The sequence below is a fragment of the Physcomitrium patens genome, chromosome 20 (assembly GCF_059467195.1).
Source record: "Physcomitrium patens ecotype Gransden chromosome 20, ASM5946719v1, whole genome shotgun sequence".
In the NCBI taxonomy this organism is placed as follows: domain Eukaryota; kingdom Viridiplantae; phylum Streptophyta; class Bryopsida; order Funariales; family Funariaceae; genus Physcomitrium; species Physcomitrium patens.
This window is the reverse complement of record NC_143429.1, coordinates 13479439-13551527: the sequence shown is the minus strand read 5'-3', so window position 1 is coordinate 13551527 and position 72089 is coordinate 13479439. Positions and strand designations below refer to the sequence as shown.

General features: G+C 35.2%; 2 protein-coding genes across 2 annotated transcripts; both read right to left on the bottom strand.

Annotated features, from left to right (window-relative positions):
• Window positions 1-24802: 24802 nt before the first annotated feature.
• On the bottom strand, window positions 24803-27152 carry LOC112273707 (uncharacterized). The gene is made up of 3 exons (XM_090245430.1): window positions 26913-27152; window positions 26250-26627; window positions 24803-25824 (listed from the first exon to the last, which is right to left on the bottom strand). Exons 1-3 carry the CDS (start codon window positions 26995-26997, stop codon window positions 25061-25063), a joined length of 1227 nt encoding a protein of 408 aa, XP_090101556.1. The 5' UTR covers window positions 26998-27152; the 3' UTR covers window positions 24803-25060.
• A 4852-nt stretch (window positions 27153-32004) lies between these two features.
• LOC112273205 (beta carbonic anhydrase 3) lies at window positions 32005-34622 on the bottom strand. Its single transcript, XM_024501682.3, has 7 exons — window positions 33902-34622; window positions 33575-33623; window positions 33307-33426; window positions 33112-33165; window positions 32873-32949; window positions 32674-32779; window positions 32005-32396 (listed from the first exon to the last, which is right to left on the bottom strand). The coding sequence occupies exons 1-7, from the start codon at window positions 34618-34620 to the stop codon at window positions 32235-32237; spliced, it is 1287 nt and encodes a 428-aa protein (XP_024357450.3). The 5' UTR covers window positions 34621-34622; the 3' UTR covers window positions 32005-32234.
• Window positions 34623-72089: the final 37467 nt, after the last annotated feature.

Here is a 72089-nt window from a genome sequence, read left to right as displayed (position 1 = left end):
TTAAGAAGTCAACTTGAGTAATATAGAATATACAATTTTTTTTATCTTGGTATAGAATCTCACATCTCTGAATTTTTGTAACATTTGACAAACATGGAGTTTATGTTCTTTTATGTTTTTAGAATATATCAAGATATTCTCTAAATAACAAACAATAAAATTATCTTTTTCTCAAATACATCTTAAAATTCTTGATATTGGGTTAGAATGCCACTTGAAGGTGTGGCATAAATGATACAAGATAATCCTTCTTTTGAAGCATATAAAAAAGCTCTTGCACCTACAAATATATGTTTAATTATACTAGATTTGTGATTTTTTACTTGATTAACTACATTCTTAGTTATACTTTTAGAAAAGTTGAGAGTACAAAAAATCTAATCTACTCAAAGGTTATATTTTTTTAACCATAATAAGTCTAAAATGATTAGATTAGAGAGATATATAATAATATTAAATATCACAAAGCTATTATGACCATTGATTATTACTTTTATAAAAAAGATTTTGTGAGTAACATCTCCAAAAGACAACGAACGACTATCTATGACTTCTACATAAACAAGTTTAGTTTTCTTCACTAAAAATATATTAAATCTTTTAGTAAATTCTTTATCTAAGAAACATATTGAGGCTCCTGAATCTAACAAGGCAAAGGCTTTGTAATATTTAGATCTTAAAATAATATTCAATATAAAATAAAGAGAGGATTTTGAAGAGAGAATAAGACCTTCATTAGGTATTGTATAAGGTTCCAACCACATGATCTCTATTGTAGCTGGACAAATGTTTTTTTTGATATATTATCTTTTTTGACATTTGTACTCCTCATTTTATTATTGTGTCACTTCTTTGAATAATGTTGAGTAGTGTGCTTAGGTTATCTACAATATAAGTACAATCCTTTCTGATGGTGATGAGTCTTTTTTGCTCAATAAGTTGTTTGAAACATATCCCATCAATTTGCATATCTTTTACTTCTAAATGAATGTATTGACACTGGTATTGCCATTGAATTATACTAATGATAAGGCCCACTTATCTGACTCTCAAATCAAAATTTAAAAAGTTGATTGTCATACTTTACAACAAAATCAATCCTTTGACTCAATATTTGAGAGTCAGGTAAGTTGAACATCAATTTCTTTATCTCATATTATAATCCATAGGAAAATTGGCTAATAAGTACAGCATCATCTCACTTGATATCAATTAGAAGTTGTCAAAATTATCAAGCATATAATGTTACGGATTGATATCAAAGAAGATACTAAGAACAATATCACTTAAAAAAGGTAATCCACAACTTCTAATATACCTATATCATATCAAGAAAAAGAGATAATCTACTCTTCATCAAGAAAATACAAGGCTCTAGTATTGTAAGTATATGTCAAGGATAAAAACTTGATGAAAAAGCAATTCAAAGAAGTGAGCTTTCACTCAAAAAAAGGTAACAAAATATAAATAAACAAACATGTATATTGAAAGAGAAACTGGAATGGCTATTGCCAAAAGATAAGAAAACTAGAGACCCTTGAAACTAGACTGGAAGCAAGAAAGGAGTTGACAAGAGTGAAGAAGGCTTCACTCTTGTCTCTATATATACTATCTAATTAAAGGCTACGTGGCGACGTTCTATAGAACCTCCAATAAGTGTTCACTTTGTAGGACACATGCCTTGACTTACAAGGTAAGTTTTTCTATGTGTGGGCCACATTGTTATCTTGGTCTTCAAGCTAACAACATGTGTCACACATGGCTAACTTTTTGACCACGTTTCTAATCCAAAAAGTCAATTAAAGACACCTATGAGGTCAAAGCATCGTCTATGAAGCTTTTAGGAAGCTTCTATATTAAATACTATAGAATTAACTTACTTTTATCTATTTTTATTTACTTCCACCTATTTATATATATAATTACTAGCTTATATGAATATGTCCATGACATTATCCCTCTTTCTAGGGACGAGTTTCATGAGGAGCAGTCATCATATGTTGAAGAAATCTATGATGCGACGAATTATATTTGTTACATACTCAGATCTTTGTTCTCTTCGAAGATAATTGATAGGGCCTCTAAACCATCAGTAGTGTCCTATACCAGGGTAAAAAGACCACTCAATTATTTGATCATTGTTGAGGCCTTCATAACTTCCTTCAAATAGAATATTTGGAACACCATAAGGAATTATTCCTAATTCTAGCAAAATCACCAAACATCAGGAGTCTTTTTCTAAATCGTGATACCAAATGCGTTATATCTCGCCATCTACTTGAGGAAGAACATGTCGTTCTTGAAGATCTTCATCTCGATTGCATTGTCTTGAAGATTGTGACAATCATAATGTCTTGTCTAGCAGGTCAGCAAATGAAGGTTCTTGAGTCGAATCCGCTAGTTGTTGGTTCTCCATCTCCAGAGCGTCACAACTACAAAGAAGCAATGAACAAGGATTGAAAGTAGAATGTTATCTTGCTTAGATGTTGTTTCTTTTATAAAGAAGGTTTTTATCTTGATTTTGATGGATATTGTTGATGAAAAGCCTCCATTGCCTTTGTTGCATTTGCAAGATTCTTTATTAACTTCTATGTGCATTCACTAATATCATATCCGCGCCGATGGACAAAATATTCTAATTTATTTCAGCATCACCTTAAATCTAAGACTTCTTCTACTTTAAACTCTTCATTATTGTCCACTTCTATAGTACGAGGTGGAGCTTGTCATCTTCTTGGTATGTCCACTGTCTTGAATGGTTCAAGAAGAGACACGTGGAATATTAGATGGATTTTTATTGACTCTAGTAGATGTAAATGATATGCAACTAGATTCATTTAGCTAGAAATAGAAAATGGTCCTATCCTTCGATAGTCCAACTTGTCACAATGACAAGTGGTCTTGATATTACGACGAAGTAGCCATACTTTATCACCCAAGTCGAATAGTGGTTGTTTCTTTTGATAGACATCCGCATTCACCTTTTGTTGTTCTTGAGCTTCTTTTAACTATGCCTTCATCGTTGCATGTAGCTTTGATAAATGAATTGCCAAATCATTTGCAACAAGATTATCAACTTTTAAAAAGTCAAAAGTATCAAGTCGTGGATGATAACCATAATTAGCAAAGAAAGGTGTTTGTTTTGTAGAAGAATGTACCATGTTATTGTAAAAAAACTCTGCGAATGGCAAAAGAGTTGTCTAATCATCTTGTTTGTAATTAATGGTACATCTTAAATATTGCTCCAAAACTTGATTAACATGCTCCATTTGTCCATCAATTTGAGGATGGAATATTGAAGATAGTTTTATATCTACTTTTAGAATCTTGAAAAGAGTCCTCCAAAATCTTGATACAAATTGAGTTCCCCAATCTAATATAATATCCTTGGGTAATCCATGATAGCGATAGATATTGTCAAGAAAGAGCTTAGCTTTTTTTTCACCTGTGGTAGATTTTGTACATGATACAAAATATGCCATCTTGGTAAAATGGTCTATTATCATGAATATAGAATCATAAGAACCTGAGATTGGAAGATTCGTGATGAAGTCCATAGAAACAGAAGACCATGGTTGTTTTGGAATGGATAATGGCTGAAGAAGTCTAAAAGGTTGAGGACGAGGAGTTTTTGATCTTGAGCAAATATCACATGATTGTACAAAATCTTTGACTGCCTTCCACATTTGAGGCCACCAAAAATCCCTAGATATCAGCTCCAAAGTCTTATTGTATCTAAAATGTCTTGGTGCTAGAAAGTTGTGATGAGCTTGAAGAACACGTAAACGTGCTTCTCCATCTGGAACATATAGCTGTCCTTCGAAATAGAGTAAGTTGTTCTTGAAATCAAATTTAGAAGGATCATGAGATTTAGAAGAATTATTCTTGATATCGTAAACAAGAGGGTCTAAAGACATACTTAACTGGACTTGCTTGAGAAAAGTTAAATTAACAATCAATGTTGATTTTATTGCTCGAAGATGAAATTACTCCAGCTTCAAGAGAACCGTTCTTTGTTGCTCAAAAGCTATATCTCTTTCTTTTGGTACAAGATAAGAACGTCTAGACAAGGCATCTGACAAACCTTGTTGTTTTTCTGGCCGATAAGTAATGATGAACTTGAATCTTGATAAAGATATGCTCTAATGAGCTTAATGATGATTTAATATGCGTGCTCATATGAAATACTTGAGGTTCTTATGATCCGTATACACAGTGATTAGATTGGAAGCGCCTTCTAGATAATGATGCCATTCTTGAAAAGAATCCACAATTGCAAGAAGTTCTTTGTCATGGATCTCATAATTGATTTCCGCTGCTGAGAATTTTCTTGAATGAAAGGCTACTAGATGAAATTTGTCATTTGTTCCCATTTGTGACAAAATTGCACCCAAAGCAAAGTCTGATGCATCTGTTTCCATAAAGAATGCTTTGGAAAAATCAACACGATACAAGATTGGTGCAGAAACAAACGCTTTCTTCAAAGATTCAAAAGCAACTTTCGCTTCTTGATTCCATTGGAGTTTGTCTTTACAAGTCAAACGTATAAGTGGAGCTGCAACTCGAGAGAAGTCTTTGATGAAGATCTGATAGTAGTTGGCAAATCTCAAAAAGCATTGGACGTCTCTTACCATTTTTGGGATCTTCCAATCTATAATAGTTTGAACTTTCTAAAGATCCATCATAAGTCCATCATTTGAAATAATATAACCTAAAAAATTGACTTAAATAGTATGGAATAGACACTTTTCTATCTGGGCATAGAGTCTTGCATCTCTTAATTTTTGTAACACACGATGAACTTGAAGTTCATGTTCTTTGAGATTCTTAGAATAGATCAAGATGTTGTCTAGATAACAGACTACAAAATCGTCCAAAAACTCTCAAAAAACATCATTCATTAGATGTTGAAAAGCTGCTGGTGCATTTGTAAGTCCAAAAGGTATGACGTTATATTCAAAATATTCATACCTAGTTCGAAGCGCAGTCTTCCATTCATCTCTTTCTTTGATGCGTACTAGATTGTATGCTCCTTGGAGATCTATTTTTGTATAGATCTTAGCTTGATTCAACTGATGAAGAAGTTTGGATATTAAAGATAGTGGATACCTGTTCTTGATGGTAATCTTGTTGAGTCCTCGATAATCAACACACATCTACAATGATCCATCTTTTTTCTTCACAAATAAAATTAGAGCTCTTGTCGGAGATTTAGAATGGCGTATGAAATTCTTGGCTAGATTTTCTTCAATATATTCCTTGAATTTAGTCAACTCATTTTGTGATAAATTGTAGATTGGTCTGAATGGCGGTTGTGCTCTTTCTTGAAGGTCAATTGAGCAATCATAGGGATGATGTTCCGGGAGTGTATCCACATTTTTTTTTTCAAATACATCTTGAAATTCTTGATATTGGCTTAGAATGCCACGTGAAGTCTTTGCACCATTAGAAACGGGTGTGGCAGAAATAATATATGGTGATTCTTTGATAGCAGCATGCAAGAAAGCTTTTGCACCTATAAACATGGGTTTAATTGAACTGGGCTTATGACTCTCTACTTGATTAACTACATTGTTAGTTATACTTTTAGAAAAAATAAGAGTTTAGAAAATCTAATCTATTTAAAGGTTGTATTCTTCTAACCACAATTAACCTGAAATAACTGGATTAGAGGGAGATCTAATGATATTAAATACTACAAAGCTAATATGACCATTGATTATTTCTTCTATAGGAAGGGTTTCATGAGTAATATTGTCATGGACATACATTGGAAGATTCTTCGAATATTCTTCTAGAATATTCTCTAAAGATTCTCTGAAGATTCCTTTAGAAGATTCTAGAAGATTCTTAGAATATTCCCTAAAGATTCTCTTAGAAGGTTCTAGAATATTCTTAGAAGGTTCTAGAATATTCTGATAGATTCTAGGAAGTTGCTCGAGAAGTTTCCTAATTAGTAGAAGTTGCTGGAGAAGCGTCCTAGTTAGCGGAAGTAGCTCGAAAAGCTTCCTATTCAGTAGTATATTGTCACGGACATACATATAATTACCTATATGAATAGATAAAAGTATGTAAAAGTAGGTTAATTGTGTAATATCTTCTAGAGAAGCTTCTTAGAAGCTTCATAGACGCTGCTTTGACTTTATAGGAGTCTATAGTTGACTTTTAGGCTAGAAACTTGGTCAACAAGTTAGCCATGTGCCACACATGTTGGAAGCTTAAAGAACAAGCTAACTACGTGGTCCATCCATAGAAAACTTGCCTTGTAAGCAAAGGCATGTGGCCTAGAAAGTCAACATATATTGGAGGTCTTATAGAACATCGCCATGTGGCTTCTAGTTAGATAGTATATATAGAGGCAAGAGTGAAGCCCTCTTCACTCTTGTCAACTCCTTTCTTGCTTCTAGTCTAGTTTCAAGGATCTCTAGTTTTCTTCTCTTTTGGCAATAGCCATTCCAGTTTCTCTTTTAATATATATACTTGTTTATATATATTTTGTTACCTCTTTTTGAGTGAAGGCTCACTTGTCTGAATTGTTTTTTCATCGAGTTCTTGTCCTTGACAGATTGACAAGAGTACACTTACAATATGAGAGCTTTGTCTTTTCTTGATTAAGAGTGGATTACCCCTTTTTCTTGATAAGACATAAGCGCATTAGAAGTTGCGGATTACCGTCTTTTAAACTGATATTGTTCTTAGTATTTTCTTTGTTATCAATTCCTCTCTTCTATTTGTTTTGAGCGTTATTAGACATCATCTCTTTTCTAAGTGCTACTATGGGAGAGCTTGTTGAAATGAAGAGTGCAATGGCACAGATGCAAGAACAATTGAGGGAGTTAATGCTTGCGATGCATCAACTCAATTTACCACCACAAGGAGCAACAAGAATGGTAGGAAGTGAAGATATAGAGATGATTGGGGCTGCTTCAACATCTGCACCAAACCATATCCCTTCTCCCAGAATGGAACACCCTTCGAGTGTTAGAGAACCGAGAGTGGCCTTGCCCGAGAAGTTTGATGGTACCAGATCCAAGTTTCGAGGATTCATCATTCAGGTCCAATTAGTGATTGAACTTCAACCCCAGAGCTATCCAACTCCAGGGTCACAAGTTAGATTCATTGGTACACTTCTTTCAGGTTCAGCATTGTCATAGTTTTCATCTTTTCTTGAACGACGAGATCCAATATTGGATAATCTAGAGGCTTTTTTGGCGGAGTTTCGATCCATGTTTGGAGAACATGATGCAATTCGTGTTGCAACCAACAAGATCCGTATTTTGTGACAAAGCAATCGGTCAGTAACATTATATGCTTCGCAATTTCGACAACTTGCAACTGATATCAAGTGGAATGATGCCGCACTTGTGAGTCAATTTCTCTACGGATTACAATATGAGGTAAAGAAATTGATGCTTAATTTACCTGATCCTCAAACATTGAGTCAAGCAATTGACTTTGCTGTGAAGTGCGACAATCGACTTTTTGAATTTCGATCCGAGAGTCGCACAAGTGGGCCTCAACGTTACTACAATTCAATGGCAACACCGACGTCTCCTCAACACATACCTTCAGAAGTAGAGGATATGCAAATTGATGCAGTACGTTTCAAACCTCTTACTGAGTAAGAAAAGTCTCGTCGTCGACAAGAAGGATTGTGCTTATATTGTGGAGAACCTAAGCACACTGCTCAACATTGTCCAAAGAAGCGACGTAACTACAAAATGAGGAGTACGGCTGTCAAAGAAGACAGTATGTCGGAAAACGAGTACGTCCAGCTACAATAGGGACCGTGCGGCTGGAATCTTATACAACTTCTAATGAAGGTCCTATCCTCTCCTCAGAACCATCTCCTTGTTTTATAATAGATGTGCGTTTAGGACCTAATAATTACAAAGCCTCTGCCTTGATAGATTCAGGAGCCTCAGCTTGTTTTTTAGATGAAGAATTTGCTAGATGTCATAGAATATCATTAATACAAAAAACTAAACCTGTACACGTAGAAGTCATAGATGGTCGTCCGTTGTCTTCTGGAGATGTAACTCACGAAACACTTCCTGTAGATGTAGTAATAAATGGTCATAGTAGTTGCGTAATTTTTAATATAATTAGATCTCCCTCTAATCCAGTAATTTTAGGCTTATCATGGTTAGAAAAGTATAATCCTCGAATAGATTGGATTTCTCGTAAACTTGATTTTCCTCGGAGCATTAGTAACAGTCCTATTAATCAAGTAAAAAACCATGAGTCTAGTATAGTAAAACCCGCACTTATAGGTGCAAAAGCATTTATACACGCAGCAAAAGAAGGATCAACTTTTGCTATTTATGCTGCACCTATTTCTGAAAGCGTAAAGACTTCAAGTGGCATTCCAAGTCAATATCAGGATTATCAAGACGTTTTTGAGAAAAAGAATGCAGATATTCTTCCTGAGCATCGCCCATACGATTGTTCAATCGATCTGAAGGAAGGAACTCAGCCACCATTTGGACCAATTTACAGTTTATCGCAAGATGAGTTGGCTGAACTCAAGACATATATTGACGAGAATTTAGCGAAGAATTTCATACGCCATTCAAAATCTCCAGCAGGAGCTCCAATTTTATTCGTAAAGAAAAAAGATGGATCTTTACGAATGTGTGTTGACTATCGAGGACTCAACAAGATCACAATCAAGAACAGGTATCCATTACCTTTGATATCAGGACTCCTTGACTAGTTAAATCAAGCTAAGATCTATACAAAAATAGATCTAAGAGGAGCATATAATCTAGTACGGATCAAAGAAGGAGATGAATGGAAGACTGCGTTTCGAACCAGGTACGGACACTTTGAATACAATGTCATGCCTTTTGGACTCACGAATGCACCAGCTGCTTTTCAACATCTCATGAATGATGTATTTCGTGAATTCTTAGACAATTTTGTCGTCTGCTACCTAGACGATATCCTGATTTATTCTAAGAATGTTGAAGAACATGAAATACATGTTCGTCAAGTATTACAAAAACTTAGAGATGCAGGATTGTACGCCAAGATAGAAAAGTGTGTATTTCACACTACTCAAGTTGACTTTTTAGGATACATCATTTTAAATGATGGTCTTATGATGGATTCTAAGAAAGTCCAAACAATCATGGATTGGAAGATTCCAAAGACTGTAAGAGATATCCAATGTTTCTTGGGATTTGCCAATTACTATCGGATCTTCATCAAAGACTTCTCACGAGTTGCAGCTCCACTTACACGCTTGACTAGTAAAGATAAATTCCAATGGAATCAAGAAGCGGAAGCAGCATTTGAAGCCTTGAAGACATCGTTTGTCTCTGCACCAGTCTTATATCGTGTTGACTTTTCCAAGGTATTTTTTATGAAAACAGACGCATCGGATTTTGCCTTGGGTGCAGTTTTATCACAAATGGGAACAGATGACAAACTTCATCCGATAGCTTTTCATTCAAGAAAATTCTCAGCAGCCGAGATCAATTATGAGATCCACGATAAAGAACTTCTTGCAATCGTGGATTCTTTTCAAGAATGGCGTCATTATCTAGAAGGTGCTTCTAGTCCAGTCACTGTGTATACAGATCACAAGAACCTCGAGTATTTCATGTCAGCACGCGTGTTGAATCGTCGTCAAGCTCGTTGGAGTATGTCTTTGTCAAGATTCGACTTTATTATCACTTATTGGCCAGGAAAACAACAAGGTTTGTCCGATGCCCTGTCTAGACGTTCTTATTTTGCACCAAAAGAAGGAGATACAGCTTTTGAGCAACAAAGAACGGTCCTCTTGAAACCGGAGCAATTTCATCTCCGAGCAGTGAAATCAACATTGACTGTTGATTCAACTTTTCTCAAGCAAATCCAGTCCAGTATGTCCTCAGACCCTCTTGTTCATGATATCGAGAATAATTCTTCCAAGTCTCATGATTCTTCTAAGTTCGAGTTCAAGAATAATCTATTATATTTTGAAGGACGCCTATATGTTCCAGAAGGAAAAGCACGTTTGCGTGTTCTTCAAGCACGTCATGACTTTCCAGCAGCAAGTCACTTTGGATATAATAAGACTCTGGAACTCATATCAAGAGATTTTTGGTGGCCACAAATGTGGAAGTCAGTCAAAGACTTTGTACAATCATGTGATATTTGTTCAAGATCAAAAATTCCTCGACATCGACCTTACGGACTTCTTCAGCCATTACCTATACCAGAACAACCATGGTCTTCTGTTTCTATGGATTTCATCACAGATCTTCCAAACTCAAGATCTTATGATTCTATATTTGTGATAGTAGATCGTTTCACCAAGATGGCACATTTTATGCCATGTACAAAATCTATCACAGGTGAAGAAACAGCTAAGCTTTTCATTGATAATATCTATCGCTATCATGGATTACCTAAAGATATCATATCGGATAGAGGAACTCAATTTGTGTCGAGATTTTGGAGGACTCTTTTCAAGATTTTAAAAGTGGACATAAAGCTATCTTCAGCTTTCCATCCTCAAACTAATGGACAAACAGAGCGCGTAAACCAAGTCTTGGAACAGTATTTAAGGTGTACCATCAACTACCAACAAGATGATTGGACAAACCTTCTGCCATTGGCAGAGTTTGCTTATAATAATACGGTACATTCCTCCACGCAACAAACACCTTTCTTTGCCAATTATGGCTATCATCCACGACTTGATACTTTTGATTTTTCAAAAGTTGATAATCCTGCAGCAGAAGATATGGCAAATCGGTTGTCAGAGTTACATGCAATAATAAAGGCGCAGTTGAAGAAAGCTCAAGAACGACAAAAGATAAATGCAGATGTATATCGTAAAGAGCAACCACAACTCAACGTGGGTGATAAGGTATGGCTACTTCGTCGCAATATCAAGACCACTCGACCTTGTGACAAATTGGACTATCGTAGGCTTGGCCCCTTTTCTGTTTCTGAACAGATCAACCCAGTTGCATATCGGTTACATCTACCGGAGTCAATGAAGATCCATCCTGTATTCCACGTGTCTCTTCTTGAACCATATAAGACAGTGGATATACAAGGAAGAAGACAAATGCCACCGCCTCCTATAGAAGTAGATAATAATGAAGAATTTGAGGTGGAAGAGATATTAGACTCAAGGCGGCGCCGAAATAAGCTAGAATATCTTGTTCATTGGCGCGGATATGATATTAGTGAGCGCACATGGGAGCCATCCAGGAATCTAGCAAATGCATCAGCTAAAGTCAAAGTTTTTCATCAACGACATCCATCAAAACCAAGATGAAAACCTCTCTTATAAAAGAGACAAGATTGAGGCAAGATAACATTCAATTTCCTATCCTTGTTTATAACTTCTTTGCATTTGTGACGCTAATTAGATGGAGAGCCAACAACCAGCGGATTCAACTCAAGAACCTTCGTTTGCTGACTTACCGGATGAGACATTGCGATTGTCACAACCTTCAAGACGACGCAACCGAGATGAAGACCCTCAAGAACGACATGTTCTTCCTCGAATAGATGGTGAGATACAACGCATTTGGTATCACGACCTTGGAAGAGATTCTCGATGTTTGGTGATATTATTGGAGATAGGAACGACTCCTGATGGTGTTTCAAATGTATTATTTGAAGGAAGTTATGAAGGCCTCAACAGTGATCAAATAACAGGGTGGTCTTCTCGCCCTGGAATGGGACACTATCGATGGCTAAGAGGACCCATCAACTATCTTCGAAGAGAACAAAGTTCAGAGTATGTAGCAAATACAATTCGCCGCATATTAGATTTTTTCAATATATAATCACCGCTCCTCGTGGAACTCGTCCCTAGAAGGGGGGGTAATGTCACGGACATACATATAATTACCTATATGAATAGATAAAAGTATGTAAAAGTAGATTAATTATGTAATATCTTCTAGAGAAGCTTCTTAGAAGCTTCATAGACGCTGCTTTGACTTTATAGGAGTCTATAGTTGACTTTTAGGCTAGAAACTTGGTCAACAAGTTAGCCATGTGCCACACATGTTGGAAGCTTAAAGAACAAGCTAACTACGTGGTCCATCCATAGAAAACTTGCCTTGTAAGCAAAGGCATGTGGCCTAGAAAGTCAACATATATTGGAGGTCTTATAGAACATCGCCATGTGGCTTCTAGTTAGATAGTATATATAGAGGCAAGAGTGAAGCCCTCTTCACTCTTGTCAACTCCTTTCTTGCTTCTAGTCTAGTTTCAAGGATCTCTAGTTTTCTTCTCTTTTGGCAATAGCCATTCCAGTTTCTCTTTTAATATATATACTTGTTTATATATATTTTGTTACCTCTTTTTGAGTGAAGGCTCACTTGTCTGAATTGTTTTTTCATCGAGTTCTTGTCCTTGACATATATATAGGAGTCGAGGCTGAAGGGTTCTTCAGTCTCGACAACACATCTCTTGGAGTTCTAGCTCACCTTTCTGGTGTTGTTCTTGTACTCATCTCTTTAATCTAGTTTTGCCACTTCTTCTTGAACTTCTTGTTAGATTTCAAGTCTGTATTTTGTGTCCGTGACAGTTTGTCGAGATTACATTTTCACTGGTATCAGAGCTACTTCCTTCTTGTTAGAGAGTGGATTACCCCTCTTCTTGAAGGTGTGCTAGTGTTTTAGAGGTTGCGGATTACCCTCCTCTAAACTGATATCTCTTCTTTCTCAATATTGGAGCCTTATTCTTCTTGGAGAGAGTGGATTACCCCTCATCTTGGAGTCTTAAGGCGTTTTAGAGGTTGCGGAGTACTCTCCTCTGAACCAATATTGTCCTCTTGTCAAAACTCTTTTTTCTTCTTTCTGAAGGTTAGCCGAAGGTTAAGACGTTAAAATGGCTGAAAATTTGGAATCCAAACTAGACGCCATCATAAATGCTCTTGCCTCGTTGTCACATAGGACAACAGAGATCGAAGGAGTCATGGTAGGACTCCATAACAATGGAGCATCTGGGATAGCGCCATCTAAAGCATATCAGCCTCAAACTTTTGCGCCAGAAGAAGCAGTTCTACCTCCATTTCAACAAGATCGAGTAGTCCTACAACAAAAGGAGCCTCGAGTTAGTCTTTCGGATAAGTTTGATGGAACTCGTTCCAAGTTTCGAGGTTTTGTCAACCAAATGAGGTTGATAACAATTTTACAGCCCGAACGTTATCCGACGGAGGAAGCGCGTGTTGGACTTATTGGAACCTTGCTTACAGCACAAGCTCTGTCTTGGTTTACTCCCTTGTTCGAGAAGCCATCGCCAATCCTGAGCAACTTTGAAACGTTCTTGGAGGCGTTTGCAGAAGCATTTGGCAAGCATGATAAAGTTCGATGGGCTACAACAAAGATCCGATCGCTACGACAAGGAACACGCTCTGCATCAGTCTATGCCTCGGATTTCAGACAATTGGCAAGTGACATTAATTGGGGTGAAGAGGCGTTGGTGAGTCAGTTTTATTGGGGCTTGAAGGATGATGTGAAGGACTTGCTGTTATCTCTTCCTAATCCTCAAACGCTCAACGAAGCTATTAGCCAAGCTATAAAGTGTCACAACCGCCTATTCCAGCGTCGCCAAGACCAACGTCCAAGACACCAAATGACTCGTTACTACGTGACTATGTCTGCAAATAACTTAAACTCACATTCAGAAACAACAGACATGCAAATCGACACGGCGCGTGTCCGATCTCTTACTCCAACAGAGAAGAAACGGCGTATGGAGGAAAGGTTATGTTTGTACTGTGGAGAAGAAGGTCACAAGGTTGGAAATTGCCCAAAGAAGCAAAATTGGCACCCTGTCAAGACTAGAAGTGCGATGATTCCGGAAAACGACGACGCCCAGCCACAGTAGGAACCGTGCGGCTGGACAATCTAATATCACGACAACAATCAGGTTCCTCCTTCTCTGTCCAACCTGCCCGTTGTTTTACAATTCCTTTGTTTTTAGGCCCTCAAAAACAAAAAACTTTAGCTTTATTGGATTCGAGGGCATCTACTTGTTTTTTAGATGAAGAGTTTGCTAAACGCCACAAGATCCGTTTAGTACAAAAGTCCAAATCTGTTCACGTAGAGGTGATAGATGGACGACCCTTATTGTCAGGCAACGTTACCCACGAATCAGAACCTATAGAAGTGGTGTTTAAGGACCATAGTAGTCACGTTATTTTTAATATTATTAGAACCCCATCAAGCCCTGTTATCCTTGGTCTTTCTTGGTTAGAAGATCATAATCCGTCCATTGATTGGAAGCTACGAAGGATAATATTTCCTGAAAAAAATAATAATAAACCTGTTGGTAGAACCTACATGAAGAAATCCATGTTTATTGGAGCGAGAGCGTTCCTAAGATCGTCCAAGGAAGGCGCACCATTTGTCATTTATGCAGCTCCAACTAGCGGCGAGAATATCTCAACATCGAATATACCAGAGCAATATAGGGATTTTGAAGACGTGTTTCAGAAGAAGAACGCCGATATACTGCCGGAACATCGACCATATGATTGCGCCATAGACTTAGAGGAAGGAGCGCAACCACCTTTTGATCCAATATACAACCTATCGCAGACGGAGTTGGTAGAATTGCGGAAGTACATCGATGAAAATCTAGCCAAGAATTTTATTCGACATTCAAAGTGGCCAGCCGGACCACCAATCTTATTCGTGAAGAAAAAGGATGGCTCACTGCGGATGTGCGTGGACTACCGAGGACTCAACAAGGTGACCAAGAAAAATCGCTATCCCTTACCTTTGATCTCCGGCCTCTTAGATCAACTTGGACGTGCAAGGATTTTTACAAAGATTGATTTAAGAGGAGCCTACAACCTTGTGCGAATCAAAGAAAGAGATGAATGGAAGACAGCCTTTCGTACAAGGTATGGCCATTTTGAGTACAATGTCATGCCTTTTGGTCTTACCAATGCTCCAGCAGTCTTTCAGCATATGATGAACGACATCTTTTGGGAGTACCTCGATGACTTTGTTGTCATCTATCTGGATGATATTTTGATATTTTCCAAGAATGAAGAAGAACATGAGAAGCACGTTTGTTTGGTTCTTGAAAAACTACGCGAACGAGGACTCTACGCCAAGTTGGAGAAGTGTCAATTTCACCAGAATGAGATGGAATTTTTGGACTTCATTGCGACTACAGAGGGCTTGAAGATAGATCCAAAAAAGGTAGAAGCAATTATATCTTGGGAAGTTCCGAAGATGGTTAGAGATGTTCAGTGTTTTCTTAGATTTGCTAACTTCTATCGGATCTTCATCAAGAATTATTCTCAAGTTGCTGCACTACTCACGCATCTAACAAGCAAAGACAAGCTCGAATGGGGATCACAAGCAGCAAAAGCATTTCAAGATCTCAAGACGGCATTCACTACGGCTCCAATCTTGGTACACCCTGACTTTGCAAAGGCTTTCTATTTAGAGACCGATGCTTCAGATTTTGCTTTGGGAGCTGTGCTTTCACAGATGGACATAGACAAGAAGCTTCACCCAGTTGCGTTCTATTCATGAAAGTTCTCTGCTGCTGAGATCAACTACGAGATCCACGACAAAGAGCTGCTTGCTATAGTGGATGCCTTCCAAGAGTGGCGTCACTTCCTCGAAGGAGCTGCACATCCAGTGACTGTTTATACGGACCACAAGAATTTGGAGTACTTCATGACACCTCGAATTTTGAATCGTCGTCAAGCTCGATGGAATATGTCTCTATCACGATTTGACTTTATTATCACCTACCGCCCTGGAAAACAGTAAGGATTATCTGACGCATTATCGAGGAGATCGTATCTTGCGCCAAAGGCTGGAGAAGCAGCGTTTGATCAACAATGTACAACATTGTTGAAACCAGAAAAATTCAAGATTTTTGCTACTGTTGCAACTATCGATGACGGCTTCCTCAGCGAGGTACGTACTGCGACCATTGAGGATTCTATAGCTCTTGACATCAAACAACGTGTCGATAATGACAAGTTTAAGGTGGAGGGAGATCTTCTGTATTTTGAGGAGCGGTTGTATATCCCAAAAGGACCAACTCGACTCCGAGTACTTCAATCTCGCCACGACTTTCCAGCTACGGGACATTTTGGATTCAACAAGACTTTGGAGCTCATTTCACGAGATTTTTGGTGGCCCCAAATGTGGAAGGATGTGAAGGAATTTGTCCTTTCTTGTGATGTTTGTTCAAGATCCAAGATCCCTCGACATCGTCCATATGGACTTCTCCAGCCATTGCCTATTCCGCACCGACCATGGTCTTCAGTTTCTATGGACTTCATTACGGACCTACCGCCATCGAATTCATTTGACAGCATCTTTGTTGTGGTGGATCGATTTACAAAGATGGCGCATTTCGTGCCTTGCAAGAAAACATCGTCAAGTGAAGACACCGCAAGACTCTTTCTTGATAACATATATCGTTATCATGGCCTACCAGATGATATCGTGTCGGATCGAGGTACTCAGTTTGTATCCAAGTTTTGGAGGTCCCTCTTTGAGATATTGAAGGTGGATATTAAGCTCTCTTCGGCTTTTCATCCTCAAACTGACGGTCAAACGGAGCGGGTGAATCAAGTTTTGGAGCAATATTTACGATGCAGCATCAACTATCAACAAGATGATTGGACTGCATATCTACCGCTTGCTGAGTTCGCATACAACAACACTCTTCATGCGTCAACTCAACAAACACCATTCTTCTCCAACTACGGATACCACCCCAAGCTCGATTTATTGAGTTCTTCAGCAAATAACAACCCAGCAGCTGAAGGATTTGTGAAGCAACTATCGGAGCTTCAAGCGACGTTGAAGCTTCAATTGCAATCTGCCCAAGAGAGTTACAAGGCATCTGCAGATAAATATCGAAATGAGGCGCCTACTTTTAAAGTTGGAAGTAAAGTATGGCTTCTTCGACGGAATATCAAGACCAAGCGGCCATGTGACAAATTGGACTATCGGAGATTAGGGCCATTTGTTATCGGGAAGCAGATCAATTCGGTGGCATATCGTCTGGAGTTACTAGCTACTATGAAGGTACATCCAGTCTTTCATGTGTCTTTGTTGGAACCTTATCGAGAGTCAGCTTTTCCCCAAAGAGTACAAAGTCCGCCACCAAGTATCGAAATTGAAAACCATGAGGAATACGAGGTGGAAAAGGTACTAGATTCACGTCGTAATAAGAGAAAATTGGAGTATTTAGTGCATTGGAGTGGATACGACATCAATGAACGAACGTGAGAGCGTGCTAAAAATCTTGCCAATGCACCAAAAAAGGTACAAGAATTTCATCAACGATATCCTCATAAACCTAAGCCGATTCAACGATAGCTTCTTGCTGAAGCTTGCTCATCAAGTAGCATAAAAAGGAGGGAGGGCACCTCCAAAATCCATAGTTCGATAGTGTAGAACTTTGTTAGCAACTATAGTTTGCTCTCATCATTTTAGCTTTTGGACATGGATAGTCAAGATACTACACTTGTTATGTCATCTCAAGCGACTAGCTCACGAAGACGACCGCGAGATGAAGAACCGCCTGCACCACGACGACGTCGGAAGATACCGAGCAACAGATCGCTAGTAATTGTATTTGAGGTCGAGCCTGCCTACGACGGTCAGCTAGAAGGTGTGTTTGGAGGACAGTTTCACAATGAAGACACAGAAGTCCACGCTTGGTCAGAGGTTGAAGGTGTTGGTCACTACCGTTGGCTCCAAGGGCCGATGAATCATTTACCTCGCGAACAACAATTGGAATTCATAGCGGATGTGATGCGACAGATTTTCATTTTCTTGCGTTGGTATTGACTGATAACAACATTGCTTCTCGAAGACCTCGAAGTTAGAAGAGGAGGTGATGTCATGGACATACATTGGAAGATTCTTCGAATATTCTTCTAGAATATTCTCTAAAGATTCTCTAAAGATTCCTTTAAAAGATTCTAGAAGATTCTTAGAATATTCTCTAAAGATTCTCTTAGAAGGTTCTAGAATATTCTGATAGATTCTAGGAAGTTGCTCGAGAAGTTTCCTAATTAGTAGAAGTTGTTGGAGAAGCGTCCTAGTTAGCGGAAGTAGCTCGAAAAGCTTCCTATTCAGTAGTATATATAGGAGTCGAGGCTGAAGGGTTCTTCAGTCTCGACAACACATCTCTTGGAGTTCTAGCTCACCTTTTTGGTGTTGTTCTTGTACTCATCTGTTTAATCTAGTTTTGCCACTTCTTCTTGAACTTCTTGTTAGATTTCAAGTCTGTATTTTGTGTCCGTGACAAATATCTCCAGAAGATAATGGATGACTATCTATGACTTCTACATGAACAGGTTTAGTTTTCTTTACTAAAGATATGTTATGTCTTTTAATAAATTCTTCATTTAAGAAACACGCTAAGGCTCCTAAATCTAACAAGGTAGAAGCTTTGTAATGTTTAGGTCCTAAAATAACATTTAATGTAAAATAAGGAGAGGGCTTTGAGGAGAGAATAGGACCTTTACTAGATGTTGTGCAAGGTTCTAGCTGCATAGTCTCTATTATAGCTAGACAAACTCGTTTTCTGACATATTCTCTTCTTTGACAGTCATAGTCCTCATTTTGTGGTTGCATCGTTTCTTTGGACAATGTTGAGCAGTGTGTTTTGATTCTCCATAATATAAATATAATCCTTCTTGACAATGACTAGTCTTTTCTTGCTCAGTAAGAAGTTTGAAACATACTGCATCAATTTGCATATCCTCTACTTCCGAATGTATGTATTGAAGAGGTGTTGGTGTTGCCATTGAATTATAGTAATGTTGAAGTCCACTTGTACGGTTTTCAAATCAAAATTCAAAAAGGTGATTATCACACTTCACAGCAAAATCAATTGCTTGACTCAATGTTTGAGGGTCAGGTAAGTTGAGCATTAATTTTTTTACCTTATATTGTAATCCGTAGAGAAATTGGCTAATAAATGCAACATCATCCCACTTGATATCAGTTGCAAGTTGTCAAAATTGTGAAGCATACAACGTTACTAATCGATTGCCATGTCATAAAATACGGATCTTATTAGTTGCAACACGAATTGCATCATGTTCTCCATACATGGATTGAAACTCTACCAAAAAAGCCTCTAGATTATCCAATATTGGATCTCGTCATTCAAGAAAAGATGAAAATCACGATAGTGCTGAACCTGAAAGAAGCATATCAATGAATCTAACTTGTGATCCTAGAGTTGGATAATTTTGGCATTGAAGTTCAATCATAAGTTGCACTTGATTGATAAATCCTCGAAACTTGGATCTAGTACCATCAAACTTCTCGGATAGGGAAATTCTTGGTTCTCTAACACTGGAAGGGCGTTCCACTATATGCGAAAGGACATGATTTGGTGCAGATGTTGAAGCAGCTCCAACCATTTCTATATCTTCACGTCCTACTAATGTTGTTGCTCTTTGTGGTGGTAAATTGAATTGATGCATCGCAAGCATTAACTCCCTCAATTGTTCTTGTATTTGTGCCATTGCACTCTTCATTTCAACAAGTTCTGCCATGATAACACTTAAAAAAAAGAAGATGTCTAATATCGCTCAAGATAAATAGAAGAGAGTATTTGAGAACAAAAAAAATACTAAGGACAATATTAGTTTAGAAGAGGGTAATCTGCAACTTCTAATATGCTTATATCTTATCAAGAAAAAGGGATAATCCACTCTTAATCAAGATTAGATAAAGCTCTGATATTGTAGGTGTACTCTTGTCAATCTGTCAAGGACAAGAACTTGATGAAAAAGTAATTCAGACAAGTGAGCCTTCACTCAAAGAAAAATAACAAAATATAAATAAACAAGTATGTATATTCAAAGAGAAACTAGAATGGCTATTGCCAAAAGACAAGAAAACTAGAGACCCTTGAAACTAAACTGGAAGCAAGAAAGGAATTGACAAGAGTGAAGAAGGCTTCATTCTTGTCTCTATATGTACTATCTAATTAAGGGCTATGTGGCAACATTCTATAGGACCTCCAATAAGTATTGACTTTGTAAGACACATGCTTTGACTTATAAGGCAAGTTTTTCTACGTGTGGGCCACGTTGTTATCTTGGTCTTCAAGCTAACAACATGTGTGGCACATGGCCAACTTTTTGACCACGTTTCTAATTGAGAAAGTCAATTAAAGATACCTGTAAAGTCAAAGCAGTGTCTATAAAGCTTCTAGGAAGCTTCCATACCAAATACTATAGAATTAACTTATTTTTATCTACTTTTATTTACTTCTATCTATTTATTTATGTAATTACTAGCTTAGATGAGTATGTCCATGACCGTATACTCATGTCAATCTATTAGGGACAAGAATTTGATGGAAATAAATAAATAAGTAAAACAAAATAAAAATAAAGAATTATGTATATTAAAAAGAAAATGAAATGGCTATTGCCAAAAGACAAGGAAATTAAAGATTCTTGAATCTAGACTAGAAGCAAGAAAAGAGTTGACAAGAGTGAAGAAGGCTTCACTCTTACCTCTATATATACTATTTAACTATGAGCTACATGGCAAAATTTTATAAGATCTCTAATACATGTTGACTTTGAAGACACATGCCTTAGCTTATAAGGCAAGTTTCCTATATGTGTGCGACATAGTTACCATATTTTTCAAACAACTAACATGTGTGGCACATGGCAAACTTGTTGACAATATTTTTAATCTAAAAAATCAATTATAGACACCTATAAAGTCAAAACAATATCTATGAAGCTTCTAAAAAGCTTTTATAGAAGATATTATAGAATCAACCTATTTTTACTTATTTTTATCTAATCATATAGATAATTATTGATTAATATGTATCTATCCATGATACAATTACACCTATTAATACTAAAATAAAGAGTCAAGAAATTCTTTGTTATAAAATAAATAAGAATCAATAAAGATTATATTATATCTTATATTCTTATTTGTGGTTTTTATGTACTTTTAGTTCTAAGGAGATAAAAAATCAACAACAAATAGATTCAACTTAAGAACTATCATTTGTTAACTAATCAAATAGCACATGGAGATTGTGACAACCTTCTAGACACTCTAATAAAAATGAAGACCTTTAAGAACAATATGTTTTTCTTCAAATAGATGGTGACATACAACGTATTTGACATCCCAAAATTGGAAGAGACTCCCAATGTTTGGTGATATTATTTAAGGTAAGAACCACCATTGATGGTATTAAGAATGTTTTAATTGAAGAAAGTGATAAAGGCCTCAATAATGATTAAATAAAAAGGTGGTTATCATGCCTTAATATAAGATATTATTTATGGCTAAGAAGACCTATTAACTACTTTTAAAAGAAAAAAAATTAAAATATGTATCAAATATAATTTGTTGCATCTTAGACTTCATCAACATCACTCTTAAAAAGAGGAATAATACTATGGACATATATATTCACTAAGATTAAAGAAATTATACAGAAATAAATAGATATAAGTAAATTTGATAATGTCTTATAGAACAACTTCTTAGAAACTTTAAATATACAAATTTGACTATTTATATATTTGTAGGTAATTGATAGGTTGAAAACTTGGCCAAAAAATTAGCTATGTGTAGCATATATTGGTAATTTGAGGTACAAATTGGTTGTATGGTGCACATATAAAAAACTTGTCTTACAAATTACACATATATCTTATAAATTGAATATGTGTTAGATGTCCTATTGAATGTTAACACATATCTTTTAGTTAGAAATTTTATATAATGTCATATATTATGAATTTTGCTTGAAAATGCATCAAGAAGTCTTAAAGAAATTATAAATGAAACAAAAAGAAGTAATAAATTAACCTTAAAGAAATATATATATATATAATAAAAAATCTTAAAAAAATATCAAAGAAATCTTTTTAAAATATTAAAAATAGAATCTTTAAATGAATCTTAAACAAATCCGTATGAAATTCCAAACAAATCTTAGTCAAATCCTAATGTAATCCTAAACCAATTCTAAAAAAATTCTAATGAAGCCCTAAATCAATCTTAATCAAATTTTTATGTAATCCTAAATTAATCCTAAATAAATCCTAAATTCTAACCAAATCCTAATTGAATCCTAATTAAATCCTAAAGAGACCTTAAAAAAATCCTAAAAAAATTCAAAAAAATTCAAAGTAAATCCTAACCAATTCCTATAGCTATTTTCGAATCTCAATAAATATTATTCAAACTATTTATTTCAATTCAAATTTCACCTATATTTCAATTTATAAGCGATTAAAAATGATACAAAATTTGAAAAAAAATCAAACTTATCAATCAAAAGAAAAACTTCTAAACCTCTTGAATATTGGCTACCTTCTATTTTCAACCTAGATATTGATCTTTCAACAATAATTTCTCCTTGCTAAACTATTCAATTGCTTTGAAATTTAGCTAGTATGTAGATATATAATTCCAGATTGCTATCACTAATTTTTTCTTCAATTAAACTAATAAATTTTTTAAGATCATAAAAACCCTCATTAATCTTAAATTTCATAAATTTAAAATCTTAATCCAATAAAACTCTTATATCCTTTGTTTTAATTTTTTGATTGAAATTAAATTTCTTAAATGTATTAAAAAAAATCATAATGAAAAATGTATAAAATTTCATCTATAAATGTCCTACCACACTCACTTAATACTCAAAATCATAAATCTCTTTTTATTTCTCAAAATCCAAAACCAATAAGTGATTTTTTTACTTTGAAAAGCCCTCAAAAATTCAATATATTTCCAAATCATATAAAACCAACTCTAAAAAACCTATCACTAGTCTCCTACCAAATCTTATTCTTTAATCAACTAAAGAAACTTGGAATATTTGTAAGTACATGGTTTTGTGACTTGAGGTCTGATTTTGATCTTGGTTCACAATTGGTCCTCTTTAGGTATCAATTCTTAATATTTTGGAATAAATTTTTTTGATACCTATTTTTAATTTCTTTTAAAGAATTTTATATGGTTTTTTTTAATCTATTTAATTTTTTTTATTTATGGCCTTACAAAGTAAGTAAAAGCTTTTTTTATAAATTAGTAGGATTAATACTTATTAATTTTTATTACTTTCTTATCTATTAATTATATTTCTAAGATAATTTACTAAAATATATTCATTTAAGCTCTTCTATAATATAATTTTTTTTCTTCTTTTATCTAATGGTTGTATTACAATATGATGATGGAAGCAAGAATGAGGCCTCTTTTACTCTCATCAATATTTTTCTTTTTTATAGTGTTATTTTAAGAAACTTTAGTCTTCTCATCTTTGGCAATAACCATTCTAATTTTAATATTATACTATCTTTGATTAAATATCTACTCTCTTTGAATGACATAAGAGTGCATTGATATTTTGACTATTTTTTATTCATATTTTTAACATATAAGCATTATAAGAAGATATTAAAAACTTTATTATTATTGCCACCATTAACAAGAATTTTTTTTTAAATATTTTTTAATTTCCAAAGATATGGATTAAAAGATAATATCAAAATATCCAAATCTAAAAATTAGACAAGAGATTTTATGTAAATAAGCATATAGATAGCAAACCTAGTAAGTATAAGAAACAATCTATATGTGTAAAAGCTTTTCTTTCATAATTTGCAAAAGAAGAATGTGAATAGTAATGTGTGACATAATATTCAAAATTTAAATGTAGGTTGGATTGAAGAATACTTATTTTGTCATATTCAAAATGAAAGCATCTAAATTGTCCTTGTGACATTCAAAGTAGTGCAATCTCTATACACTACTCTACTTCTTTGGTGCAAGGAATTTTCCTCCCTATATGTTCATTTTTATTGATTTGTTTAGCATTTCTTTTCTTGTGCCTTTTTTTATTGCATGCACTAGGATTCATGTTTGATAGATATCCTTCTTAGATTTAGATGCTCAATATTTTTTAAATTTAGTCGTTACTGTATTAGCAATTTTTTTAAAAATTATAATCATGAGAGCTCTTTGCTATGAGCAAACAATACTAAAACTTATGGGTGGTTTTGTATGGAGCCACTGTTTTCAATTTAGTCAGTACTACACAGCTGGAAGATGAATTATCTCCAAGTATCAACTCTACTTCAAGAAATAAAGCGTTTGGAAATGACAGGGTATTAGTTTACAATCTTTGTCCATGATAACCTCTTCCAAAATGAATGTTCTAGTCAAGATTTATGTTGAAAAGAGTTTGACAGAAGCTCTGCAATCAAAGATGACAATCGGCAAGAGGACCTCTTACAAAATGGTTCTAGAATCTTCACGACTGTAGAAAATCAAGACCAATCTTTTAAGATAACAGATTGTTTGTGGATTCAACTTTAGTCGATTGCAAATTGTTGCCAACGTGGTGGCTGTCCTACAGAATTATAAGGATATGTATGTAATTCCTAAAGATACATGGATATTAATATAAATACATCTTCCAGGGGCATACATGTAACTTCTCCTAAAATAAAATTCACTGGCCAAAAAAAATACTAGGGGAGATATGCTTCAGTCACTGTAAGGCACATTTAAACACTCACAATCTACAAAACGAACGAGGTGAGACATCCATGAAATTACACTTCAACAAACAAGAAAACATGGACAAAAACTCCACCTGCTTGATAACGGAATCTCATACTCACATGGAAAAATTTGGAAATGGAACATCTTTACAAGCTGTAGAGACAAACACCATGCACACTCAAAGCGATCTAATGAATTAACAAACAAACTCAAACCAATGAAATGTACCGGGGTCGACAGAATTCTGCCGCAACATCAATTAATAATTTCTATACAAACATATCATTTATTTAGACACAAACTCAATGGTTTTTGGGCATTTAACAAAATTATCCAGATTATTGAATCAAGCTCACAAACCCTAGCTGCCAGATCCACAAGTGTCGAGAATTACTATCATATAACGAACACAAGAAACTAATGGGCAAACGGTCCAACCGTCTGGTCACCGAGCATTGAAGCTGTCCGAGCAATCCGCAAGTAAGGACTGAATTGTGACGAAGATCGAAAGGGTTTCTTCCGCATCACCTCTTGCACATGAGGATCCCGGATGTGCCGCTTCCGCACGATGCCAGGTTGGGCAGATGGGACTGGTCCTTCATCTCGACCGGCGTCGCCGAGTACTGGTTCACCTTGCAGTCGGTGGCCAAGAGGGAAGAGGTGATGTAACGGTCGGCACCGCCCATGATCGGCATCGCCACGCCCCTCTTTACTGGGTTCTTGAATCCCTCCTGATACGTCTGACCGAGCACTCCGTTCACGTGCGTGGACAAGCTGTAGAACCTGAACTGCATGTTGAAGTGCGCAAAGCAGTCGTCGTCGGTGATGCCGTACTTGTGCACCCGGTTCTCCTCATGTCCGATCGGTACCGCGGTCAGGGTCACTCCCATCTTCCGTCGCACCACCAAGTCCACCGAGTTCCTCGCACCGATGCGGTTGATCGTGATGGTCTCATCCGGGGAGCTCCACGATGACTCTTCCACGGTGAAAGCCTTCCCGTTGAGCGTGAACTCCAGGTGATCCACGGCGGCATCCCACTTCGCCACCTTCTTCACGCCGACGGTCAGAGCGTTGGGGCCATACACGAAGCCTAGTGCCTGCACCCATGTGAAGTCGCGGCTGCGGTTCGCCGGGCGCTTGCCGATGAAGTGAGCATTGATTTGGAGGTCGCTGTCCGACACGAGGCAAAAGTCAGCGTTCTTGTAGCCGTGGAAGTAGAACATGACGCCATCGCCTCCCACAATCTTGGGGTCGCCGCACAGGCTACCGCCGTAACCGCAGTTGACGGCTGTTGCAAATGCAATTTCATGTGAGGATTGAGATACAAACCAGAACTGTCTGAAAACTGGCCCCTCTAGAGCTCTGGTATCGCAACGCCAGACGGCTCGTCACACCAGAAAGAACTTACCAGAAACCCACAGCAAACCTAGGACTTTCAGCAAGCGAGGAACCAACATACTACCACTGCCTGCAAATCTTCAGATTCAGGAGACCCGTTCCATCTTCATATATATATATATATATATATGCTCATGTCTCACATTGCGGCCTGGAAACAAAAGAACTCAAGGGGTTCGCTGGTGGTTCCATGTGAACCATGAGTAGCTATTTCAAACCTTCTACGGGGTGCGCATCCCATATGTTGGCGGGTCTGTAAGCGCACTACATGTCGAAATAGGGGTAGATCATGAGGACAAGTGTGAGAGAACTTACGGTTGAAGCAGACTCGGACAGAATTGATGTTTCCTGCCGGGGATGTGAGCCGGAACGGATTTCCGCCGACCGGGCTTCCTGTGGTCTGGCAAACTCTTGCATTATTACCGTTTCCGGCTATGATTGTCGCAACGTTCAGCCTAGTCACCCGAGCACTGTTGACCCTGACTTCGACCTGAGTAGCAGATCGAAATATGAAAGTGAAATCGGTACATAGGAATGTGCTGCCTTGTCGATTGCAAGTCCCGCACCCAGACCCTCTGAAGTTATTCAAATTATTTCCAAGCACCTCCACATAGCAGGTGGACCCTCTTCCTGCTGGGCATTGTCTGTAGTTGGTGCCGCGAACCACAGGTTCGCACGTTGTTGCAGGGTTGACTTCAACATCCAGTAGTCATACAACAATCACCACCGTTAGAAAGCTCTTACCGAAAACCAAGTGTTCGTCAACTAGGGAGTTTTCCAAGGATTCAGCTCATTGTTCGTTTCAGCCGAAGTTGCAGCACTATTATGCGACAGTAGAAAGCATTGAACTGAAGACTACAGCCATCGAATGAAGAGATGACGACAGTGACGGTTGATGGTGATATGCAGCCCCTAAATCAATAAAGCAGCAACAACATGCACAACTGTCTACGAATGCAAATGTGATCATAGACTCACGTTGCGCATGCACCCAAGTGGGAGCCAAGCATGCGAGGACAAGCATGTAGATGCCGGCCAGCTTCATGGTGTTCGAAGTCGTCATCGCCGATGATGTGCTGCGGAGCTAGAACCAGTAAAGACTTGGGCCAGAGATAGATGTGTAGGAATGAACGAAAGTAGACCCGCCGACCAGGTACTATTAGCCCGCTCCACACGATGTCACCGGCGCGGCTGGGCACCGTGCAGATACGCAAGACTGGTTTGAATGGTGAAGCGCTCCGACCTGGTGCAAGATTTATACGCCATATATCTCTGACAAGACAAGCTCCCCTCGCACTCCGATTTGAATGTGATCGGTATGTGACTACATTCACCACTTTCGAACCGTGCAGTCGCAGATCAAGTGGTTATGGAACCACTCATGAAGTTTCGTCTCATTTGGTGATGAGCAGGCCAATTTTTCCACCACGCATTACTCACCGCGGAGATCTGGAATCTCTTCCTAAGGACACCCGATCATGGCTAGCTTTATCGATGCGAGGTTCAGTTGACGAATTTGAACTAATTTGAACAAATTTGCCGTAAGCAAGTCACGCACTTGATGATCTGGTCGGCTGTAATAGATTATGATCCCATGCAAGTCACTGCAGGAAACGAAACCATTTTCTACAGCACATTTGAACGGGTTGACATGGTGCTGAAGGCTTCCTTGCAAGGGAGGAAATGAGTTCATTGTTTTACTCATAGCATTGCCGGTTCGTAAGTGGAAGTAAGATTTCACGAAGTTGACTTTGAAAGGTCTAAATCGTTGTCTTAATTAGGATGAGTGCAGTGTCGTGGTTCTTTTGAATCAGGCCGAGACCGTGCCTTCCTCCGACAAGGCACTTTAAATACCTTCGCCAAACATGGCACGGCTTACGTATGTTCATAAGTGCACATCTGCTGTGGCCCCCTCAACGACTCTGTCGTCTACATTGACTTCTGCAGTGCACTACAGCACTCGAGAGTGTGCCACGACGGCAACCCCTCCAGTGCGAGCAATGATCAAGCGAAAGGATTCTCACAAAAACTATATATGGAAAGTCAACCGCCAGGTACATGCGGAGCAAAGTGCTAGAATTAGCACGATACGAGGCTGCGTCTTTCTCCTGAATTTATTTTTCTGATAGTAGGGGAATTTGACATAAACAATTCCATGGGGCATCCGAATGCACACACAGTCTGGAACAGTAAAAAAGATTGAAGCAAGCCCCAACGTACAGTTTGGGTTAGTTGCGCAGGGATGAGAACAAGATTCCATGTTGCACAAAATGCAAAAAGGGAAAGGGAAAAGGGAAATGGGATATTAGGACTATACCTTGATCGGGGGTGGGAGGGGGGGGAAGATCGCACGTTTTCACTTATCCACGAATCTACAGAAACTCGGAAGACTTTTCGCATGCCAACGCACTGCAAAGAGCTTAGGCGCGTTTCCGTAACGGTATGTGTCTCGCTTGGTTGGAACCACAGCCTTGCATGGGCATGACGTGGAAGGTTCCTAAGCTGCGCTTGGATCGATAATCAGCAGCTGCTGGGCCGGCACGAATGGTCGATTCGTGCAATTCCTGTCTGCCTCGCGCCGCACGTCGAGCCTTCGTCTCTGGTGCCGCAGCTCGTTGTGGACCCCGCCCCCACTCCCGCTGGCAAGTTTTTAGCTGCCCTTGCCCCTCATAGAGGAATATTATGAAGTTAAGATTTTGCAACATTGATAGGCTGTAGCAGAATCATACCATATTAAAATATATATATATATATATATATATATACATACATTTATACACATACACACACACATGTGTGTGTGTGGGTGTGAATTTTTTTAATGCCTTTCTTGATTGAACTGGCACCACACCTTGATGTGTAATTCCATATTTCTTGAAATATTGTTTGATGAAGATTATGGTGTGTAAAATTGGTAAGAATCTGCATAAATTTCCTGAACGTTACACATTTGTGTGAACGTGTCATGAAAATTTTCCATGTCGAGAGAAATAATCCACATGTTGAACATGTCATGAAAAACTGCACTTGGCAGTGTCATTTGGATGCACTGTATTGTTGTATGTTCCTGTGCATGAAGATTAATGATAGGATGTTTTGAATAAATTGTCATGAAAGAGATGAGAAAGTTGAATATATAGGAATTGTTGTCCCTGCCTTGCGCTGAATTCAAAACATGAATAACTGTGAAAGATTTGTTACTTGAGAACATCATCATAGTATTTTTATTATGTGCTATAATTAACGTTTAAAAAGTCATCAGCATATTGTAAAATTCACCGATGTTCAACAAAAATTAAACATTATTACACAACTTATTAAATCTTAGTTTGTTTCGATTAGTACATTTTAAATGACTAGTACACTTATATCATATATCATAAATACTACTTCAATTTTTAATAGTTTAGAAAATAAAAATTTTGAGCAAAATTTTCTATTATTACATAGTATTATGTTCTGATATTATAATTGTGTTAGATATTTATTAAATTATATGTTCAAAGATTTATAAACTTTTTTTAATTATTTTTTAGTACATTAAATGTTGTAGAAACTTTAAGGCAACAAAATCTATTTCTAAAATTCTTTAAATAATAGTTGTCTCCTGGCTAATAAATATCATCCAATGCAAATAAAAACATTAATGATCAAAATTTAGTAAATATCAAAATAACAAACAACATTACATACTTAGATTTTAGATGGAGATGGTTTTTAAAATTTGGATTAACCATTGGGAGTTATTAGATTTCAATGGATTAACTATTAGAGAGATAGTTGAATATTTATCTCTATCTAAATTATTTTATACATCCCTCAAATTAGAGATAGTAAATATATTATTAAAAAACTTTGGTACATATAAAAGAATAATCTATCTACATTAATGGCATATTATATATGGTATTCTTTATAATATTTTGTAAAAACAATCAAAGAATAAATTATAATATACCATGAAGAGGACTTTGGTTTTAGACACCAAATTCCTTTATGCTTGGGCCATTAATAATATTTAACTTATAAATAGTAAATTTTTAAAGTAGCCAAAATCAATATTGTATTACAATTTAATGTATTTACTTATACAACAACATAATAGAAACCTTGATAAAAAGTAAAAATAAATAAATAAAATTATTTTGCTACCAATTTGTATTTGTATCTAATTAATACCTTGCATAAAAATAAATATTCTTACAATTTTTGACTTAAATTCGAAATTTTATACAAAAACTAAAATTTTAATTCATGTAGTCATTTTGTTTTTCTTTAAAAAATTAAAGTTATAAAAGCATCTTAGATGTTTCTTATTAACAATAAAAATATACAAAGATATTTATAGCTATTACCAAAGTTGCAACTAAGATCAATAAATCAATAGTTTTTTTCAATAGTATTAATTTTTAAATTATTTATCGTACTATAAAATAACCTTTTATGAAACTAGAAAAAAACTTTGAAGTTTTTGGTTAAGAATACCATTAAAGTGTGGTAACCAAAAGGACACAAATTAATTGAATTAAAAAATTGTGAAAATAACAACTTATATTGTACAATATAAATTCTAGGGACCTATTACATTATATTAGATTCTACTAAATAATGACAAAGATATAATGTTTAAAACTAAATTTATTTAATAAAAATAATATTACATTACTAAATCACTAAAAAAATTTAATACAATGTAATTTAGTACATAATTATGAGTTAGACTGATTTTTACTGATTTTATCACAAATAAAATTGACATTAATAATAAAAAGGCCACTTTGATTTCTATCAACATTGACTTTTTTAATATCTTATAAAGATCTTAATTTTATGTATTTGATTTAGAAGTTAAAACTTACAAATAATATTTTATTTAAAAAAATAACTAGATAAATAAAAATATAAGATTGGTCTTATAAATAATAATAAAAAAAATAATGAAAAACTAAAAAAAACTTAGAAAAAAAAAATGTGATTTTCTTTCATAGAAGTAAAATCAAGTATTATTTTGTAAAAATTAAATTTTCTAAAAAATTTAAAAAGTGTCTATATTTTAAATAAAAAGCTTAGTTTGCCACTTTTGTCAAAGTGATATTATAAGTCAAAGTATTATATTATTTGACACTTAAGTAACATTTGAGATAATTTTCAACTACCAATAAAATAATAAAATAATTTTTTGCAATCATTTTTTTACTTTTTTTTTTGTAAAAATAATATTTAAAAAATAAAATCAGCCCTTGTAATACTTAAATTAGTTGTATATTTATACACAAAATTTGGGGTCATTGTGTCTAATATTATTTACTCTTAGCTTACTATATTGATACCTAATTTTATAATATATTTTAAATTCTATTCATCATTGTTTGAAACATATTTTTAAGAACTAAATAAAAAAACTAAAAAATAATGTTTGTTTTTATTAAATAGTATCTACATACAACATTTTATTTAAAGACTTCTAAACACAACAACCAAAGCCAATACTTAGTGTTGCAAATTTTGGAGCTGGAATTAATTAATTCAGTTATCAATTCTAATGAATAAATATACAAAAGAATGTAAAAGCATGAAAACAAGACTAAATTGGTACTAATAATAATTGCAATAGTTGTAATTGTTATAACATCAATAATTTATAAGTTCTATATGATAATTACATTTGTAACGCTATTACTAACACTATCTAAAAATAATTGTGTATTGTGCTTAATCAAAAACACAATGTTTCAAACCTTCTAAACTATGTATCCAGATTCTTACATCATTATTTGAGTTTTGAAATTATATTAAACTACATGTCTGTATGATCAAGCAGAAAATACCTTGTGTCGCTTATTTGTATGAAGAGGTTGGTTCAAATGTTATATTTAGGTTTACCTTTTAAAGTAAAGTTAGATATGGTTTCAAGACTTCGAACTAACAGCTTAGATGGTAAAGTTTGAAAGAATTAGATCTGTATTTTTCCCTTCATAATGCAAATGTATACATACATGATGCAGTAATGATGCGAAATCCACACTTGATTCTATAGCATAAAGCCCTTCTGAAAAGAATTAGAAGGTCAATCAATGAAAGGTGTTGCAATCGCTTATGGTAACCGTGAAAATCTTCAGGTACAGATAAATGGCGAAGAGTCATGACTGTGTCTGCATATAATCCAGGCTCCAATATTTGATATTATTAACCAATATCTAGTCATAAACTGCTAATGTACTAATGCGGTCATAATCCAATCAAAATCTGCTACGGTCTTTTGAAAAAGAGTAGCCGCAACCTCCACAATCTTGTGATATCCTAAGAGTAAACGGGAGCCTCTTCGGGTTCAATTTCCCAGCTTGTCAATTGACCATCAATAAAATTATAGTGCATACCATGGATACGCAGTTTCCCAGATTTGACACGTTCCTCAATGAAAGGAAAGGTGAGCAAGTTGGCCAGCGACACATTCACAGCTTCCTACAGTCCACCAAATACCTCAGGTTTAAATATTAAGCATTCACTACAATCAATACAACGTCTAGCACAAGATACCTACATAGAATAAGACGCATAGCAAGAGCATGTTAAATTTCACTTCTGGACTTTCAAGTCACTATTCGTGATACGATTCTCTTTCTATTTCATAAGTATTTCGTGCTCAAGGGGTTGGTACCGGTCAAACCCGATACTAGCCCAACAGAATATGAACCATCAATGGGGAAAAAGAAAAGAACAGAAAGGAAAGTAACCACACCTGCTCACAGAACCTGCATTGCTCCTGCAACGGCTTCCCTTTCATCACAGACAGCGCCTTCTTCTTTGCAGGAAGTCCAATTCTAATCCAGCTTCCAACGAAGTCACTGCAAGATTCACAAACTATGAAAGTTAATCCCATAGAAAATCTTCTAAAACCTCGAAATTTCAATAATAAGTCACGGGGTACCAGAACATACCCTGAAAAAGCGTCTCGTGTCATAAGTGCTCTAATACCTCCACAATTGCTGTGCCCCATCACTACAATGCGTTCCACCTGCAAATCGTGGGTATGATCTCAGCCAAACTCGAGCGACGACTCAAACTAAAATAAATAACACTAATACGGCATACCGTGACATTCTCAGAAGATTGCGACCAGAATAAAGAAATTGACAGGGGCTAGCTGCACTGCATTTTCTTTGTCATTGCTACATACCCCAAGAACTGTGACGGCAAACTCTATGGCAGCGCTTGTCCCATGATGCTCACCCTGCACATCCATTAAAGCTCGTCATAAGCCAAAGGAACATTTTAAATCTCCGATGAGAACTTGTACAAACATCAGAGCACCCCATTCCCTTAGAAGAGAGAGATAGAAACATTGCTCAAATTTAAATTCAAGTTCACATACCGATTCTTCGCACGGGGGAACCAAATTAGCAACATTGCGGACTATAAAAGCCTCACCAGCCTCCAGACCGTGGAGCATTGTGGGGCAAACCCGAGAATCTGCGCAGGTGATCATCATAACCTAGATTCCAAATCAAACCAATGATATTAAATCAGCAAAAGAATATTACAGCAAAATGAAACTGAACAATGCTCAATGACATGAAATTAAAATGAAACCCTCAACATAAAACTGCAAAACAAAATCTTTTCATGAAACAAAGCAGTACCTTGGGCTGTTGCCCCTCCGCAAGCCTAGCATATAGGTCCGGCTTCTGGCTGCAAAGAAGAGATCATCGAATCAGTAATGCACAAGCCTGCATGCGCACGTGGATTCTAGATTGGATGGGAACAATACATTGATGTTGTAATAAACCCTATTGGAAACACGTTATTGCGGAAGCCGAGAAGGCAACCCCAATCGAGTTTTGGACACGGGCGAACCTCAAAATGAATTAGCAATTATCTAATTTAGCTAACAGAAATTCAAACCAAATTTCACACGTTAAAATGAGAATAAGAGGAAGAAAAACAAAGCAAAACAAACGACAACGTACTTGTATTGAGTAACCTTAAAATTCCTGAATCCATTCTTCAACTTCTCGATCACATCGCCCGTGCTGTCAACTTCCGTATGCTCATCCACAACAACGAGGTACTTCAACACATATCCCGACTTCAGGGAGTCGCCCAAGCCTCCCATCATCGCAGCGTGGGCAGTAACAGATCGAGCATCTACCCTTTCCTGCACTCTCTCACTCTCCGCAATGCGCCGCCGCCCCACGAATTCTACCCCCTCCATCGACCGTAGAGGTCGGGCTGCACTGACAACCTTAACCAACCCCTTTCTCAGCGTCACTCGAACTCTGGACGAATCCTCCACAGAGAAGCCAGGAGTGGAAGCACTCCGCCCCACTAGGCCCAGACCTCGCTCTAGCGCCTCCATTGCGACACAGCACAAACCTAACCTGCTGCTGCAAACCGATCCCAACCCAATAATCAAAACAACACGTCGCGACAGGCTCAGCTCTAAACCTTGCACGTGAACCTCGGAATCATCGATGCAGCGACTCGCATTTCCGGTTACAACACTGACAACTGCCGAAAACCCACTGAAGACTACGCGCACTGCGACGATTACGACTACCAACAACGACTTCAGGTTTAGCAATAATAAACAGATTCCCCCTCTCGTGCTGGAAACGAGGCGGAGTCTCCGAGGCATTAAACACAGACCATGGCCAACCCAAAAACAAAAAAAGGAAAAGATAAACATAAACTGTGACAAGCGATCAACTGAAAGCCCTACGAAAACCCCTCGAAAAAGTAAACCCACCTGCGAAAAGGTGCAGAATAAAGCAACACCTCGCCGGGTGTTTAGCCTGAGTTACCCTTTTCTATTTAGACGCTGGCACTGGATCCGCCATCGTGGGCCGTCGGATTGCAGCTGTCGTTCAGATCCAATATCAACCGCTGATGGTATTTCTGGGAACGGAGGACGGGAACGTAGGGGAACCAGGGAGGCGGGCAGGTTGGGAACTCAGAACCCACACTGATCCACATTCACATGGGTGCTGAAGTTTGTTCAGGGGATGCATCTCAATCCCAATTTTCAACCATCACTGTTGCTTCAAAGAATACTTTTTTGTTGTCGTACACAACAGCAGTCAGTCAATGCACATTATACTTCTTTTTTTAGGAATAATTATTTCAACTCAAAAAATTTACTTATTAATTTTTTCTCAAAAACAAATATTTTATAAACAAGGATTGTAAAAGATTTCATCATTGGCTATTTTCTTTGTACAAAAAATATATTTTATAAATAGGGATTTTAAAGAATTTTATCATTGATTACTTTCTTTTTATATGAAATAAAATAGATATTCATTTTGGTGGTGGTTTACTCAACTACACTATTATTGTTATTTCAAATCAAATCCTTACATGAAGCACCAAATTTTGCATTCACACTCTTAATGAAAATCTAAATCTTTGAAGAAAAATTCTAGATCTTAGTCAATATTGCATCTTTCTTTATCTAGACCAATACTATTATATTCTTTAAAAATCATGTATTGGTAATTTTTGTACTTGATTTTGATCATCTTTGTAAAAAAAAATATATCTTTACATCACTATATTTTAGATATGCTTCTATGCATAGCTTAAAAATTTTCTCTTGCGTATGCTTCTTTTAAACAACTTCTTGTATTTATTGTAGAACATAAAGTTCACCATATTTTTTGAACTACTAAATTCTTTCTACCATGCATTTTTTTATTATATAATTTTTTCTTTTTCTATTGGCTTTTGAATCCAAGTATAATACTTATAATATGAGCTTATATAGGGATGATACTACCACCTTCTTTTGGCATAGGAATTTGTAGTCGTCTTGGTAATAAGTCTATTATACTTTCTTACAATGCCAAGATTGATTCTATTGCTTTATTGAACACAACATATTATTCCATAATTAAGGCTTCTATCTTATTTGGTATCATCAAATTGATAAACTATTATAGTTATATGTATTAACTCTAATAATTACCTATATGATTACATAGAAGTAGATAAAAGTAAATTAATTTCATAACATCCTCTAGAAAAGCTCCCTAAAAGTATTATAGATAAGATTTTTACTTTATATTTATTTGTAGTTGATTAATATGTTAGAAATTGATCAACAAATTAACCACATACTACACATGTTGGTAGCTTATAGAACAAGCTAAATATATAGCACAAATATAGAAAACTTGCCTTGTAAGTTAAAATACATGTCTCGTAAAATCAACATGTATTGGACATCCTATAGAACATTCCCATGTAATTCTTAATTAGATAATATATATAAAAGTAAGAATGAAGTCTTTTTTACTCTTATTAATACCTTTGTAGTCTTTAATCTTATTTGAAGACTTTCTAGTCTTCTTGCCATTGGCAATAGCTATTTTAGTTTAATTTTATATTATCTTTAGTGATTATTTAGTCTTTTTTAATGACATGAGAGTGTTTTGATCTTTTCATTCTTGAAGATTAATATCCTTGATAATTGACAAGAGTACTAACTTCTTGCTATAGTTATATTTTAGAAGTGAATAGATTATTCTATTTCTATTTTTATATTTTAAAGGTTGTAGATTATCCATCTTTAAACAAATAATTTAGTTTTTTAACACTAATTTTTATTTTAAAGAGAGTAGATTATCTTTCTTTATAGAAATTTTCATTTGATATTAGACGTTATTGATCATCGTCTTCTAATTTAATTTTTTTAAATTCGTTTGAATTGTCTATGGGAAGAAAGATTATAGATGATACTCTCAGCAAAAGTGAGAATAGACTTGCAACTATTGAATGTTTCCATGAAATTGCCAACACTTTAAGAATAAAAATTTCATATATTTCTACTATGAATCATAGACGCACTATTCCTGTATATATGAAAGAAGTCTAGAGTCTACACCAAGAAGTTGTACAATTGAAGAAAGCAAGTAGATTAGTCCTACAACCAAATTCAAGAAATCTTGCTTTTACAAGCACAAAAAAGGCAAGGATTAGTATGCTCGAGATGTTTGATGGAAAAAAATCAAAATTTTGAAGATTTCTACAATAAGTTTTCTATTTAAGGTTGCATCATTTTTAATGCTTTAATAGATTTACTCAAGTTAGATTCACATACACACTTTTATTGAAAAGTACTCTCTCTTGGTTTGTATCTTTGATAGAAAAATATTATAATTATTTTATAACTTGAATTTATTTTTAGAAGTATTTATAGCCATATTTGAAGAAAGTGATTGAAAAAAAGATAATTCAGACCAAATTTATATCACTATAATAAGGATCATATTCAACAGCCACATATGCAATTGAATTCTAAAATCTTGCTTGTACCATGAATTGGAATAATAAATCCTTTATCAATTAATTTTGATATGGATTAAAAGATAACATCAAAGATTTATTATTAAAAATACCAAGAATAGATTTATTGGAGTAATTTATTGCTTAAGCCATTGCATACAACAATTAATTCTATGAAAGATGCCAAGCACAAAGATTTGATTAGAAAAATACATGTTAAGTCATAAAAACATCTTTTTTCACAAACATATATATTTATTCTAATATTTATCTATATGATTAAGTAGAAGTAGGTAAAAGTAGATTTATTTCATAATATTTTATAAAAAATCTTCTTAAAAGCTTCATAGATGCTATTTTGACTTTACATGTATTTGTAGTTTATTGATAGGATAGAAACTTAATCAACAAGTTAACCACGTATTAGTAGCTTGTAGAACAAACTAACTATGTGGCGTACATATAGAAAACTTATCTTACAAGTTAAAATACATGTCTTGCAAAGTCAAGATGTCTTGGAGGTCCTATAAAACATCGTCATTTAACTCCTAATTAAAAATATATAGAGAGATAAGAGTGAAGCCTTTTTCACTGTTGTTAATGTCTTTCTAGTCCTAAGTCTTATTTCAAGACTTTTTAGTCTTCTTATCTTTAGCAATAGCTATTATAGTTCAATATATTACAATCTTTGAGTATTTTTTTAGTTCTTTTTAATGACACAAGAGTTTATTGTCATTTTAATTCTTTAAGGTTCATATCCTTGACATCTTCTAAGTTTTCAAAAACTTATTTGTTTAAGCCAAAGCTTATACAAATTAATAATATATGTTTTAAACCTCTTATTAAGTAAAAAAAGACCTATTATTGTTAAAAAGGTTTGTGCCTATATTGTAGAGAATCCAAGCACACTATTCAACATTAATTAAAGAAGTAATGCAATTACAAAATGAAGAGTACAATTACCAAAGAAGACAATGTCTTGAAAAACTAATTTTTTAGTTACAATAGAGATTATGCAGCTAGAATCTTATATAACATCTAATAAAGATTTTATTTTTTTCTTAGATTTCTTACCTCATTTTATAATAGAAATTTATTTAGGACCAAAACATCACAAAGTCTTAGGTTTATTAAATTCAAGATCCTTGACATGTTTTATAGATGAAGACTTTGTCAAAAAAACCAAAGATATTGTTAATCAAGTAAAAATATACAAGTCTAATACATCCAAATATTTATTAATAGATGAAAAAACATTCATACATTTGACAAAAAAAAAAAATTATCTTTTGCTATATATGCTATGCCCATTTTTGATGGTGAAATGACATCAAGTGGTATTCCTAGCTAGTATCAAGCTATTCAAGTAATTTTTGAAAAGAAAAATATAGATATTCTTTTAGAGCATCAACCCTATAATTGTTCAATTGATTTGTAAGAACACATCCAACCACCATTCAAACTCATGTACAACTTATTGCAAAATGAGTTAGCTATACTAAAAGAATACATTGACAAGAATTTGGATAAAAATTTCATATGCCATTCAAAATCTCTAATATAAACTTCTATCTTATTTGTGAAGAAAAAAGATGGATATCTGTAGATGTGTATAGACTATCAAGGACTAAATAAGATTGCTATTAAAAATAGGTATCTCCTATCTCTAATTTCAAGTCTTCTTAATAAATTCAATAAAACAAAGATCTATATAAAAATAAATCTACAAAGAGTATACAATATGGTCCGCATCAAATGAAGAGATGAATGGAAGACTACTTTTCGAACTAGGTATGGATATTTTGAATATAATGTCATGCCTTTTGGACTCACAAATATATCAGCTACTTTTCAACATCACATGAATGATATTTTTTATAAACTTTTTGATGATTCTGTTGTCTATTAATTAGAAGTCATTCTAATCTACTCTAAAAACACAAAAGAACATGAATTTTAGATTTATTATGTATTATAAAAATTTAGAGATATAAGATTAAGGCTAAGATAGAAAAGTGTGTATTTTATAATATTTAAGTTAACTTTTTAAGGTATATTATTTCCAATAATAGTCTTATGATCAATCTTAAAAAAGTTTAGACTACCATAGATTGGAAGTTTTCAAGAACAATAAGAGACGTGCAATATTTTTTTGAGATTTATCAATTATTATAAGATCTTAATTAAAAACTTTTCTCAAGTTACAACTCTTCTTATACATTTGATATGTAAAGACAACCTTGAATGAAACAAAGAAGTGGAAGTATCTTTTGAAGTCTTAAAATAATATTTTTTTTTACACCAATTTTATATTGCATCAATTTTTTCAAGGCATTCTTTATAAAAATAGATGCATCAAACTTTATTACAGATATTTTTTTATTGAAAATGGAAATAAATAACAAGTTCTTTCTTGTAGCTTTTCATTCTAAGAAATTTTTAGTAGCCAAGATTAATTATGAAATCCATAATAATGAGCTTCTTACAATTGTCGATTCATTTTTAAAATGACATTATTATTTAGAAAGCACATTGAGTCTAGTCACTATATATATGAATCACAAGAACTTTAAGTATTTCATATTGATACATATTATGAATTGTTGCAAAGCTTGTTGGAACATGTCTTTATAAAGATTTGATTACAAGATCACTTATCGGCCCAAAAAATAATAAGGTTTTTCATATACATTTTCTTCAAATTCTTATCTTGCATTCCAAGAAGGAGATGCATCTTTTGATCAATAAAGAATAATTCTCTTGAATACAAAGCATTTTTAATTTCAAGTAATAAAATCAACATTAGCTATTGATTCAACTTTTTTTAAGCAAATTCAATTGAGTATGTTCTTTGATCTTCTTGTTCATGATAATAAGAATAATTCTCCAAAGTTTCATAATATTTTTAAATTTGAGTTTAAAATAATATAATCTATTTCAAAAGATAATTATATATTTTAGAAGATAAAGCATGATTACATTTTCTTCAAGCTTGTTATGACTTTCTTGCAATCAAACATTTTAGATACAATACGACTTTGGAACTAATATCTAAAGATTTTTTGTGGCCTCAAATATGAAAGGTAGTTAAAGACTTTGTACAATCATGTGATATTTATTTAAGATCCAAAATTCCTCATCATCAACCTTATAGACTTCTTCAAGCATTATTTATTCTAAAAAAATTATAGTATTTTATTTCAATGGATTTTATTATGGATTTTCTAATCTCATGTTGTCATATAGTATGGTTTTTTTATCTAGGAATACACTAAGTACCTAGTTGTAGAAAGTTTAGCTTTAACTTATTGGACAAGTTTCAATAATTGATATATTTTTATAATAAAGACCAAATAAATATAATATTATAAAAAGATATTTTATTAATAAAATACTTTTATATTTAAGGAGCCTTATATATAAGACTTTTTAAAGTATTTAGAAATGCTCTAACATCCTTTGCTATACCAAGTTACAACTAATTAATTGTAAGTAAGTTTGATTTTCCATAAGTTCAAAGAAAATCCATAAACCTCTTCCAAAAATTCAAATTTATATCATGATTTTTGTCATAACTCTATATCTCTATCTTTTACATATATATAAAGTCTTGAATTCCAAAAATTCCTTTATTTTGCATAAAATATCCAAATTATAGCAAAATCTTTTCAAAATATTTTTATCTTGTAAAGGATTTTTTTTCTCTAAATTTTAAAATTCATATCTCTTCATCCAATCGTTTAATTTTTTTCAAATTTCTAGATAATATAGGTTTTATCCTTAAATTTTACGGCAAAAAAATTGATTATAAATCTACTACAAATCATCTCACATCTTAGAAATCCTAGTAGATACTTTAAATCTTAATTTATAAGCACCTAAGTACTATTTTCTCTATATCTCAAAAATACAGAATTTATATACCACAAAATTTATGTATAAATTTTAATAACATAATAACATATATTTTTAGAATTTTTTAGCCAAAATCTTGTCAAATTACTCTAGATATAGCTCAAAACACAACCATTAGTAAATCGGATCACTTACTGTCCTTAAATTGCAAGAATTGACTTCAACTTCCTATAACTCCTTCATCTCAGCTTAGAATTCATTAAGTAGTTTATAAAAAATGTAGCCAAAAAAGATTTTTCTTCAATCCTAGTTGTCAATCCTTCATTTCTTTCTATAAGTGCACATTATATCCAAAAGCGTGATAGTAGGTACAAAATCAATACCTTAATGTTAAGTATCTATATCTCTTTTATAAAAACTTCAAAACACACAAAATTTGCACCAAAACCATAGCTAAAAACCTAAATTCTTTGATCTTAGCTTTTCAAGTTTGAATGATCTTCAAAGAATAACCCTAATTCCTAATAAGGCCTTAGGCAACCTCCTTGAAGTCTATTAGACATGAATTTTGGCCAATAAGAATAGAGATTTTTATCATCCATCTTCATTCATCCATATAAATGTCCTAACTACTCTTTTTGCTACTAAAATTCTTCTTTAATTCTTTTTTTATAAGATCTACTTAATATGTATCCTAAACACCAAATAAAAGAAACAAAATAAGATTTTAAGAGTGATCAATGCCTAATAAAATAGCTCTATATATATAAAATTATTATCAATATAAAATCAACCTTAATAATATTTCTTTTAAACTAACCACTTCAAAGTAGTAATTAAATCATATTTTATGATTAACTAAATTTAATAACATGGTTTTTACTATATTTTATAATAAATAATATATATATATATATATATATATATATATGCATTATTTTTACATCGTAGCCAAATCACAATACAACAACGTTTGCATGATTCAATATTTGTGATAATAGATTGTTTTATCAAGATGGAATATTTTGTATCATATACAAAATCTACCATAGGTAAAATAATAGTTAAGCTTTTTCTTAACAACATCTATTGTTATTATAGAATTTCCAAAGATATTATATTGGATAAGAAGATTCAATTTATATCAAGATTTTGGATAATCCTTTTCAAAATTTTTAAAGTAGATGTAAAGCTCTCTTTGGCTTTTTATCCTCAAATTGATGGACAAATAGAATAAGTTAATTGAGTTTTGGAGCAGTATTTGATGTATACTATTAATTATCATTAAGATGATTTGATAACTCTTTTGTCATTGATAGAATTTATGTACAATAATTTGATATATTCTTCTACTCATCAAATAATTTTTTTTATTAATTAAGGTTATTATCCACAACTTGATACTTTTGATCTTTTTAAATTTGATAATCCTATAGTGAAAGATTTAGAAAATTGTTTATCAAAGCTATATGTAACAATAAAGGTGCAATTGAAGGAAGTTCAAAAATAACAAAATAATAATATAAATGCTTATTGAAAGGAAAATCCACAATTCAATGTGGGTGATAAGGTATAATTACTTTGTTGCAATATCAAGACTACTTGTCTTTATAATAAATTGGATTATTGTAGACTTAGATTTTTTTCTATTTTTAAATAAATCAATTCTATTTTTTATTAATTATATCTTTTAAACTTTATAAAAATCCATTATATATTCTACATTTCTCCATTTAAGCCATATAAAATAGTGAATATTTCAAAAATAAGAAAAATATCACTTCTTTCTATGGAAGTAGATAATATTGAAGAGTTTGACATGGAAGAAGTCTTAGATTTAAGGTAGCACCAAAATAGATTGAAATATCTTATTCATTGGTATGGATATGATATTAATAAATATACATGGGAGCCAACAAAAAATCTTGTAAATACAATGAAGAAGGTTGAGGCTATTAGTTGACAATATCCATCAAAACTAAGATGAAAAAAATAAGATCCATGAAAGATGATGACCATTTTTTATAGAACTTATCTTCAAAAGAGAAGTAATATCATGGATATACCTATTTTTTTAATAATTACCTATATGATTAAATAGAAGTAGGTAAAAATAAATTAATTTTTTAATATCTTCTAGAGAAGCTTTTTAGAAGCTTTATAGATGTAATTTTGACTTTATACATGTTTGTAGTTGATTAATGGTTAGAAACTTGGTCAATAAGTTAATTATATACTACACATTGTCGTGTTGTAACACGAGTATATAGTGAAAATAAAAAGAAAGGGGAATTTTATTAATATTCAGTTACCTTGGATATTGGGAGCATCGATCAACTCGAGTACAAATACTGAGTGGTCAGGTTCAGTCACTCCGTTACAGTCAGCCGGGGCATACTGAAATGCTCCATTCGATTCCAATAACGGGAGTCAGCAGGAAGAGAAGGACCAATTCACACAACGGATTCAAGGAGCCAATTGGATCCAATTTCGATAATCCAATCCGGGTCCTCTTATCCAATATGAGACCTGAATTGGCCGGTCAACCCAATGCAGTCTAATTACGGGAAATCCAAGTCTTACTACGGGTCTTAGCCAATCTGACGCGAGGACCAATTTGACCCAATTACGGGAACATTCAGGTTACTACGGGCATCTTTCCGAATATAGGACCTAAATTGGTCGAGCGACTCAATGTGGTCTAATTACGGGAAATCCAGGTCTTACTACGGGTCTTAGCCAATCTGATGCGAGGACCAATTTGATCCAATTACGGGAACATCCAGATTACTATGGGCATCTTTCCCAATATAGGACCTGATGTCAAGGACAAGAACTCGATGAAAGCTAAAGAGTAAGTGAGACTTTTCTCAAAAAGAAATAGGACAAAATAGAAATATATATATTAAGAAAGAAACTGGAATGGCTATTGCCAAAATACAAGAAAACTAGAGACCCTTGAAACTAGACTAGAAGCAAGAAAGGAGTTGACAAGAGTGAAGAGGGCTTCACTCTTGCCTCTATATATACTATCTAACTAGAAGCCACGTGGCGATGTTCTATACGACCTCCAATATATGTTGACTTTCTAGGCCACATGCCTTTGCTTGCAAGGCAAGTTTTCTATGGATGGACCACGTAGTTAGCTTGTTCTTTAAGCTTCCAACATGTGTGGCACATGGCTAACTTGTTGACCAAGTTTCTAACCTAAAAGTCAACTATAGACTCCTATAAAGTCAAAGCAGCGTCTATGAAGCTTCTAAGAAGCTTCTCTAGAAGATATTACATAATTAACCTACTTTTATCTACTTTTATATACTTTTATCTATTCATATAGGTAATTATATGTATGTCCGTGACATTACCCCCCCTTCTAGGGACGAGTTCCAGGAGGAGCGGTGATTATATATTGAGAAAATCTAATATGCGGCGAATTGTATTTGCTACATACTCTGATCTTTGTTCTCTTCGAAGATAGTTGATGGGTCCTCGTAGCCATCGATAGTGTCCCATTCCAGGGCGAGAAGACCACCCTGTTATTTGACCACTGTTGAGGCCTTCATAACTTCCTTCAAATAATACATTTGAAACACCATCAGGAGTCATTCCTATCTCCAATAATATCACCAAACATCGAGAATCTCTTCCAATGTCGTGATACCAAACGCGTTGTATCTCACCATCTATTCGAGGAAGAACATGTCGTTCTTGAGGATCTTCATCTCGGTTGCGTCGTCTTGAAGGTTGTGACAATCGCAATGTCTCATCCGGTAAGTCAGCAAACGAAGGTTCTTGAGTTGAATCCGCTGGTTGTTGGCTCTCCATCTAATTAGCGTCACAAATGCAAAGAAGTTACAAACAAGGATAGGAATTTGAATGTTATCTTGCCTCAATCTTGCCTCTTTTATAAGAGAGGTTTTCATCTTGGTTTTGATGGATGTCGTTGATGAAAAACTTTGACTTTAGCTGATGCATTTGCTAGATTCCTGGATGGCTCCCATGTGCGCTCACTAATATCATATCCGCGCCAATGAACAAGATATTCTAGCTTATTTCGGCGCCGCCTTGAGTCTAATATCTCTTCCACCTCAAATTCTTCATTATTATCTACTTCTATAGGAGGCGGTGGCATTTGTCTTCTTCTTTGTATATCCACTGTCTTATATGGTTCAAGAAGAGACACGTGGAATACAGGATGGATCTTCATTGACTCCGGTAGATGTAACCGATATGCAACTGGGTTGATCTGTTCAGAAACAGAAAAGGGGCCAAGCCTACGATAGTCCAATTTGTCACAAGGTCGAGTGGTCTTGATATTGCGACGAAGTAGCCATACCTTATCACCCACGTTGAGTTGTGGTTGCTCTTTACGATATACATCTGCATTTATCTTTTGTCGTTCTTGAGCTTTCTTCAACTGCGCCTTCATTATTGCATGTAACTCTGACAGCCGATTTGCCATATCTTCTGCTGCAGGATTATCAACTTTTGAAAAATCAAAAGTATCAAGTCGTGGATGATAGCCATAATTGGCAAAGAAAGGTGTTTGTTGCGTGGAGGAATGTACCGTATTATTATAAGCAAACTCTGCCAATGGCAGAAGGTTTGTCCAATCATCTTGTTGGTAGTTGATGGTACACCTTAAATACTGTTCCAAGACTTGGTTTACGCGCTCTGTTTGTCCATTAGTTTGAGGATGGAAAGCTGAAGATAGCTTTATGTCCACTTTTAAAATCTTGAAAAGAGTCCTCCAAAATCTCGACACAAATTGAGTTCCTCTATCCGATATGATATCTTTAGGTAATCCATGATAGCGATAGATATTATCAATGAAAAGCTTAGCTGTTTCTTCACCTGTGATAGATTTTGTACATGGCATAAAATGTGCCATCTTGGTGAAACGATCTACTATCACAAATATAGAATCATAAGATCTTGAGTTTGGAAGATCTGTGATGAAATCCATAGAAACAGAAGACCATGGTTGTTCTGGTATAGGTAATGGCTGAAGAAGTCCGTAAGGTCGATGTCGAGGAATTTTTGATCTTGAACAAATATCACATGATTGTACAAAGTCTTTGACTGACTTCCACATTTGTGGCCACCAAAAATCTCTTGATATGAGTTCCAGAGTCTTATTATATCCAAAGTGACTTGCTGCTGGAAAGTCATGACGTGCTTGAAGAACACGCAAACGTGCTTTTCCTTCTGGAACATATAGGCGTCCTTCAAAATATAATAGATTATTCTTGAACTCGAACTTAGAAGAATCATGAGACTTGGAAGAATTATTCTCGATATCATGAACAAGAGGGTCTGAGGACATACTGGACTGGATTTGCTTGAGAAAAGTTGAATCAACAGTCAATGTTGATTTCACTGCTCGGAGATGAAATTGCTCCGGTTTCAAGAGGACCGTTCTTTGTTGCTCAAAAGCTGCATCTCCTTCTTTTGGTGCAAAATAAGAACGTCTAGACAGGGCATCGGACAAACCTTGTTGTTTTCCTGGCCGATAAGTGATAATGAAGTCGAATCTTGACAAAGACATACTCCAACGAGCTTGACGACGATTCAACACGCGTGCTGACATGAAATACTCGAGGTTCTTGTGATCTGTATACACAGTGACTGGACTAGAAGTGCCTTCTAGATAATGACGCCATTCTTGAAAGGAATCCACGATCGTAAGAAGTTCTTTATCGTGGATCTCATAATTGATCTCGGCTGCTGAGAATTTTCTTGAATGAAAAGCTATCGGATGAAGTTTGTCATCTGTTCCCCTTTGTGATAAAACTGCACCCAAGGCAAAATCCGATGCGTCTGTTTCCATAAAAAATACCTTGGAAAAGTCAACACGATATAAGACTGGTGCAGAGACAAACGATGTCTTCAAGGCTTCAAATGCTGCTTCCGCTTCTTGATTCCATTGGAATTTATCTTTACTAGTCAAGCGTGTAAGTGGAGCTGCAACTCGTGAGAAGTCTTTGATGAAGATCCGATAGTAATTGGCAAATCCCAAGAAACATTGGACATCTCTTACAGTCTTTGGAATCTTCTAATCCATGATTGTTTGGACTTTCTTAGAATCCATCATAAGACCATCATTTGAAATGATGTATCCTAAAAAGTCAACTTGAGTAGTGTGAAATACACACTTTTCTATCTTGGCGTACAATCCTGCATCTCTAAGTTTTTGTAATACTTGACGAACATGTATTTCATGTTCTTCAACATTCTTAGAATAAATCAGGATATCGTCTAGGTAGCAGACGACAAAATTGTCTAAGAATTCACGAAATACATCATTCATGAGATGTTGAAAAGCAGCTGGTGCATTCGTGAGTCCAAAAGGCATGACATTGTATTCAAAGTGTCCGTACCTGGTTCGAAATGCAGTCTTCCATTCATCTCTTTCTTTGATCCGTACTAGATTATATGCTCCTCTTAGATCTATTTTTGTATAGATCTTAGCTTGATTTAACTGGTCAAGGAGTCCTGATATCAAAGGTAATGGATACCTGTTCTTGATTGTGATCTTGTTGAGTCCTCGATAGTCAACACACATTCGTAAAGATCCATCTTTTTTCTTTACGAATAAAATTGGAGCTCCTGCTGGAGATTTTGAATGGCGTATGAAATTCTTCGCTAAATTCTCGTCAATATATGTCTTGAGTTCAGCCAACTCATCTTGCGATAAACTGTAAATTGGTCCAAATGGTGGCTGAGTTCCTTCCTTGAGATCGATTGAACAATCGTATGGGCGATGCTCAGGAAGAATATCTGCATTCTTTTTCTCAAAAACGTCTTGATAATCCTGATATTGACTTGGAATGCCACTTGAAGTCTTTACGCTTTCAGAAATAGGTGCAGCATAAATAGCAAAAGTTGATCCTTCTTTTGCTGCGTGTATAAATGCTTTTGCACCTATAAGTGCGGGTTTTACTATACTAGACTCATGGTTTTTTACTTGATTAATAGGACTGTTACTAATGCTCCGAGGAAAATCAAGTTTACGAGAAATCCAATCTATTCGAGGATTATACTTTTCTAACCATGATAAGCCTAAAATTACTGGATTAGAGGGAGATCTAATTATATTAAAAATTACGCAACTACTATGACCATTTATTACTACATCTACAGGAAGTGTTTCGTGAGTTACATCTCCAGAAGACAACGGACGACCATCTATGACTTCTACGTGTACAGGTTTAGTTTTTTGTATTAATGATATTCTATGACATCTAGCAAATTCTTCATCTAAAAAACAAGCTGAGGCTCCTGAATCTATCAAGGCAGAGGCTTTGTAATTATTAGGTCCTAAACGCACATCTATTATAAAACAAGGAGATGGTTCTGAGGAGAGGATAGGACCTTCATTAGAAGTTGTATAAGATTCCAGCCGCACGGTCCCTATTGTAGCTGGACGTACTCGTTTTCCGACATACTGTCTTCTTTGACAGCCGTACTCCTCATTTTGTAGTTACGTCGCTTCTTTGGACAATGTTGAGCAGTGTGCTTAGGTTCTCCACAATATAAGCACAATCCTTCTTGTCGACGACGAGACTTTTCTTACTCAGTAAGAGGTTTGAAACGTACTGCATCAATTTGCATATCCTCTACTTCTGAAGGTATGTGTTGAGGAGACGTCGGTGTTGCCATTGAATTATAGTAACGTTGAGGCCTACTTGTGCGACTCTCGGATCGAAATTCAAAAAGTCGATTGTCGCACTTCACAGCAAAGTCAATTGCTTGACTCAATGTTTGAGGATCAGGTAAATTAAGCATCAATTTCTTTACCTCATATTGTAATCCGTAGAGAAATTGACTCACAAGTGCGGCATCATCCCACTTGATATCAGTTGCAAGTTGTCGAAATTGCGAAGCATATAATGTTACTGATCGATTGCCTTGTCGCAAAATACGGATCTTGTTGGTTGCAATACGAATTGCATCATGTTCTCCAAACATGGATCGAAACTCCGCCAAAAAAGCCTCCAGATTATCCAATATTGGATCTCGTCGTTCAAGAAAAGATGAAAACCATGACAATGCTGAACCTGAAAGAAGTGTACCAATGAATCTAACTTGTGACCCTGGAGTTGGATAGCTCTGGGGTTGAAGTTCAATCACTAGTTGGACCTGATTGATGAATCCTCGAAACTTGGATCTGGTACCATCAAACTTCTCGGGCAAGGCAACTCTCGGTTCTCTAACACTCGAAGGGTGTTCCATTCTGGGAGAAGGGACATGGTTTGGTGTAGATGTTGAAGCAGCCCCAATCATCTCTATATCTTCACTTCCTACCATTCTTGTTGCTCCTTGTGGTGGTAAATTGAGTTGATGCATCGCAAGCATTAACTCCCTCAATTGTTCTTGCATCTGTGCCATTGCACTCTTCATTTCAACAAGCTCTGCCATAGTAGCACTTAGAAAAGAGAAGATGTCTAATAACGCTCAAAAAAAATAGAAGAGAGGAATTGATAACAAAGAAAATATTAAGAACAATATCAGTTTAAAAGAGGGTAATCCGCAACTTCTAATGCGCTTATGTCTTATCAAGAAAAAAGGGTAATCCACTCTTAATCAAGAAAAGACAAAGCTCTGATATTGTAAGTGTACTCTTGTCAATTTGTCAAGGACAAGAACTCGATGAAAGCTAAAGAGTAAGTGAGACTTTTCTCAAAAAGAAATAGGACAAAATAGAAATATGTATATTAAGAAAGAAACTGGAATGGCTATTGCCAAAAGAGAAGAAAACTAGAGATCCTTGAAACTAGACTAGAAGCAAGAAAGGAGTTGACAAGAGTGAAGAGGGCTTCACTCTTGCCTCTATATATACTATCTAACTAGAAGCCACGTGGCGATGTTCTATACGACCTCCAATATATGTTGACTTTCTAGGCCACATGCCTTTGCTTGCAAGGCAAGTTTTCTATGGATGGACCACGTAGTTAGCTTGTTCTTTAAGCTTCCAACATGTGTGGCACATGGCTAACTTGTTGACCAAGTTTCTAACCTAAAAGTCAACTATAGACTCCTATAAAGTCAAAGCAGCGTCTATGAAGCTTCTAAGAAGCTTCTCTAGAAGATATTACACAATTAACCTACTTTTATCTACTTTTATATACTTTTATCTATTCATATAGGTAATTATATGTATTTCCGTGACACCTGAACTGGTCGGGCGACTCAATGTGGTCCCGATTACGGGGTTCGATTCTGTTTCAGGCTGTCCTGTTCTCTGTGCCGTTTCAGGGAACGTTGTTTTCGATAAATGGATTTCTTAAAGGTAAAAATGGAGGAGAAAGCTTGACGGCGAGAGCCAATTTTGGATCCAAGCTTGAAATGGGAGCCAATTCCGGATCTAAGACGGAAGATTGAAGAAATTCAGAGGATAAGGTTAGGTGGGATATAGTTTTGAGGGGGGGGGGGGGGTTTTTTTCAAGGGAATCGAGGGAGGAGCTAGTTTTCAAGCTTTTGCAAGGTTACCAATTCGGTTTTCATTGGAGGTTTTTGAAGATCAAGGGAATTGAAGAGAGGAGCTTCATGCTTCGGGTCGGGGAAGAAAAGACATAGAATTTGGATTTTTCTTCTTCGTAGAGTTTTGGGAAAGATTGAGGCAATCGCTGCTGAAGTCAGTGTTGTAATGGTGAATCGGGATTTTTAAATGAAGTGGGTTTGAATACTCTTGATTGTTTTGTGAAATCGAGTTACGTCTGTGATTGAAGGATTAAAAGGGTGTCTATAGGATTGAGTATGCGGAGTGAATGAAATTTATTGGGTTAATCTAACAAGACAGTCAGTGGATACAAGATCGTAAGTACAAAGGGGTATTGAAGGTTAACAGTTTGGGTTGTACGGGGTTCTCTGTAACGTCTAGAGACCTATCGCCTGGGGCAAAAAGGACTTCGACAAGCAGTCGAAGAGCACCCGTATAGATTTACGGTACATTGCTGCAGTCATTTATATTCCAGCAGTCAAAAACTGATAGACTGCTTGACTATCAGCGAATCTCCATACTACCTTCTACAGCCAGACGCCCGGCGCGTTCTCGAGCAGGAAAGCACGTAATACGGCACTAGGCGTCTGGCTGTAGAAGGTAGTATGGAGATTCGCCGATAGTCAAGCAGTTTATCAGTTTTTGACTGCTGGAATATAAACGACTGCAATAATGTACCGTAAATCTATACGGATGGTCTTCGACTGCTTGTCGAAGTCTTTTTTTTGCCCCAGCCAATAGGTCTCTAGACGTTACAGAGAACCCCGAACAATCCAAACTGTTAATCTTCAATACCCCTTTGTACTTACGATCTTGTATCCACTGACTGTCCTGTTAGATTAACCCAATAAATTTCATTCACTCCGCATACTCAATCCTAAAGACACCCTTTTAATCCTTCAATCACAAACGTAACTCGATTTTACAAAACAGTCAAGAGTATTTAAATCCACTTCATTTAAAAATCCTGATTCACCATTACAACATTGACTTCAGCAGCGATTACCTCAGTCTTCCCCAAAACTCTACGAAGAAGAAAAATCCAAATTCTATGTCTTTCCTTCCCCGACCCGAAGCATGAAGCACCTCTCTCTAATTCCCTTGAACTTCAAAAACCTCCAATGAAAAAAAACCCGAACTGGTAACCTTGCAGAAGCTTGAAAAATCCTTCCCCCCTCGATTTCCCTCAAAAAAAAAAACCACCCCCAAAACTATATCCCACCTAACCTTATCCTCTGAAATTCTTCAATCTTCCGTCTTAGATCCGGAATTGCCTCCCTCCTCTAGCTTGGATCTGAAATTTACTCTCGTCGTCAAGCTTTCTCCTTCATTTTTGCCTTTAAGAAATCCATTTACCGAAAACAACGTTCCCTGAGACGGCACAGAGAACAGGACAGCCTGAAACAGAATCGAACCCCGTAATCGGGACCACATTGAGTCGCCCGACCAATTCAGGTCCTATATTGAGAAAGATGCCCGTAGTAACCTGGATGTTCTCGTAATTGGGTCAAATTGGTCCTCGCGTCAGATTGGCTAAGACACGTAGTAATACCTGGATTTCCCGTAATTAGACTGCATTGGGTTGCCCCACCAATACAGCTCTCATATTGGGTAAGAGGACCCGGATTGGATTATCGAAATTGGATCCAATTGGCTCCTCAAACCCGTCGTGTGAATTGGTCCTTCTCTTCCTGCTGACTCCCGTTATTGGAATCGAACGAGGCATTTTAGTATGCCCCGGCTGACTGTAACGGAGTCACTGAACCTGACTACTCAATATTTGTACTGGAGTTGGTCGATGCTCCCAATATTCAAGATAACTGAATATTAATAAAATTCCCCTTTCTTTTTATTTTCACTGTATACTCGTGTTACAACACGACATCCACCCCCTCTGAACCTGTGCATCCTCCGGTATGCACCAATTTACCCAATTGCTGTTTGATTCAGAATATATCTCCTACGTCTTTGTCCAGTTCGTCGTCGTCACCTTCATTATCCATATCACTTTCATCTTCTTGCTGCGGAATCTCTGTACCTTCATTAAGGTCTTCAATATTCATCTCCACGTGTCTTCGTTTAAATATTTTTTCTCGCTTCCCTGCAATTGTTATTTTCAATTTTGTACCATCTAACTTTCGTAATGAGTAAGTCGCATTATCATGAACAGTTGTTACAACATATGGTCCAAACCAACGTTTTGAAAATTTCCGCAAGGTACTATGTTGATTATCCAGACTATTGTCATAAACAAGTACCCAGTCACCTTCCTCGATTGCTTTTGGTCTCAATCGATGTTGCTTATCGAATCGCGCCTTGTTTTGTAACCTTGCTCTTTTTAACCTTTCCAAAGCTATTTGTACATCTTCTGTTCTTTGCTACAATTGTCGAATCCTAATAGCCAGAAGTTCTTCTCTTGTCAATCCATCTTCCCATGGTAGCATACTCCAAGTAAGTACCTTTTCTTCAATCGGCATAATTGGTTTTTGACCTGTCATAAGTTCTACTGGCATATATCCTGTCACCGAACTATGTGTTGTTCGATCAACCCATAATGCAAATGACAAAAGCCGTGGCCACTCTTTAACCTTCCCATTACAAGCTTTAACTAATGCTTTCACAATCGGCGGGTGACCGCGTTCGCTTTTCGCATTCCCTTCCGGATTATAAGTAGTAGTTAGTGATAGTTTAACTCCACATTTTTCAAAGAACTTACGAGCTTCTTGTGCATTTAATTCTCCACGATCTGCAGTGATTTTTCCTACGCACCCGTAATGGCAAATGACATCTTCAAGCAAAAACCTACAAATTCCCTCTGTAGATTTTGTCCTCAATGCTCTTCCTTCTACTTGATTTGATAAATCTTCACGAGCTAAAACCAAATATCTCATCTGCCATAACCCAATCGGCATAATAATCAAATCAACAACCCATTTAAAATGAATAGCTAGAGGATACGTAGGATGAAGACCATCTCGATGTTGGATATTAGAATACGATTGACAGATTTCACATGACTCTACAAATGAGAGCACATCTCGATACATATTTTTCCACCAATATCGTTCCTTGAGTTTAGCAAAAGTAGCCCAGATTCCTCTATGCCCTGCCCATAAACTATCATGAAACTCCTTTAATAATTTTAGTTTTTCTTCCCTTTTGCCTATCACTCGTTGTGGCATCCCAATTCCTTTCTTCGGTCTCTTCCATAAGAATCCATCTCGAAGTAAAAATCCATATGCTTTTTTTCTTATTTGTTTGAATTTTTCTGTAGACCAATTCCCCTGCTTAAACAAGGTATTCAAATAATGACCAATATCCAATAATTCTCCTTCATAAGATTCTTCAAGAAATAGCTTGTCTTCTCTGTTGAGATTTGATATTGAATAGAATTTCAATCCGACATCATCAATGTCTTCAACCATTTCGTCTTCCCTCTCGTATCTTGCTCGAGATAGCATGTCTGCTACTAAATTGCCCTTTCCAGTGATATGCTTAAATTCTGGATTTAGTGACTTAACATAAGCAATCCATCTCAACATTGCAATATCTAGCGTTGAACAGTTAATAATCATTCCAAGCAATGGCAAGCAATCTGTTTCAATTACTACTCCTGCCCCAATCAAATAGTCCTTTTCAGCTTTCATAGCCGAAACGACTCCCCAAAGTTCTCTTTTGACTTGCGAATATGCACGCTGATGAATACTTAAAACTTTAGCCCCAAATCGAACTGCAAATCTACTCCCATTCGAATCATCTTGATTCACCGCCCATCCAACGGCAATTGGACTAGCGTCTACAGTAAGAATCACTGGTCTATTGCACTTATAATCAACCTTCCTCAATATTGGAGGTGACATCAATAATTTCTTCAATCTTTACATTGCCTGAATATGCCTTTCTTTCCATTCAAATCGGTAACCCTTGCGTAACAGTTCATATAATGGATCCGCTATGTGAGCAAAATGAGGGATCCAGATTCGATAAAATACACATGCACCCAAAAACCTGCGAACCTCTGTTAAAGAACCACAATCCTCTTTCATCCTTCCAATTGCATCAACTTTAGTCGGATCTGGTTTTCTTCCGTAAGATCCGCATAAATGTCCAACAATTACAACCTCTCGCACTCCAAATACGGACTTCATACCCGATAATGTAAGATGAACTTCTCCAAGCCGAATTAAAATCTTTTCACAATCTTGTATATGATCAACAACATATCTGCGACACCCCCTCGTATCTAAAGTTTCATCCTTGTCTCCTTCTCTGCACCCTTTTATAGGAACATCATCCAGAAAAGGCATAGTCTTTTCCGGAATAAAATCTCTCAATACCTTATTCATCCCATTCATCATATGCGCAACTGAGTTGGTCGCGCCTTGAGGAAGAGTGCACATTCTAACCAATCCAAGCGGTGTCCTCATCGTTGTCATATCTCTACTTCCTTCGGCAAGTTGAAATTGATCATAACCTGAATACAAATCACCCATTGAATAGATCGCCCTTCCAGCAAACGCCTCAGCAAATTCATCCACAATAGGTCCAATTCCTGCATTCCTGACAGTTACAGCATTCACCGGCTGCATATCTTGAATAAACCGTAGTGACCCATTCTTCTTAGGTACCGTAAACCATCGACTAGAATACGGCGCAAATGAAGGTTCTAATATTTTCATCTTTATCTTTTCTTTCAATAGTTCCACCAATTTAGGTAAATGTGCCCTCGGTACTGGAATCGGTCTTAGATTCCAAGGTACATGCGGTACAGTGAAGATAACCATAGATGTTATAATATTTGGATCCACACACCCAATTTTATAAGATTCGAAGGCAAACGATCTACCTTGTTTAGCCAACATCTTTTTGAAGCAAGTAATTTCCTCCGGCAATAAAGAACCATTAGAACCAATCTTCAATTCTTCAAAAGTCTCTTCAGTAAACTGATGTCCAATACTCATTGGATCTCTTAAACTTGCTTCTTTTAATGCTTCTCCCATTTGTTCTTTAAAATCCTCTGGTAATGGTCCGGCAACAGGCTTTACCTTCTTATCTGTCGTTTTATATCTCGTCTCTACTGTGACTTCTGGTGCTTGAAAAGATTCAAGCATGGTATAAACCTCTCTCGAATGAATCTCAACAATCTTATCATTATCCCCTAACCCAATAGATGTAATCAATTCCAATGAATCTTCCAGTCCATTTTTTTCATAAACACCCAAAATCCTCTCATCATCTTGCAATGTACCTATCTTGCGTAACTGTCCTTCAATATCATATAATCTTTTTCTTTCTTTTCTTTTAAAATCATCAACTTTCTTATACATAATATTTTCATTCTCCAATATACCAATAAAACTCGCATCAAAGGCACCTTCATCTCGCGAGAGTACCTCCTCTTTTGTACCTCCATAATCTCGCTTTATAGTGGTACCTCCCCAAAATCCTTAAATCCTTCAACAATCTTTGGCAATGGTTTCTCCCTCAACCTATCTCGATTCCGTTCATGGTTAGGAGGTACTGTTAGAAATTGTACAGCTTTCCTCCCATCTTCGCTCCGTACCCTTGCATAAGCAGAACCATTGTCAAGTATCTTTATTTCTATCCGTGTTGCCGTGATATAAGGTTGTCCTAAAATCAACGGATAAGACGTTGTATCTTGAATGAAGAAATGTTGCTCCGTCGCAACATCTCCAATCCGAATTTTGACATCTGGACAAGCTCCATATAATTCGCCTCGTGTGTTATTAGCTGCTCGTATTGCCCATCCATGTTCCATATCAATTGGCCATTTTTGCTTCTTATAAAGATCTTTAGACATGAGATTTATTTCAGAACCATGGTCCACCAAAGCAACTATTGGTTCTTCTATATCTCCTACCTTCACCAATACCTCAGTAGTTGCCCTTGCCCAATGCTTTCGAGTATAATGGCTCAAAGTTTCCATTTCCTTGTCACTAGAATCTTCAAAATGTATTCGCTGATTATACCCATTCTTTTCATTTGTTGGTTGCTTGTAACCAATATCAACCTCTTCTTCATCTCTACATATTCTTGCATCAATAGCATGACTCATTCCAGTTTCGCTCATTAATTGCCTCTTTCGCTTAATGCTGTCAATGATAACATCATGAAACTCCTTCTTTGCAATTTCCAAGACTTCTTTCAATGTGAATTCCACCTTAGCGTTTAATATACGTTCTTCCAACACCCCTTTCAAATTTGTTGCCGCTTCAATGTCAGAAAGTAGCTTATAAGCAATTGATTTGCCCTTATCTTTTGTCTCCGTTGTTTTTTCTCCCAATGATGCTGAGGTATCTTTTACAGGCAATTCTTGTGAAGCTGCCTCCCGAGCCTTGTCTCCTCGAGTTTGCCTCTTAAAAGAATTTCCTTCTCTAGTATCATCAAAATTTCCTCGTCTTTTTTCTTCCATCAAAGCTTCATGTTGGCTCTTAGCAATATATGCATGAACTGAAAGAGACTCAACAGGATCCTTCCAACCTGTTCTTCCTCGTATTGTAGCTGCAGTTCTCAATAATGCTTCTCGAGGTAATTTCCCTTCTTGCATTGTAGAAACGGCAGAAGCCCAAAACTCACTAGTTTCCGTACTTCCACCAATTTCATCATCTACTCTAGCACCATAACTTGCACTTTCTCGTACTACTGTTTCATGCCCTTTTAAGTAATCTTGAACCAATGCTCTCATTCCTCCCTTGCCAAAATTGGTTTGAAGAAGATCCTCAATATCTTTCAATGCTATCTTCCCATCTTTCCAACAAATAATTCCCTGCCGTATCATATTATTAAATTCATTGCAATCTTTTCTAGTGTGTGAAGCATCATCACACCAAATGCATCTTTGTACATATCCTTGTTTTGAAACATTCTTCGAATTGTTTGTAGAAATATTCTCTTCAAGTCTTGCCAATTTGATTTGAAGATCTCGCATTCCTCGTATAATTTCTTCCATATCCATATCTGCTTTCTTTGACAAGGATGTCGAAGGTTGAACTGTAGGCATTGTCGGTGGTGTTGTACGTACTGGAGCTTTGGGTGCTTGTACTGTTTTCGGAATATTACTCCTATCCTTCCTCCTTTCTTTTTTTTGTAAGCAATCCCACCGCATCTTCAACGTTCTTCCACTTCGTTGTCAATCCTTCATCTTCTTCTTTGTCTTCAAGAAGGGGTTCTAATTTCTCTTGCAATTCTCCATCAGCAGCTTGAAGAAATAGATCAACTTTGTTCGGCTCCAATGTCAATTTTTCTACCTTCGATAATTGAGAGTACTGCCTCTCAAATTTCTTTAATAGCTCTGTTGCTTGCAAATTCTTATTGGGCCGTTCAATCCATCCCAGAAACAGCTTCTTAGTAATGCGATCAGCATCTTCCAAGAAATATTCGTCTTTCAATGCATGTGAAAAATCCTCCCATGAATTCCCACAACGATTCGTAATCGATGTAATGTGGTCCCTTATCTCCGGTATCGTGGCAAGTCCAAATAGTGCAACCATTTTTTTCTCAGAAACGCGATTTAATTCCATTTCACGAACATAACATCTTAAATACCTTGAAATATTCCTCCCATCAAATTGATCAATTTTATTGACCACTGCTTGCAATGCTTTGGTTGTCAAAGCTTCGTTTCGATCATTGCTTTGCTGTTGCTGCATTGACAATGAGAAGGCTTGAAACAAACTAGCAATAGACGGATCCATGTGTATACCTTGTCCTTTAGAAGACTCCCTACCAGAAACTTCTCCCAAAAATCCTTCAAAATTTTTATTTTTGTTTTCCATAAAAATAAAGATAAAATCAACCGAAATCCAATACCTTCTACCTCAACCTTTCACGTCGAGTTCACCACTTATGTCGTATTACGTGCTTTCCTGCTCGAAAACGCGCCGGGCGTCTGGCTGTAGAAGGTAGTATGGAGATTCGTGGATAGTCAAGCAGTCTATCAGTTTTTGACTGCTAGAATATAAACGACTGCAATAATGTACCGTAAATCTATACGGATGCTCTTCGACTGCTTGTCGAAGTCTTTTTTTTGCCCCAGCCGATAGGTCTCTAGACGTTACAGAGAATCCCGAACAATCCAAACTGTTAATCTTCAATACCCCTTTGTACTTACGATCTTGTATCCACTGACTGTCCTGTTAGATTAACCCAATAAATTTCATTCACTCCGCATACTCAATCTTAAAGACACCCTTTTAATCCTTCAATCACAGACGTAACTCGATTTTACAAAACAGTCAAGAGTATTCAAATCCACTTCATTTAAAAATCCTGATTCACCATTACAACATTGACTTCAGAAGCGATTGCCTCAGTCTTGCCCAAAACTCTACGAAGAAGAAAAATCCAAATTCTATGTCTTTCCTTCCCCGACCCGAAGCATGAAGCTCCTCTCTCTAATTCCCTTGAACTTCAAAAACCTCCAATGAAAAAAAACCCGAACTGGTAACCTTGCAGAAGCTTGAAAAATCCTTCCCCCCCCCGATTTCTCTCAAAAAAAAAAACCACCTCCAAAACTATATCCCACCTAACCTTATCCTCTGAATTTCTTCAATCTTCCGTCTTAGATCCAGAATTGGCTCCCACCTCAAGCTTGGATCCAAAATTAGCTCTCGCCGTCAAGCTTTCTCCTCCGTTTTTGCCTTTAAGAAATCCATTTACCGAAAACAACGTTCCCTGAGACGGCACAGAGAACAGGACAGCTTGAAACAGAATCGAATCCCGTAATCGGGACCACATTGAGTCGCCCGACCAATTCAAGTCCAATATTGGGAAAGATGCCCGTAGTAACTTGGATGTTCCCGTAATTGGGTCAAATTGGTCCTCGCGTCAGATTGGCTAAGACACGTAGTAATACCTGGATTTCCCGTAATTAGACTGCACTGGGTTGACCGGCCAATTCGGGTCTCATATTGGATAAGAGGATCCGGATTGGATTATCGAAATTGGATCCAATTGGCTCCTCAAACCAGTCTTGTGAATTGGTCCTTCTCTTCCTGATGACTCCCGTTATTGGGATCGAATGGAGCATTTCAGTATGCCCCAGCTGACTGTAACGGAGTGACTGAACCTGACCACTCAGTATTTGTACTGGAGTTGGTCGATGCTCCCAATATTCGAGGTAACTGAATATTAATAAAATTCCCCTTTCTTTTTATTTTCACTGTATAATCGTGTTACAACACCACAACGGCAACACGGATGGAAACAAAGGTACTTGACGATGGTTTTGCTTATGCAAGGATACGGAGCGAAGATGGGAGGAAAGCTGTACAATTTCTAACAGTACCTCATAACCATGAACGGAATCGAGATAGGTTGAGGGAGAAACCATTGCCAAGGATTGTTGAAGGATTTAAGGATTTTGGGGAGGTATCCCTGTAAAGCGAGATTATGGAGGTACAAAAGAGGAGGTACTCTTGTGAGATGAAGGTGCCTTTGATGCGAGTTTTATTGGTATATTGGAGAATGGAAATATTATGTATAAGAAAGTTGATGATTTTAAAAGAAAAGAAAGAAAAAGATTATATGATATTGAAGGACAGTTACGCAAGATAGGTACATTGCAAGATGATGAGAGGATTTTGGGTGTTTATGAAAAAAATGGACTGGAAGATTCATTGGAATTGATTACATCTATTGGGTTAGGGGATAATGATAAGATTGTTGAGATTCATTCGAGAGAGGTTTATACAATGCTTGAATCTTTTCAAGCACCAGAAGTCACAGTAGAGACGAGATATAAAACGGCAGATAAGAAGGTAAAGCCTGTTGCCGGACCATTACAAGAGGATTCTAAAGAACAAATGGGAGAAGCATTAAAAGAAGCAAGTTTAAGAGATCCAATGAGTATTGGACATCAGTTTACTGAAGAGACTTTTGAAGAATTGAAGATTGGTTCTAATGGTTCTATATTGCCGGAGGAAATTACTTGCTTCAAAAAGATGTTGGCTAAACAAGGTAGGTCGTTTGCCTTTGAATCTCATGAAATTGGGTGTGTGGATCCAAATATTATAACACCTATGGTTATCTTCACTGTACCGCATGTACCTTGGAATCTAAGACCGATTCCAGTACCGAGGGCACATTTACCTAAATTGGTGGAACTATTGAAAGAAAAGATAAAGATGAAAATATTAGAACCTTCATTTGCGCCGTATTCTAGTCGATGGTTTACGGTACCTAAGAAGAATGGGTCACTACGGTTTATTCAAGATATGCAGCCGGTGAATGCTGTAACTGTCAGGAATGCAGGAATTGGACCTATTGTGGATGAATTTGCTGAGGCGTTTGCTGGAAGGGCGATCTATTCAATGGGTGATTTGTATTCAGGTTATGATCAATTTCAACTTGCCGAAGGAAGTAGAGATATGACAACGATGAGGACACCGCTTGGATTGGTTAGAATGTGCACTCTTCCTCAAGGCGCGACCAACTCAGTTGCGCATATGATGAATGGGATGAATAAGGTATTGAGAGATTTTATTCCGGAAAAGACTATACCTTTTCTGGATGATGTTCCTATAAGAGGGTGCAGAGAAGGAGACAAGGATGAAACTTTAGATACAAGGGGGTGTTGTAGATATGTTGTTGATCATATACAAGATTGTGAAAAGATTTTAATTCGGCTTGGAGAAGTTCATCTTACATTATCGGGTATGAAGTCTGTATTTGGAGTGCGAGAGGTTGTAATTGTTGGACATTTATGCGGATCTTACGGAAGAAAACCAGATCCGACTAAAGTTGATGCAATTGGAAGGATGAAAGAGGATTGTGGTTCTTTAACAGAGGTTCGCAGGTTTTTGGGTGCATGTGTATTTTATCGAATCTGGATCCCTCATTTTGCTCACATAGCGGATCCATTATATGAACTGTTACGCAAGGGTTACCGATTTGAATGGAAAGAAAGGCATATTCAGGCAATGCAAAGATTGAAGAAATTATTGATGTCACCTCCAATATTGAGGAAGGTTGATTATAAGTGCAATAGACCAGTGATTCTTACTGTAGATGCTAGTCCAATTGCCGTTGGATGGGCGGTGGGTCAAGATGATTCGAATGGGAGTAGATTTGCAGTTCGATTTGGGGCTAAAGTTTTAAGTATTCGTCAGCGTGCATATTTGCAAGTCAAAAGAGAACTTTGGAGAGTCGTTTCGGCTATGAAAGCTGAAAAGGACTATTTGATTGGGGCAGGAGTAGTAATTGAAACAGATTGCTTGCCATTGCTTGGAATGATTATTAACTGTTCAACGCTAGATATTGCAATGTTGAGATGGATTGCTTATATTAAGTCACTAAATCCAGAATTTAAGCATATCACTGGAAAGGGCAATTTAGTAGCAGACATGCTATCTCGAGCAAGATACGAGAGGGAAGACGAAATGGTTGAAGACATTGATGATGTCGGATTGAAATTCTATTCAATATCAAATCTCAACAGAGAAGACAAGCTATTTCTTGAAGAATCTTATGAAGGAGAATTATTGGATATTGGTCATTATTTGAATACCTTGTTTAAGCAGGGGAATTGGTCTACAGAAAAATTCAAACAAATAAGAAAAAAAGCATATGGATTTTTACTTCGAGATGGATTCTTATGGAAGAGACCGAAGAAAGGAATTGGGATGCCACAACGAGTGATAGGCAAAAGGGAAGAAAAACTAAAATTATTAAAGGAGTTTCATGATAGTTTATGGGCAGGGCATAGAGGAATCTGGGCTACTTTTGCTAAACTCAAGGAACGATATTGGTGGAAAAATATGTATCGAGATGTACTCTCATTTGTAGAGTCATGTGAAATCTGTCAATCGTATTCTAATATCCAACATCGAGATGGTCTTCATCCTACGTATCCTCTGGCTATTCATTTTAAATGGGTTGTTGATTTGGTTATTATGCCGGTTGGGTTATGGCAGATGAGATATTTGGTTTTAGCTCGTGAAGATTTATCAAATCAAGTAGAAGGAAGAGCATTGAGGACAAAATCTACAGAGGGAATTTGTAGGTTTTTGCTTGAAGATGTCATTTGCCATTACGGGTGCGTAGGAAAAATCACTGCAGATCGTGGAGAATTAAATGCACAAGAAGCTCGTAAGTTCTTTGAAAAATGTGGAGTTAAACTATCACTAACTACTACTTATAATCCGGAAGGGAATGCGAAAAGCGAACGCGGTCACCCGCCGATTGTGAAAGCATTAGTTAAAGCTTGTAATGGGAAGGTTAAAGAGTGGCCACGGCTTTTGTCATTTGCATTATGGGCTGATCGAACAACACATAGTTCGGTGACAGGATATATGCCAGTAGAACTTATGATAGGTCAAAAACCAATTATGCCGATTGAAGAAAAGGTACTTACTTGGAGTATGCTACTATGGGAAGATGGATTGACAAGAGAAGAACTTCTGGCTATTAGGATTCGACAATTGGAGCAAAGAACGGAAGATGTCCAGATAGCATTGGAAAGGTTAAAAAGAGCAAGGTTACAAAACAAGGCGCGATTCGATAAGCAACATCGATTGAGACCAAAAGCAATCGAGGAAGGTGATTGGGTACTTGTTTATGACAATAGTCTGGATAATCAACATAGTACCTTGCGGAAATTTTCAAAACGTTGGTTTGGACCATATGTTGTAACAACTGTTCATGATAATGCGACTTACTCACTACGGGAGTTAGATGGTACAAAATTGAAAATACCAATTGCAGGGAAGCGAGTAAAAATATTTAAACAAAGACACGCAGAGATGAATATAGAAGACCTTAATGAAGGTACAAAGATTCCGCAGCAAGAAGATGAAAGTGATATGGATAATGAAGGTGACAAAGATGAACTGGACAAAGACGTAGGGGATATATTCTGAATCAAACAGCAATTGGATAAATTGGTGCATACCGGAGGATGCACAGGTTCGGAGGGGGTGGATGTCGTGTTGTAACACGAGTATACAGTGAAAATAAAAAGAAAGGGGAATTTTATTAATATTCAGTTATCTTGAATATTGGGAGCATCGATCAACTCGAGTACAAATACTGAGTGGTCAGGTTCAGTGACTCCATTACAGTCAGCCGGGGCATACTAAAATGTTCCATTCGATTCCAATAACGGGAGTCAGCAGGAAGAGAAGGACCAATTCACACGACGGGTTCGAGGAGCCAATTGGATCCAATTTCGATAATCCAATCCGGGTCCTCTTATCCAATATGAGACCTGAATTGGCCGGTCAACCCAATGCAGTCTAATTACGGGAAATCCAAGTCTTACTACGGGTCTTAGCCAATCTGACGCGAGGACCAATTTGACCCAATTACGGGAACATTCAGGTTACTACGGGCATCTTTCTGAATATAGGACCTGAATTGGTCGGGCGACTCAATGTGGTCTAATTACGGGAAATCCAGGTCTTACTACGGGTCTTAGCCAATCTGATGCGAGGACCAATTTGATCCAATTACGGGAACATCTAGGTTACTACGGGCATCTTTCCCAATATAGGACCTGAACTGGTCGGGCGACTCAATGTGGTCCCGATTATGGGGTTCGATTCTGTTTCAGGCTGTCCTGTGCTCTGTGCCGTTTCAGGCAACGTTGTTTTCGGTAAATGGATTTCTTAAAGGTAAAAACGGAGGAGAAAGCTTGACGGCGAGAGCCAATTTTGGATCCAAGCTTGAGTTGGGAGCCAATTCCGGATCTAAGACGGAAGATTGAAAAAATTCAGAGGATAAGGTTAGGGGGGATATAGTTTTGAGAAGGGGGGGGTTTTTTTCAAGGGAATCGAGAGGGGAGCTAGTTTTCAAGCTTTTACAAGGTTACCAGTTCGGTTTTCATTGGAGGTTTTTGAAGATCAAGGGAATTAGAGAGAGGAGCTTCATGCTTCGGGTTGGGGAAGGAAAGACATAGAATTTGGATTTTTCTTCTTCGTAGAGTTTTGGAGAAGACTGAGGCAATCGCTGCTGAAGTCAGTGTTGTAATGGTGAATCGGGATTTTTAAATGAAGTGGGTTTGAATACTCTTGACTGTTTTGTGAAATCGAGTTACGTCTGTGATTGAAGGATTAAAAGGGTGTCTATAGGATTGAGTATGCGGAGTGAATGAAATTTATTGGGTTAATCTAACAAAACAGTCAGTGGATACAAGATCGTAAGTACAAAGGGGTATTGAAGGTTAACAGTTTGGGTTGTACGGGGTTCTCTGTAACGTCTAGAGACCTATCGGCTGGGGCAAAAAGGACTTCGACAAGCAGTCGAAGAGCACCCGTATAGATTTACGGTACATTGCTACAGTCATTTATATTCCAGCAGTCAAAAACTGATAGACTGCTTGACTATCGGCGAATCTCCATACTACCTTCTACAGCCAGACGCCCGGCGCGTTCTCGAGCAAGAAAGCACGTAATACGACAACGTATTGATAGGTTAAAAAATAAGTTAATTATATAGCATATATATATAAAAAACTTATCTTGAAAGTTAATATACATATCTTGTAAAGTCAACAAATGTTGAAGGTCCTATAGAACATCATCATGTAGCTATCAGTTAGATAATATATATAGAAGCAAGAATAAAGCCTTCTTTATTTTTATCAATACTTTTTTAGTCTTTAGTCTTTTTTAAAGACATTCTAATCTTCTTATCTTAAGTAATAGCTATTTTAGTTTAATATTATAATATCTTTTAGTAATTATTTAGTCTTTTTGAATAACACAAGAGTATTTTTATCTTTTAGTTCTTCAAGATTCATATCCTTGACATCATCTCAAAAACCTTCGGACTTGAATATCATGCCTAAAAATTTGAACTCCACTATCTCCTTCATTCTTTGGACCATCATTTAGACCATTATTTAGACCATTATTTAGACCATTATATAGTCTATCACTTAGGCCATCATCAATATCATCTTATTTTTAATTAACAAAGCTACCATCTTCATAAATACTTGGTAATAAATCTAATAAATGTAAATATTTTTCTTTAATAATCCATCTTATAATCCACATGTATTTACATATGAAACCATAATTGTTGAATTCACACAATAAGCTTAAAATATACCATTTTGTTGGAATGTCTTAACTTTAAAAGGCAAATTCTACATGATATGTATCAAAAACTTCTAAATTTTATAATTAATCTTATTTGTAATATTCAACCAATCACTTGGTCCTTTACAAACTTATTGTCTATTTATTTTTTTTTAATTTTAAAAAAATATTTTTTTAATTTATTCAATGCATTGACATTAGTATAGTATTATATCAAAGTAATTTCTTCAAAATAATATTATGTATATGGATTACATATCAATGTAATGATAATTTTATCAAGTTGTTGATTTACCTTTCTATTTAAAAGGATATACTTTAAACACTTTCACATGCATTCTACAAGGTTAATTATATTGGCATGTCCATCGCAATATATTCTAGCCTATTTTTGGCTACATCAATTTTTCTTAGCTACTAAGTCCTATCCAACTATTTTCTATATATTTGAATATCTATTGATTTTTGTCATATATGATCTTCAATCTTTAATACTCAATATCAAAAACTTTTTCACTATTGACTTTTAATATAAAATATATTATTTGTATAAATTAAATCATATTTTAATATAATTTTAATAATAAATATTTTATCTATAATTTTTTTGTATAGAACTATTACCAATATACATAGATACTCTAATAAATACATATATGATAAGATAGAAGTAAGTAAAAGTAAATAAAAATAGGATAATTTCATAATACCTTCTAAAAATGCTTTCTAGAAGCTTCATAGACATTGTTTTGACTTTACATGTGTTTGTAGCTGATTGATAGGTTAGAAACTTAGTCAATAAATTAACCATGTATTGATAGCTTATAGAACAAGCTAACTATGTGGCTTATATAAAAAAAACTTATCTTGCAAGTTAAAATATGTATCTTGTAAATTCAACATGTTTTCGAGGTCCTATAAGACAATGCCATGTAGCTCCTAATTAAGAGTATATATGAAAAGCAAGAGTGAAGCCTTCTTCACTCTTGTCAACATCTTTTTAATTCTTAGTCTTGTTTTAAGACTTTCTAGTTTTCTTGTTTTTGGCAATAGCTATTCCTGTTCAATATTATATCATCTTTAAGTGACTTTTTAGTTCCTTTCAGTGACACAAGAATGTATTAAGGATTTTTTTTCTTTGAGATTCATGTCTTTGACAGTTTAACAAGAATGCTAATTTATTATTTTTATCTAGTTTTAGAAGTAAGTAGACTATCCGACTTCTATTATTATATTTTAAAGGTTATAGACTATCCACTTTTAAACAATAAATCTTATTTTTTAACACTAATCTTTTTCTTGAAGAGAGTAGATTATCCTTCTTTGTAGAATTTTTCATTTTTTTTTAGAGATTATAGATTATCCTCTTCTAATTTAATTTTTTGAATTTCTTTGAATTGTCTATCGAAAGAAAGATTATGGATGCTATTCTTGGCAAAAGTAAGAATAGATTTGTAACTATTGCAAATCTTTATAAGCTTGTCAATACTCTAAGAATAAAAATCTCATGTATTTCTAATAAATCATAGAAATATTATGCCTACACCTATAGCAGAAGTTCAAAGTCTAAGCAAAAAATTGTGCAATTGAAGGAATCAAGTAGATCAACGTCACAACCAAATCCAAGAAATTTTGCTTCTATAAGTATGATGGAAATAAGGATTAGTATGCCTAAGAAATTTGATGGAACATGATCAAAATTTTGAAGATTTTGCAACTAGTCAAGCTCTATCTAAGATTACATTTCTTCCAATACTCAAATGCATTTACTCAAGTTGGATTCATAAGTGCACTTCTATCAAGAAGTGTTCTCTCTTGATTTACACTTTTAATGAAAAAAGATTTATGAATCCTTTATGATTTGAATTCATTCCTACAAGTGTTTATAGCCACATTTGGAAAAAGTAATTGCGAAAGAGTAGCAGAGACCAAGCTCTTATCTTTATGGTAAGGATCATGGTCAACCACCATATATGCTGCTAAATTCCAAAACTTCACTTGCAATGTAGACTCAAATGACAAAGCCCTTATTAATCAATTTTGATATAGATTGGAGGATAATGTCAAAGATTTAATATCAACAATGCTAAAGGCAAAATCTTTAGAACAATTTATTACTCAAGCCATTGCATGCAATAATTGATTATTTGAAAGACATCAAGAACAAAAATTTGGTTAAAGAGGAACAAATCAAATAATGATGGAAGCTCTCAAGTTTTTAAAAATTTATTTGTTAAGACTAGAATCAATACAAATAGATATGATACATTTTAAATTCCTCATATAGCAAGAAAAGACTCAACAACATCAAGAGGACTTATACTTATATTATAGAGAAGTTAAATATATTGCTCAACATTATCCAAATAAATAATACAATTACAAAATGAGAAGCATGATTGGAAAAGAAGATAAGGTGTTGGAAATTGAATTTTTTTAGTTACAATTAGGACCGTGCAACTAAAATCTTATATAATTTCTAGTAAAGGTCTTATTTTCTCCTCAAATCCCTCACCTTATTTTACATATAGAAGTTAATTTAGTACCAAAAAATCACAAAGTCTTAACTTTGTTAGATTCAAGAGCTTCATGCTATTTTATTGAAAAATATTTTGTCAAAAAATAAGAAATATTGTTAGTAAAAAAAACTAAATCTACATGTAGAAGTCATAGATAGTTGTTTGCTATCTTTTAGAGATGTTACGGAGGAGACTGTTCTTTTAGATGTAGTAATTAAAGATTATAATAGCATAATAATATTTAATGTAATAAGATCTCCATTCAATCTCATTATTTTAGAATTATCTTGATTAGAAAAATATAATCCTTAGATAGATTGGATTTCTTGTAACTTTAATTTTTTTGATAGTTTAATCCAAAATTCCATTAGTTAAGTATAAATATATAAATCTAGTACATCCAAATCAATATTGGTAGATGCAAAAGCTTTTATGCATGTTGCAAAAGAGGGATTATCTTTTTCTTAATATGCCACGTCTATTTTTGATAGCAAGAAGATGTCAACTAATATTCCTAGCTAGTATCAAAAATTCTAAGAAGTTTTTAAAAAAATATATAGATATTTTTCTAAATTATTATCCTTATGTTTGTTCCATTGATCTTTATAAAAGAGCTCAACCACCATTTGGACTAATCTATAGCCTATCACAAAACAAGTTAGCTGCACTTGAAGAATATATTAATAAAAAATTTTCTAAAAATTTCATACATCATTTTAAATCTCCAATAAGGTTCTTGTCTTCTTTGTGAAGAAAAAAGATGGATCTCTGTGGATGTGTGTAGACTATTGAGGACTCAACAAGATCACCATCAAGAATAGGTATCCTCTACCTTTGATTTCAGGACTTATTGATCAACTAAATTAAGCAAAGTTGACTTCTTAAGATACATTATTTCTAATGAAGGGATAATAATAGATCCAAAGAAGGTCCAAACTATCATAGATTGAAAGATTCTAATAATAATAAAAAAATATGAAATATTTTTTAGGTTTTATAAATTATTATCAGATCTTCATTAAGAATTTTTTTCAAATTGTAGCTCGACTTGCATGTTGGACTTGTAAAGACAAACTTGATTGGAGTAAAGAAGCTAAAGCATTATTTGATGTTTTATAAAAAGAATTTATTTTTGCACCAATATAATATTATGTTGACTTCTTGAAGGTATTTTTTATAGAAATAGATGCATCAGACTTTGCTTTGGATACAATTTTATCACAAATGGGAGCAAATCACAAACTTCATTCAGTAGCTTTTCATTCAAGAAAATTTTCAAGAGCCAAGATTAATTATGACATCTATAACAAAGAGCTCCTTAAAATTGTGGATTTATTTTAAGAGTAGCATCATTATTTAGAAGGCGCCTCGAATCTAGTCATTGTATATATAGATCACAAGAATCTCAAGTATTACATGTCGACACATGTTTTAAATCATTGTCAAACGTGTTAGAGCATGTTTTTATTAAGATTTGATTTTAAGATCACTTATCAATCTAGAAAATAACAAGGTTTGTTGAATGTCCTTTCTAGATATTCTTATCTTACACCAAAAAAAAGTGATGTATATTTTGATTAATAAATAATAATTTTCTTAAAGCCAAATCATTTTCACCTTCAAGCAACAAAATCAATATTGATTATTGATTCAACATTGTCATATTACATGGCATTTGGCTTGAGAATGTACTAGTGTCATGATATAACATGACTAATAGATGAAAGAGTGTAGAAATTATTATAATGTAGGAGATCTTAGTTCAAAGTATTAGAGCAAATTATCTTAGAAATATAGTTAATAGTCAAAAGGGTAGTAAAACTAAAAGGTACCAATACTACCTTTTTAGAAAGGTGACTTCTATTTACTTTGTAGGACCATAAATAAGGCAAAACAAAGTAGATTAGAAAAATAAAAGATATAGGCATCTTTAGAAGGAAGTTAAGAGTAAATTCTAGCAAAATTTATTTAGAAAAACTAGACATTGATACCCAAAGAGGGCCGGTTATGAACCAAGGTCGAAATCAGACCCTTAGGCACAAAACTGAGTCTCGATGACAACTCTTAGGTTCTTTTGCAGATTAGAGAGTAGAATTTGATAGCAAACTAGATATAGTTTTTATAAGCATTGGTTTTGGATAATTTGGAGTTGTTATGACTTTGTAAGAGCTTTACAAAGTCAAGATTGTTTTTGGATGACTTGGATTTTGTGAAATAAAATAGGATTAACATTTCTAGTGATTTCAAGAGTTTTGTAATAGATCTACAAGTAAAATTTTGTGGATTAATGGTCATAGTTGTGCTTGATATATATTATGAATCTTAACTCGATCTAACAATTGAATTGAAGATTATTGAGGTTTAAGTGGATCAAGGTCTTATAAAGTAGAATTTTAGGTCTAGTAAGGATTTTTAAGATTTCTTGCAATCTACTAGTTGGATTGGAGTGAAATTTTTGTAAGAGGATATTAGGCTTATTTTTCTATGTGTATGAGAATTTTGAGATCAATCAAATAGTAAAAAAGAGAGATATTGGCTTTCGAAGATTGGCATCAAGGTCAAAGAAGGAGGCCAGCCAATATCCAAGCACGTTTTTGAGGCTATCATCTATTTGGTAATTTTGATCCTTTTCAAAAAAAATTGTACTTGTTTTTAACTTAATTTTTAAAAAATATGTAAATTTTGAATTAAAATCAATAGTTTATTCATTAGTAATTGACATATAAATCTGTTATAGGAATTACTAGGGTTTGATTTAGGATTTAGGATTTGGTTAGGATTTGATTTAGGATTAGGATTTGGTTAGGATTTGATTTAGGATTAGGATTTGGTTAGGATTTGATTTAGGATTAGGATTTGGTTAGGATTTGATTTAGAATTAGGATTTGCTTAGGATTTGATTTAGGATTAGGATTTGATTTAGGATTTAGGATTTAGTTTAGGATTGGTTAAGATTTGATTTAGGATTTAAGGTTTGATTAGGGTTTGATTTAGGATTTAAGATTTGATTTAGGATTTCTTAGGATTTGATTTAGGATTTAGAATTTGGTTGGGATTTGATTTAAGGTTTAAGATTTGGTTAGAGTTTGGTCAAGATTTGATTTAGGATTTAGGATTTTATTTGAATTTGTTTAGGATTTAAGATTTAATTAGTTTTTGGCCTAAAGTTTGAATGAAGTCCAATAGGATTTCAATTAGGATTAAATTAAGATTGAATTGAGATGTATTTGAGATATGTTTGTAATCATTCTAATATTTCTTTAAGATTTCTTATTGTTTCTTTAGAATTCTTTTGAGGTTTCTCTAAATTTGATTAAAGTTTGTTTAGCATTATTAGTGTTTTATTAGAATTAGCATTTCGTTGTTGCAATTTCCATTCTACCTTCCATAGCCAAGTGCCCGGAGCATTCTCAAGCAAGACTTCACATATTATGACACTACATTCTTAGCTGTGGAAGATAAAAAGAAAATTGCAATAACAAGTCCTAATAATTCTAATATATTTTTAAACAAATTATAATTAAAGTTTACCAAATATAATTAAACATCGATCAAATTCAAACAAAATTTCAAATGAATTATATAAAAAATACAAAATATTCTTAGAGACCGTTTAAAGAATCATAAAAAATAACATAGAAATTCTAAAATATACTAAAATATAAACCATAATAAAATATTGAAATAGAAACTTTAATTAAATCCTAGTAAAAATTTAATCAAATTCTAGTCAAATCTTAGTCAAACCCTAACCAAATCCTAAATAAATCCTAGTCAAATACAAACAAATCTTAACCAAATTCTAATCAAATTCTAAACAAAACTTAATCAAATCCTAATCAAATCTTGAAGAAACTCTATTCAAATCTTAAAAAAATCTTAAACAAATCCTAAATAAATCCTAACCAAATTCTAAACAAATTCTAATCAAATC

Bases quoted from the DNA above. Each gene is read 5' to 3' on its own strand.
- LOC112273707 (XM_090245430.1), bottom strand. From the start codon at position 26,997: ATGACGACTTCGAACACCATGAAGCTGGCCGGCATCTACATGCTTGTC. The intron at 26,628-26,912 runs GTGAGTCTATGA...TGGATGTTGAAG, and splicing joins CACTTGGGTGCATGCGCAAC to TCAACCCTGCAACAACGTGC. The intron at 25,825-26,249 runs GTAAGTTCTCTC...CATTTGCAACAG, and splicing joins TGTCCGAGTCTGCTTCAACC to CCGTCAACTGCGGTTACGGC.
- LOC112273205 (XM_024501682.3), bottom strand. From the start codon at position 34,620: ATGTTTATCTTTTCCTTTTTTTGTTTTTGGGTTGGCCATGGTCTGTGT. The intron at 33,427-33,574 runs GTACTGCTTTGT...TTTGGAATCTAG, and splicing joins CGGAGGGGCAACAGCCCAAG to GTTATGATGATCACCTGCGC. The intron at 32,950-33,111 runs GTATGTAGCAAT...CACGATTTGCAG, and splicing joins TTGCCGTCACAGTTCTTGGG to GTGGAACGCATTGTAGTGAT.